This window comes from Aegilops tauschii, chromosome 4 (genome assembly GCF_002575655.3).
Source record: "Aegilops tauschii subsp. strangulata cultivar AL8/78 chromosome 4, Aet v6.0, whole genome shotgun sequence".
Taxonomy (NCBI): domain Eukaryota; kingdom Viridiplantae; phylum Streptophyta; class Magnoliopsida; order Poales; family Poaceae; genus Aegilops; species Aegilops tauschii.
This window is the reverse complement of record NC_053038.3, coordinates 266,303,407-266,375,495: the sequence shown is the minus strand read 5'-3', so window position 1 is coordinate 266,375,495 and position 72,089 is coordinate 266,303,407. Positions and strand designations below refer to the sequence as shown.

The 72,089-nt window shown below is 45.6% G+C and overlaps 1 protein-coding gene across 1 annotated transcript; it reads left to right on the top strand.

Annotated features, from left to right (window-relative positions):
• The first annotated feature begins 48,118 nt into the window (after positions 1-48,118).
• Positions 48,119-48,934, top strand: LOC109739542 (uncharacterized). The gene has a single exon (XM_020298625.2). It carries the CDS (start codon positions 48,119-48,121, stop codon positions 48,932-48,934), a length of 816 nt encoding a protein of 271 aa, XP_020154214.1.
• The last annotated feature ends 23,155 nt before the right edge of the window (positions 48,935-72,089 follow it).

Below are 72,089 nucleotides of genomic sequence, written 5' to 3'. Positions count from 1 at the left end.
TGCCCCAACATGCATTATTATTTATATTTTCTATGTGGGAGTATCCTCAAAATAAAATGTTAGAGTACAATATTTATTGGGCCCCTTTGTAATTGATGCTAAATTTTGACCAAAGATTTAACTGACAAAATGTTAGTGCATGTTAACAAAATTTATATTGTTTGATTCGTAATTTTTTATGACATAGTTTTCAATTACGGAATTTTTTGTGACATGCATGAACATTTGGTTAGTTAAATTTATAGTCAAAATTTGGCAAGGTGCATTAAATCAACACATGCAAGTATCAAAAGGAGAGTCACGGCATGCATGCATGCATGCATTGTAATTAATGCATTGGTAAACGCAAATTATTAAAATATATCGAGTGAAGTGCTTTGATGTGTCGTGTCAACTCATACAAGACCGAGAAGTTTGATTACTACAATGCCCTCTCGCCTTAACCGCACCTGCCTTTAGTTGCATGACAGGTGGGCCACCCACTTGTTGGGCCAACCTGTCATACACGCAAAGGCAGGAGCAGTAAGTCAATGAAGCTGCGTCCCTCCCTCGCCCATGAGCGTGGTGGCTAGCAGGACAAGGAGAAGCTTTCGTTTGCTACACGCTCTCCCTCCCACGGGCAGTGGACATGCAACAGTTCAATCGGTGTCAGATGGCCAGAAGCATACTGTAGTACTCCAACACTTCAGTAGTACTCCATCATTGTTTGACTTCCCGAAGAGGCAAAGAGCCAAGCATTGCGTGTACCATGCCTGTAAGCTTAAAATCGTTGGGGTCGGCTCCATGATTTTTTTATTAAAATAATCTTCTCGCCCTACCTATCATTCTGGTGATTGTAGTTTGCACGCTCATCTGGTCAAGGCAAGAATATATATTTTAATTTGTAGTGGGGTAAATGTTAGAGGTTGCAGCAAATATAGAGTATACAACAAGCTATCGCTCCCGCACGTGATGGACGGACATGCAGCAGTGGATTCGATACTGTAGAAGTAGTAGTAACATCATTGTTCGTTTTCTCGAAGAGGCGACGATCCAAGCGCAACCCGAACATGGCAGTTGCGAACACTCGCCACAGTGTGTTTGGTTACATTCTCATCTCAGCATAGTTGTTCCCTCTTCGTACATGCTCATCCCAGCACCCCTCTTCATGCATGCTCTTCTCATGCATGCTCCTAGTGTATTTGTGTTAAGCTAGTGTGGACTCATGCACCCTTCATACACCCTACCAAACATCAAAGCATCAAAGCATATCACAAAGCATCTGGGCCCACGTGCCATCCACCAAATCACAGCGAGGTGCTATAGTCGAGACTCACCGGTCACCCCGGTGTGGCCGTCATGACCCATCATATCACAAAACCCACACCTTTACCAGCAGTGGTAAAGTGGCCTCGAAGTGGCCTCGATGTTGGACTGGATGAAGCAACCATCATTTCACTAGAATGCTCGTTGAAGCCCTTTCTCCCCTTTCTTGAAGAAAACCTCACTCTAGGCTACTCACTTTTGCCATTTTTCTTCTGTACCGATGAAGGAAAGGTGGGCGAATCAGTGGTGCTACTATATTTTCATTCCAAGAATCTTCTTTTTGCGAAGCACCTACCGATTCTCACAGCCTATTCTTTTCCGTTTTCACTGCAATTGTGGTTTCCTTTCGATTGCTTTTTGTTTGTCAGTTCATTGATGGATCCTAGAGCACTAGTCAAAGAGTTGCCAGCGGACAACCCACTGGACACAGCGCTCTCCAGGAAGCGAGCACCGACCAACGAGTTGACCATGTTGGCGGGCCAACCCATGTAGACGAAGAACTCCAAGAAACAAGCACTGGTCAAAGAGTTGACGACGTTGGCGGACAAACTCCTCAAAGAAAGTTGGAAGAACAGTAAGGGCCCCACTGTGCCTACCCCAGAAACTCTAATGGCCACCTATGCGAGGCTCAAGGCCGAGTTTTAGGAGATAGTCGTCATTGAGAAGCAGTATTCCCCTAGCAAGGTGATGGCCAACATCGAGGACGAGGAGATGGCCCCCGGAGGGATGGGATATTTCACAACGAGAGAGAAAGATATTTCACAACGAGAGTGATAGCTAGAGAGACATACGATGGAACGCAAGATATCTCTATGGAGAGAGAATGGTGGAGAGATATGAGACCCTGGGAGATAGAGTTTATGTTTGTGTGTGAGAAAGAGATATTTAAGAGGAAGAGTCGTAGCTGCTCATATCTAAGGAGCGAAAGACATCTCTGTGTGAGAGGGGGTGTGCGAGTGGCACACAGGGGAATAGTAGAGAGAAATGAGATCCCGGGAGACGAAGTTTGTGTTTGTGTGAGAGAAGGAGATTTCACATGGAGAATCATAGTTAGAGACACATAGCAGGGAGCGAGATATACTTAGAGAGAGATAGAGTGATGAAGGTCGAGGGAGAGAGTACCGTCAGTGTGTTGCGAAGATAAAAGATCATTGTTGACATACATGTAGCACGAGAGATACCTGAGAGACGATGAACACGTATAGGTCTAGAGAGATACTCCTATATAAGCATGAGTGATAGCTATATGAGACGAATATCTGGATTAAAGGGGATTCAAATATTTAAACTGGAGTTCACGACATCGATAATATCATAACGCAAATTGGTGTATGAAACATGCATATTCATTTGAACTTGGGGACACGTGTAATGTTATATAGTTTATCAATATTAGTGATCCATAGATTCTTTAATTAGAGACAATGCATGATTTATATGCAATTAATGTCTAAACGGGTTTACACTATATGTTACGTGTGTGAAACACATTATACATGTTTGAGAAGTAAAAAAACCGCATGAAACACACATTAATTGGAGACAGTTAGCGAGGAATCCATACATTGGATTTCAACATAAAGTGGTTTCAAATATTTGGAGATTAAAATTAAGATGGATACAGCCTTATGAATCTGAGATCATGCCATTTGTAAACCATATTTATGTATAAAGGGTGTTGTGCTATTGAAAGTATATATAAAAATGATGTATATAGAATTTTATTCCAATCGCAAATGGATCCTGCCCGAACAAAAATAGAATACAAACTGGATTCGAATTGAGTTGGCACGGTAAACGTGCACTCTTGCTCTGCAAAAATTTGAACGAAGCAGGGAAAGTCACAGTAACCGCCCGAAACCAAAATCTACGAGATGGAAATTACTGCCTATCCCTGACACTCAAAGCCTACCAGCTGGATTTCAATAGGTTTCGATAGGGGTAGGTTTGTAATTTCACTCAAACCTGACATAACCGCCTCTCACCCGGATTCATACACGGTGGGCGCCAAAACACAGTGTCTCCTCGGCCAAAATCAACTCCCTCCCTGATTCATACACGGTGGGCGCCAAAAACAAACTCTCGTCGGCAAATATTCGGTGTATGCGAGATTACCGTCCTATCCCCAACCGACTAATATGGCTATGATGTAGGAAATTTTAACGTGGGCTAAGTTTGTAAATTTCCTTGCATTTGAGACAAGCGCGCCCTGAAGACATGGTTCCCCTTCCTCCCTCCCTCCAATTCCCCATTCGTACTCCGTGGGCGCAATTCGTACATTTTATGAACTAAAATCGTAGAATCGTATAACATAATCGCAATTCTAACAACCTTGATCTCAACACTATACTCGCAATGCTTATGGTTTTCCCCTTTTATATTCCACACTAGTTAAATGACAGTAGACTAAATTACAAAATTGGGTCATTCGATTTTTGAGAGCTCGCCGGAGTTCACCGGTGCGAAGGAAGGGGCTCGGGTGGGGACGATGGTTGTGGGGGGCGGTGGTGGGGCCTCGCCGAACGAAGAAAACTCGACGCGGGTGGTGGCGGGGTGGGGGTGGTGGAGGAACACAGGCGGTGGGGGCCGGTGGTTCGGCCGGCGGTCCGTGTAGTGTTCTGTATGGGAAGAATCAGAGACGAGGAGGAAGAAGGGTTAGGAGACGTAGGATCTTCATCCAACCGCCTAAAATGGTCGACTGGCCCAAATGACAAAAGTCACGCGACTTGCATGCAGACATGCAGAATATGCTTCCTCTTCTGTTCTTTAACATGTTCCTCTTCTGTTCTTCTTTAGTAAGCACAGTATGTTCCTTGTCAGGAAGGGGAGCAGCGACATCTGCAGTCGACACCTCTATTTGGCCGGTTCTGCTAAATGATTTCGCACTTCAAGTTGTTCTGCCATAATACCCCGGAAATGGTGGGAGCCGCATGGTCTTTGATAGACTAAACTAATAGTAACAGCTATGCGCCTTCAAATGAATAGAGCTGGCCTGTAGGTGATCGATAGGCTGCATATTAGTAGAGGCAAAACCCTACGTTTTCCAGCCAGTTCCGCTTTCTGGATTTATTTATGGTGGTTATGGTGTACCCCTATTATCTACGCTACGATCTGCCTACTGGCTCTGCGCTCTCGTTATCATGGGTTGGCAATAAACTTTCTATACAGTATATTATGAACCTATCGTCTGCCAACTACCCTTACATCTGGGGCCCCCAACAGGGAGCTTATTTTGTTGTGTAGTTGTGCCAGATTATATTAATCTACTCACCATATTACAGCACACATGGGCTCTCTCATCAGAATCCAGTGATAGCACACAAGGGTTTACAGAGAGCCTCTATTATATTACAATATCCTATGCATTACAAAGATAATCTCACTAATATTTGTGTTTTCATGCTTTACAGATATTGTACGTAATCACAATGAATATAAGAATGTGCACATCAGAAGAATATTGCGGAACAGTTCAATGGGTAACAAACTTGGCATCAAGGGATTGAGGTCCATTGTGGATGCAATGAAACCCACATGCTCCCGACCTATAGATTCGTATTCAGAATATGATCCTAATGACTATTCTGAGCTCAAGGAGTCAAAGGCAGATGGCCTATCCTGTTCACCCAATAAGGTGCCTGTTCTAATTTGGCAAGGTTTTATTGGTTGCACATATCTTGCATAAGGTGTCTTGCATTTCTTTTGCTTCGTTGCACCTCCATCTGCTTAGTTTACCCATGATATATGTGAAGATGCCATGCCCATCCATTATCAACACCTATTCCATTTGTCGTCATACCATGTTTTTCCATTCAAATGGTGTTCTTGTGTTTCAGACATCCAAAAGGAACATGGTGATTGAAGAACCTGAAGGAGTACAAGCAAAGTCCTTCAAAAAGGTCGTGGTACCGGAGAAATCACATAGCACCCGACGTATATTGGTGATCGAACCAGCGCCGCAAAACCTAGGATATCGCAACTATGCTGGTCGCTGCTTTGCTCTTGTGAGTACCTATTGTCCTATCGATGTCCTTACATTCATACCTGGTGGATTATGTGACATCATTGTGCATTATAGCTTGCTTATCCACTGTTCGCTCCAAATTATCAGATCTATATTAATGCTTAAATTAATGTAGAATAAACTCAATGCCTATGAAGAAATTTAGTTCTGCATTGTTCTTGTAAGTATCTGTTGTCCTTCATCACTGTACTTCTATTTGTCAGCTAGTTCTTGATGTACACTTTGCAGCTTATTTTCCCTTGTCCTCCATTTTTCTACACATTAGATCTACATTTACTCTTGCCAAAATATTGAATAAAACCAATGTTACTGAAGAAGTTTAGCTCCGCATTGCTCTTGTCAGTGCCTTCAGCCTATATGTTGTATTTACATTTGTACTCTGCATCTTAAGTTAAATAATCGCCATTTGTTACTATATTTTCACATCTATATTTATTGTTAACAAAATGTAGAATAAAGGCAATACTCTTGATGAAGAGTGTGCGGTAAACTTGAATTGCCCCCCCCCCCCCATCAATATGGACAAGGCCTTTATAGAGCCTGTCTTCACTACTAATGTAATTTTGTCCTCCTCGAGCCTTAAAACTTTGTTGTTTATATTTGGATAGCTATGAGTAAAAATGTTGTTTATTTTTGTCATCTGCATCAAATTGCTTGTTCAAAGTTTATAAAGTAGAAGTACATAAACATAAGTTTGTCCTTCTCAATTTCAGTCTTTAGTTGTACAATCTAGTTCCTTATTCATACCATGTAAATTAAACTAAACATAGCAAGTTATCTTATTTAGCACTATGTGTATGCTTGTGTCCTTGATCTGTAATCCAGTGGTGTGGTGAGACTACCAACAACAGCACAATGTCATATCCTGCTATGTCTCAACTATGAACAATGCCATATTATATTAATGTTATTTAAATCGTGTCTTTATTTACCAATCTGAAATGGTATAAATTGACAGTGCACTCACCATTCATGCTTATATATTGTTTAGAACTACATCTATGCTTGTATTCTTGATTTGTAATCCAGTGGTCTGGTGAAGCTGGCCGCTCCTGCATGATGCCATTTCCTGCCGTCTTAACTATGAACAATGCCTATTATGTTAATGCTATTTAAAACCGTGTCTCTTTATTTCTGACAAAGAAATGAATTGACAGCGCTGATTCTTATACGTGCAAAACCTGTTATCTACCTACTTGTTTCTCTTTCAGGTTGACAAAACTGCTGCTAGGAAGAACTGCCACAATGATAGTGAGACGAACCCATTGTTTGTCCCTCTAAAACATATTCCATAGGAGAAGGCAACACATATTGAGGGTAGGGATACAACCACGAAGTCATATCTTGATGTAGTGTCAAACTTACTCAGTGACACAAGCTCGATGAAGTCGCCGCCTGAATCTGTTCGACTTCTTCAGTCTGAAATTCATGCAGAAATACATGCTTCCGCTCAAATACGACTGGAACTCCAATCTCTATGCAAGATTAACCGTAAGTACATGATGTTTCTTGATGCTATGCAGCTTAAGTTGGTGGATATGAGCGCCAAAGAAGCGCAGTCTCGTTAGGTTGCTAAGCTGCTTGCGCTGCAGCTCCTGGGCCGGGCTAACCTTCCTTGAACTGTGTTGAAGTGCCGTCGATTCTGTCTATTATTTTGTCCGCCTGTTAACTTCCACTCGTGGCGACCTGCCCAGTTTATGTAATCTGCTGTCTGGTTGCCCTTTATTATCACTTGCGCCGAACTTTGATGCCGAGGGGATGTAATATGCTGTAATTTCTTTGTTGTATAGTCTAGGTTCATTCTTGGTCGGTATGCTGTAATTTAGGCTGGAAGGTTTAGTGGATCTCAGTGTTTTCGGTCTTCAGGCTAGCCCGTTACTCATATGGGCCAAAACCTGGGCCTATAATCATCTTGGGCCATTAGAAGGACTAAACCTATAGTTGTTTCCAGCCTTTAACAGGCCGAGTAAAGTTCTGTCCAGCTGGGCCAGAGAATACCATGGGCTTTTAACAGGCTAAAACCTAGATTGGGCTAGCGTTGAGGCGAAAAAATCACGGGCCAGTACAGGCTGAAATTGCCTAAGGCCCATGTTTGGCCCAAATAGGACGAGCAGTTAACAGGCCAAAATATATCTCGGGCCTGTTTGGCCCAATAAAATTATGGGCTTTAAGCAGGCCAGTATCTCCGCGGGCCATAGGCCTAAAAGTGTCATGGGCCATTATCAGATGGGCTATAAGCAGGCTGGATTCAACGCGGGCTGTAATTGGGCCCAAGTGTTACACAGGCCATTAACAGGCCGATAGGCCAGTTGGGCTAAAATTTATCCATGAAGAGTACAGGCCATTAAGAGGCCTAAAGTTACTTCGGACAAGAAATAGCCCTGTTTCTGCATGGGCCGTTAAATGGCCTAAAGTTAAACCGGGCCGACAACGTCCCAGATGCACCACGGGCCGCTAACAGGCCGAAACTTTTATCGGGCCAAACTGGAAAACGGGCATTTGGCAGGCTGAAATACAAACATGTCTTAGTATGGGCCCAAAAGAACAGTGGCCTTTTAACGGGCCTGATCCGATATGGGCCGTAATTTGGCCCAAAACACGGCAGGCTGTGAACGGGCCTGATCTGGTATGGGCCTCAATTTGACCCAAAACATGGTAGGCTGTTAACGGGCCATCCCACTAGTGTCTGAAAAAACATGGTGGGCCTTTAGCTGGGCCGGTCTTTTCACCGGAATGGGCCTCTGTTGGGCCGTGCCACATGTCGCCGTATCAAAGGCGCCTCATGTCCAATGAGTGGATGACATCTGTCCGAACGTTGAGCCAACACGTGTTTCCTCCGGCCAATGAGAATTTTACACGTGGAAATCCCCATTGGTCCGGGCTGGTAACGGGTTATCGGATCCAAAACCGGACCCGATAGCTCAACGGCGACCCGTTACGGCCGATGCCACGTGCCGGTCACCCTTGACGAAAGCACTTCTATGACGCGCGATTTATCGTCATGGAAGTGGACACTTCCGTGATGATAATTTTTGTAATGTCATGGAACACTTCTACGACATCACAGGTTTGACTATCTTGATTCTGTCATAAAATCGTCATGGATGTACATGCATGACTGAAAACGTGACCTACTGTGAGAAACACGTATCATCACGGAAGTGTCTTTTTTTGTAGTGTTGCCAGATTGCTGTTATGTTTGCATTGTTTGCATATGTTTGCTTGCTTAATGATTCTATTTGAGGATAGGAGTGTTAAATATGCAGAGGCATTTAGTATGCAATGTTGAATAATATTTTTTTTATATTTGCTACAGTAGAGAATGATATGGTTTTAGCATTGGTTTAAACTAACTTATCTCATGAGTTCTTGTTGTGTTTTGTGTGGATGAAGTTTTTGATATTTAGGGAAACCGTGATATAAAAGGAATTAAGGAGAACAAAAGCTCAAGCTTGGGGATGCACAACGCATCCCAAGATAATATTTCAAGAAGTTTCAAGCATCTAAGCTTGGGGATGCCCCGGCAGGCATCCCACCTTTTTTTCATCAACAATTATCGGTTAGTATTGGTTGAGCCTAAGTTTTTGCTTCTTCACATGAGCTGTGCTATTCTTGGAATGTCATTTTGTTTTGTTTTTCTTGGTTTTTTAATAAAATACTTAGATATGAAAGTTTTAAAATAAGAGAGAGTCCTGAAATAGCTACCCATTTACTTAACTACTCGTTTGACTTCACTTATATCTTTTTGGAGTAGCTTGTCATTTACTCTTGTGCTTCACTTATATCCTATGAGTAAATTGTTGAGTGAATTGAATATCATGAAGTTGAAATTATATGTTCATATCATGCCTAGTGGTAGCTTCACATTGGGTTTAGAAAGTGAAATCTTTTGAGGCTTGACAATCACAATGTTGGTCATACAAGCAATTCATGAATGATTAGTAGAAGGAAGAGAACTTTCACATGCAAATACACTATCTTGGAAATCTTTGTGATTGTGAGACCCCATCAAAATTTTATATGCCAAAATTGCTGACGTTGGACAAGGAAGGCAATGTAATGATTTATGTTTGTTCATATTCACAAAGAAGTTATATTGTCATAGATCCTTCAACATGTGGTGCTTGCCCCCCATCTTTGCTAGCCAAAAATTCCGCACCAAGTAGAGATACTACTTGTGCGTCCAAAAACCCTTGAACCCAAATCTTATTTTCAAGAGTCCACCATGCCTACCTAAGGATTGAGAAATATCCTTCAAGTAAGTTGTCATCGGTGCAATAAGGCAATAAAAATTGCTTCTAAAAGTGTTAGATCATTTAGTGTAAGAGAAAATTGAGCATTGTACAAACTTGTGATGGCAAATTATAAAAGCAACAGACTACATAATAAAGGTTCCTATCATAAGGGGCAATATAACATGACGTTCTTTTGCACTAAGGGGTTGAGCATACAAACAAAAAGCGCATGGCAACCTCTGCTTCCCTCTGCGAAGGGCCTACCTTTTAATTTTATGTATTTACTTTCATGCAAGAGTCAAAGTTTTTCTCTCTATTCCTTTTTATTTTTCTCTTTTGGCAACCATCATGTGGTGAGGAAAGATCTAGGCACATATATCCAGTTGGATGTGGGTAGTATGAGTTATTATTGTTGACATCACCTTTGAGATGAATACGTTGGGAGGCAAATTATGAGCCCGTATCTTTCTATGTGTCCGGTTGAAATGTTTTGCTCATGTGTATGCGGTGAGTGTTAGCAATCATGGAATACTATATGATGGTTGATTATGTGGAGCTCTTACTTAGAATCTGGTGAATAAGTTGAATTACAATTGTTTGGTGACTAAGAATATAGGTTGTTGAGTTTTAAGAGAATTCAGTGTTTGAACCTTAACATGTGAATTGATTGCTACACTACTAGGAAAAGGCCTGCTAGTGGCACACCTGTTTTGGCTACTAATGGCGCACTACAGGTGCACCACTAGCATCACGCCATTAGAATTTTTTACTAATGGCGCACCAGGGAGTGCGCCATTAGTATATCCCACGGTGCGCCATTACTATCTGACTTAGTAATGGCGCACCACATAGAAGTGCGCCATTACTAATAATATTTTTTTAAATTCATTTTTTTTAAATTTCACAATTTGTTTTTCGTTTTTTTCTTAATCTCGGGTCACTATGGCTTAATCCCAGTGTTTGAACCTTAACATGTGAATTGATTGCTACACTACTAGGAAAAGGCCTGCTACTGGCGCACCTGTTTGTGAATTGATTGCTACACTACAGGTGCGCCACTAGCATCATGCCATTAGAATTTGTTACTAATGGCGCACCACAGGTGGTATACTAATGGCGCACCAGGGAGTGCGCCATTAGTATATCCCACGGTGCGCCATTACTATCTGACTTAGTAATGGCGCACCACATAGAAGTGCGCCATTACTAACATTTTTTTTCAAATTTTTTCCAATTTTTTTTCGTTTTTTCTTAATCTCGGGTCACTATGGCTTAATCTCAAGCCAATATGCTTAATCTCAAGTCAAATCGCACTCCGTGGTCAAACTTCCCAAAAGGTCACCCATCCTCACACTACTCCAGCCCGAGCACGCTTAACTTCGCAGTTCTATCCAACCCCAGCACCAGCTCACTTCACAGGGACTTGTTGATATATCTATCATATCAATCCTATTAAACCTTGTTGATGTCTAGGACTTTGTTCATGTTCATGAGTGTGATGAAATTTTGAAAAAAAATTCAAACTTCCCGGACATATTACGTATCATATTTTGAAAAAAAATTCCAAAACTGGCGCACCTAGCAAATGGTGCGCCACTAGTAAGTTTCAATTTTTTTCATTCCCCCCCTCTAGATCATAAAAGCCCCGTATCTTTCGTTCTGTTAGGTTTTTGGGGATTTTGAAGATGTTGAACAAGGTTCACCCGGTTCAAATCGTATGTAACTTTTCGAGTAGATGATTTTTCATATAAAAAACTTTTTAATACGAGTTCGTATGCAAAAGTTATGCCCATTTTACAAATTCCAGAGAGATTTTGCAAATAAAGTCGAAATTCATATTTGTAAATTTTCCCAACAACTAGACCACATATCACATGGGAAACTTATTTTATTTTAATTTTTTGACATTTCCATCATTTTCTTTTATTTTTTCTAAAACTGAAAAGGCGGTCCACAGGGGGGGGTGCATTCGGTGGAATTTTTGGGCAAAGTTATTAATGGCGCACCGTGGGTGTGGTGCGCCATTACTAGTTAAACTAATAATGGCGCACCACACCCACGGTGCGCCATTACTAACTTTGAAAAAAATTTGTTAGTAGTGGCGCACCGAGGGTGTGGTGCGCCATTACTAGTTAAAACTAGTAATGGCGCATTGTCCCCTCGATGCGCCATTACTAGTTTTGAAAAAAAATAAAAAAAATTGTTAGTAGTGGCGCACCGAGGGTGTGGTGCGCCATTACTAGTTAAACTAGTAATGGCGCACTATCCCCTGGTGCGCCATTACTAGTTTTGAAAAAAAAATAAAAAAATTTGTTAGTAGTGGCGCACCGTGGATGTGGTGCGCCATTAGTATTTGGACACTAATGGCGTACCAACACATGGTGCGCCATTAGTATATAGTAGTGGTGCACCACATGTGTGGTGCGCCATTTGTGTCCATATTATCTATAGCCCTTTTCCTAGTACTGCTACTTTGTCATGATGAGTTTTATGAGAAAGAATTTTTGTTATGATGCTAGGAAAAGTGATTAAAATTATCATTGATCAAACTTATGCACTTTGCTAGCATTCACACTTCATATTTTTCTTATCATTTACCTATTCGAGGACGAGTAGGAATTAAGCTTGGGGATGCTGATACGTGAAGTATTCATGCTGTTATATTATCATTCTTGGATGTTTTACAATCATTTTATAGCAACTTAATATCATTTTTTGGGACTAACCTATTGACCCAGTTCCCAGTGCCACTTGCTGTCTTTTGCTTGTTTTTTACATCGCATAAATCAATATCAAATGGAGTCCAATCACCGCGAAACTTTTTGTGGATTTTTTATGGACCAGAAGACATCCAGTGGGCCAGAGAAACACCTGGGGGTGCCCTGAGGGGGGCACAACCCATCAGGGCGCGCCTGGGGGCCCAGGTGCGCCCAGGTGGGTTGTGCCCACATTGGTGGCCTCCTGCACCCCCTCTTCGCCCTATAAATTCCCAAATATTCCAAAAACCCTCGGGGTAACAATAGATCAGAAGTTCCGCTGCCGCAAGGCTCTATATCCACGAGAAACCAATCTAGACTGTGTGGAAAGCCAAACCGGATTAGAAGACCCACCTTTGGTGGCGATTGATAAGTTCACGAAGTGGGTGGAGGCAGAGCCAGTCAGTAAGTGTGATGCGGCCACGGCGATTCAATTAATCAAGAAGGTGATTTTCCGGTTTGGCTTTCCACACAGCATTATAACATATAATGGTACCAATCTGTCAAAAGGTGCCATGAAGGAGTTTTGTCAACGTGAGCACATCCGGCTTGACGTATCATCAGTAGCTCAGCCCATTCCAATGGTTAAGCGGAGAGGGCCAATCAAGAGATCTTGAGAGGCTTCAAACCCCGGCTTATGGTTCCTTTGCAACGGACACCGGGTTGTTGGGTAGAGGAGTTACCTTCTGTGTTATGGAGCATCAATACCACACCCAACAGATCAACGGGTTACACGCCTTTTTTCATGGTTTATGGAGCGGAGGCGGTTCTCCCTAGTGACATCCGTCATGACACCTCGTGTAGCGGCGTATGTTGAAGCTGACAATGAGAAGGCACGACACGAAGCACTTGACCTGTTAGATGAGGAAAGAGACATTGTAGCAGCCCGTTCGGCGATTTATCAGCAAGATCTGCGGCGTTATCACAGCCGCCGGGTTAGAACCAGAACTTTTCAAGAATGCGATCTGGTGCTCATCCAGGATCAGACGGATATGCACAAGTTATCCCCACCTTGGGAAGGACCTTTTGTGGTCAGCAAGAATCTGCACAATGGGTCATACTACCTTATAGTTGTTCGAGAGCGCAAAGACTCACGTAAATCGGAGGAGGAGACCCACCGACCGTGGAATATTGCTCATCTTCGGCCTTACTATACTTGAGCCACAGGCTCTGCTCATGTACATAGTTATGACAATGTATATTTTATGATTAATATAATAAACCGGAGCCTCAGCTAAAGCGGGGTATCTGTTGTTTTCTTATATCATGTGTGGTTACATGGGGGCTTCTGTACATAAAGTGGCGTCCGGTTTACCCCTTGATTCAGCTTATCAAAGCTTTATATAAAAATCACTTGGGGGCTTGGTTGCATTTGAACCATAGCTACACCTCTTGATCGGCACAATGCCACAAGACCACTTGGGGGCTTGGTCGTATCCGAACCATAGTCACACCTCTTGAATGGCTCAAAGCCAAATTACTCCGGGGCCAAAGAGAGTGTTGCAAAACAACAACTCAAACATAGGCACCCACTGAGCACAGCTCAAAATGTTACGTGGGGATTCTTTGCTGTCGCAATGAACAAAGAATCTACACTTGTAATAGGCTATCAAGCCACGGCTTGGAAGCCTGGTGTATACACCTAAAACCCCGGGTTAGCCTGTCTTCTTAAGTAGGTCACTCCACCCAGGTAAACCTGGTATGACCCGTCGAACTTTGACAAGTTACTCTGATAAGACCCTGAACTTGTCAAGTTAAAACGATGATTGGTTAAGGATTGAGGACCATCTTAAAAGGCTTTGTGAAATGGTTTAACTCAGTGGCCTGGCAGCCCATGAAAAGCCTCGAATTTGGGGCCTGGCAGCCCGTGAAAAGCCTCGACTACAAGTTTTCATTGCTTTTTGCCAAGTTTTTCTCTCTTTTGATAATACTTATGATGTTTTCCGATAAACCGGTGTCCATCAACCGGCTAAACTGTCAACTACAAGTTGTCAGTACGTAATCACTTATAACCCGGAGTTTCTTAACCCGGTCTGGTTTCGACTCTAAGTCGCCAGCATTGAATAAACTAGTTTTATCATAAACCGGCACAGTATGAAAGGAGTTATCATTACTCAAGATTGGGGTTATCACCCTCACTACCAACGTTGGTCAGCCAACGTTGTGATTCAAGGTCACATGTATCAATTATTTTCATATTTGATTATCTTTTTACAGCCTTGGTTATAAACCCTGGCTATATATCTGGGCATCATGACCCGTTCGGTGGTAAACCGCCAGGACACTATCCTTTTTGTGTGCAGGAATAGATCGCTACGGATTATGAACATAATATGTCTTAAGCATGCCGGATTAACAAGTGTCAGGCACAGATAAATATGCACGAAGGCATAACAGACCAAGTGTTTTAACTAGCCTATTACAAGGCGTTTCAGTGCCCAAAAGGATAATTGTTTCTCCATAAGCATTGCAGCACGTGGAAGACTAAACCGGCCTCCGGATCATGATTCGTTTCCAGCTTGACCTGACGGCTGCGGATCATCTTGCATCGGTTCATCCTCTTCGTCTCTACCCAGCGGCTGGAAGTCAATAGTTGTCTAGTCGATCCCAGTTAGGGCTTGGAACACAACTTCGTCGCTTATAAGGGTGGACGGTTCAATGTCAGGGGCATAAGTGTGCTTACGAATTGGCGGGATGAGATTTTGAACTTCAGGAGTTGGTGCGGCCACCCGTTTGTTGTTAACGTCATAACTTCCCTGATAATGTGAAAGATCAGCTTCTTCAGCTAATTGGCAAGCCAGCGGACGTACTTCCCGGTTTATGGCTCGGAGGTCCTCATTGCAAAATTCTGATCCGTCTTCCTTCAAGCTCGGATAGCCTTTGCTGACATCTTCCGGATCAAGATCGGGCACCCATGCTTTTGCCCGGGTTAGCGCGGTCAGAGCACCAGCTCTTGCAGCAGATCTCTTTAACTCTTCCACCCGGGCAGGCAACATTGACAGCCTTTCTAAGGTCTCCTTGATTAAAGTTGGGGGCGGTTTGTTGTGAGAAGCGGTGCAGATAATCCGTTGCGCACTAGTATATAACTGCTCTATAAGATTATAGGCAGCCTTCAGCTTCTTCTGTACATCAGAGCCCAGGTGGCTAATGCGAGTTCCTGTATCGTTCCAAACAACAGTAAATCGGCAATGAATGAGATGATATGATGAGGATTTCAAGATAGGAGGCTTACCGAACACAGCATCAGTCATAGCATGTACTTGCCACTTTACACCAGTCAGCTCGTCTACCACCGGTTTAAGAGCTGCTTCTGCGTCCTCGATTCTTTTCTGCAAAACGGATTTTTCTGTGTTCCAATCCGCCCGCTCCTTGTTGAAACTCTCCTTTAGCTTTTCCATAGCAGCTAAAGCGCTGGCCAGCTCATCCTTTGCCTTGGAAGTTTTGGCTTGCTGGGACTTGATATTTGCTTAAAATACTCTTGGCACTTGGCGGCTAATGTATGTTTGCTTAAAATACTGACATGGAAATTCTTTTTTTTATGTCCCGGTTCATCTTTATAAAGTTAAACCGGCCCTTGGGGGCTACACCAGTGAAAAGATACAGTATTGCAAATATAAAGTTATTGCTAAGTCCCGGTTTGGATTAATATCATAAACCGTCACTTGGGGGCTACTGGACTGGATATTTGGAATTTAAAGGAGAAATAGTTGTGTGGTTACCTCATATCGCTCCTTCATCAGATTTACTAAACCGACTTCATAGTCGCGGTTAGTATACAGACGGTTCAAGAATCAAGAGTGAATGTCTTGGGCGTTGAGTTGGGCGTAGCTGGACAAATCAGTGTTCCATTTACCCTTGCCCATAGCAGAAAGTTCATCCTTGGCGCTATGCTTGGATAAAGCGACCAGGTTGCTAGGAGCAGTGTGGCTGACGCCAATAATCATAATGTCGTCTTCTTTATCATCAGCGGCCTTCACTTGAGTGGACGGCTTATCAGCAGCCTTAGCCGGACTGGCCGCTTTATCATCTGTGTGAGTCGGACTAGTCGGTTTGTCTGTATGACCTGTGGTGTCAACTTCCACTCGTTCAACAACGAAGTCATAATCTTGTTGCGGCGGACCATCAAGCAGAAATTTAGCATTGGTTTGTACTGGGTCTGGGGTTTTCTTCGGTTCAACAACCACATTTCGTCAGCCGGTTTGTTTAACCGAGCCTTCTTGATGGGTCTTGGCTTGGCACTGAAGAACAAATATGAAAGTCAATAAATTGTGTAAAGCATAAAAACATTGAAAGTTTAAAGGTATGACTCACCCAGGAAATGTATTGAGTGTTGGAAGCTGTGTGGCTGTTGACTCGCCAGAGGATGAGTGAGGTGTTCCCTGATAATTTGAATCAGACGGATTAAGAGGCTGCCGAACACAACCCGCCTTGGGGCAATAAGTATCAAGAGTATAAGAGACCTCTGATCGGCGTTTCCGAACCGGAGTGTTCGGTAAACCGGCGGAGGTAACTACCTAGCCGTTGTGCCGGGTTGTGCGGCGAGCTTCATGTTGCTGCGTCTTCAAAAGAAAGTTTGGGTCCAAGTGAGCAAGGGGGTGAGAACATTTTACTTTACGGTTTGCTCGACAGATTTTTGGTTTTGGCAGCGGACCTGAATCGGAGGAAAGAATAATTACCTCCACGTCATCAGCTTGATTGCCTTCAGCGTCATCCTGATAATAGTCATTGTCAATGAGGTGTATGAAAAATGAACCATGAGAGTCAAGTTCTACCTCTAAGTCCGGATTAGCCTCATCGGCGTCTGCATTTGGCTCGGAAGACGCAGTGGTCCTTTTCTTGGCAGGTTTTTTAACAACCTTGGTCTTCGGGCGAAGTGGCTTTGCCGGTTTATCTTGTGGTTTTTTCTTCCAGAACGGATCATCGCCCTGACAAAGATGGACAAGATTTTCAGAGAATATTTGAAAGAAGTAAGTTAAAACGAAAAAAAGTTATGTGACCCTTACCTTTGGAGGTTTGTTGGAAACACAGAAATGACTTAATCCGGTCTGGCTACAGACAGCCTCCGGTTTATTCATCATCTTCTTCACAGCCTCAGTAACTTCAGCATCGGTAAGCTGGATATCAATGTGTCGTTGAGGGTCCTTCAAACTCCCAGTATATTCACACATTAAATCGGGGCGTCGGCTTAAGGGCAATATGCTCCAAGTTATCCAACAGCGAGCAAAATCAACACCTGTTAAACCGTTCGCCATAAAAGCTCTAAGCTTTGATAGTTGTGGAGCATAAGTGGCCCTTTCCTTTGTAGTCAACCTCTGAGGAAAGGGATGTGTATTGCTAAGACGGTGAGGGCGGTAACTCGGCAAAGGATTTTATTCAATTGCAGATGTATCTTTGCAGTAAAACCAAGTCTGGTTCCACTCCTTGGGTTAACTGTGAAGCTTGGCGTGAGGGAAGCTGACTTCCTTCCTTTTCTGAACCGCCATTCCGCCGAGCTCAGTATTGGGTCCGCCTGTGAACTCTGTGTGATGGTTTAAGTGGAAGAAGTCCCTGAACAACTCAACTGTGGGATCCTCTTGAAGATAAGCCTCACAAAAGACTTGGAAATGGCAGATGTTGCACACAGAGTTTGGACCGATGTCCTGGGGGTGAGGCTGAAAACTGGCAAGCACATCTTGGAAGAATTTTGAACCGGGAGGGCTAAAACCTCGACCCTGATGGTCAACGAAAACAACAACTTCTCCGTCCTTGGGTTCAGGAGGATTTTTTGGACCGGGGGCCCTCCAGTGGATGACATCTTTCTTAGCTACAGCGCTAGTTGCGATACATCTGTTTAATTGATCTTCAGTGACCCGGGAAGGAGCCCAATTGCACTCATAGACTTGTTTGGCCATTTCAATGGAACGCTGAAACATGATTATTGCCGGTTTAAGGTTTATATTGAACAAGTATAAAGCGATGCAAGAGCAGAAGAAGACAGAAATATGTACACATTGTTAAACCGAAATCAGTCATGGGAGATGTGCAGAGGTAAAAGCGGTTTGGCAGTTCAACAGGGGACTAATGGTACCTACCGGATCATTACTATTTCTATAATGATTAAACCGTCTACACTGATATAGAAGATACAGATCTGAGATGCATAAGTGAAGGAAAAACAAGTTTCACAGCAAGGCTTGATAATTTCAGATCTGCAGTGTGACAGAAAATTAGAAAGTATTCAGACCTAATTTCAAGTGCTTGAACAGTTCAGCAAGTTCAGGTGAGTTTTATATAAAGGAGAAGATCCAATAAGAAAAAAAAGAGATTATGGCTACGGCCGCGCAAGAAGCATCAGATCCAAGCTAGTCGTTTGTGCTAATAAGCAGAACAGGGAAGAACGGCGTCGGAGCTTCAGTAAACTCTGATGAACACTGAACCCTAATGGTGGATCTAGAGTGAGGAGAAGAAGAACTTACTGATGTTGAGGAAGCAGCGGAGGATCGCCGCGTTTCTCTGGTGCGGTCAGGTTGATGCAGCGGCCGTTGTTGAGGCAGATGCGAAGATCGATGGCGGCGGCAAAGCTCGAAGGTTGGTCGGCACAAGGAAGAAGACGATGCGAAGAGGCACGGGGGGGAGTGAAAAGGACCCCTCGTCCTTATTTATAAGGTGAATGGATAAGTGGCAGGCGCGAGAATCGAGGAGCCCGAAAAATGGGATATGTGACAGCTCTGTTGCCTCGATTGTCAGAGGCACATTAATGAAGGTGGGTTATATGCAGTTTTTAATAACAGATGATGTCATGGCGATTTATCATGGTCCTGGAAAGTGACGTCACGCAGTTTACAAGACTATGCGAAGGAGCTGAAGAAGAAATTTTCTCAAGTATTGGAGATTGACATGAACCAGTTCAAATCAACCTGGGGCCTAATGTTGGGGGATATTACTACTGGGCGTAAACCGGCCAGGAGAGGCCGGATTATCCCCATAATGAATTATTATACTTGAAGCCCATGAAGACGAAGATGATGGCGCTTTAAGTAAGCCCAGGGCCCAAAGGCGGATTAAGACCTGTAGTGATAAACCGACATTGATATGTAAACTTGTATTATAAGATAGAAAGAGCAGAGACTGAGCCGGACACGTTTATGAGCCGGCCTTGGGATCCTGTAAATCGACGGGCGTCAACCCATGTATATAAGGGGACGACCCGGCGGCGGTTTGAGGAGAACAGACAACAACTCGAGACCCTGGCAAAGCGTATTCGCTCCCTGGTCATCGAAACCTAGTAATCCCACAACAACTTGATCATAGGCTTTTACCTTCACCGCAAGGGGCCGAACCAGTATAAACTCTCTGTGTCCCTTGTCCGCTTTAACCCCTTTAAGCTAACCCGTCACGATGGCTCCACGACTAAGTCCTTTCTCTAGGACATCTGCCGTGACAAAACCACGACATAGACCCCATTCTGGCACTCCGTCAGAGGGGGGAATCATCACCGGTGGCCATCTTCATCATCCCGGCGGCCACCACGATGAGGAGGGAGTAGTCCACCCTCGGGGCTGAGGGTTTGTACCAGTAGCTATGTGTTTAATCTCCCTCTCTCTCGAGTTCTTGAGATGTCATGATCTTGATGTATCGCGGGCTTTGTTAATATAGTTGGATCATGTGATGAATTGAGTTTTCCCGTTGAGATTTCATTTTGTCGGATTGAATACTTTTATGGATTTGAGAACACTTTATGTACGTCTTGCTATGAATACCCGTGGTGACAATGGGGTATCGTATTGATTCCCTTGATATATGTTTTGGCACTCAACTCGCGGATTACTGAGGTGACACTAGGGTAATCTATCCATAGGGGTTGATGCACGTTCTTGCCTTTGTTTCTCCGGTAGAAATCTTGGGGCACTCTTTGAGGTTCTTCGTGTTGGATTGAGTATTATGAATCTGAAATTATTTGGTGTTATTTTAGTACGAACTCTTGGATAGATCGATCGGAAAGAATAGCATCGAGGTGGTTTCGTACCCTACAAACAATTTCTTCTTATGTTCACCACTAGATAGGAATGTTGGAGTGATTCTTCATCGCACTTTGAGGGATGCTTATATGATCCAATTATATTAGCATTGTTGAGAGGTTGCACTAGTGAAAGTACGAACCCTAGGCTTCATTTTCAAGCATTGCAATACCTTTTTTGCTCCGTTTTATCAATTGCTACCTTGCTGTTTTTTGCTCCTATTACAAAACTCAATATCTACAATCATTACTACGCTTTTATCACCATCTCTTTGCTGAACTAGTGCACCTATACAAATTAGCATCATATTTGGTGTGTTGGGGACAAGAGACTTTTTATTATTTGGTTGCAGGGATGTTTGAGAGAGACTATCTTCATCATACGCCTCCCATGGATTGATAAACCTTAGGTCATCCACTTGAGAGAGAATTGCTACTATCCTAAAAAACTCTACGCTTGGAGGCCCTAAAGTTGCGTAGTAGACATCCGTTTGTCCAGCCTCCACAAAATTTGTGGAACTCGACTCTCCCTCTGCCTTTATCTTCTTTGAAACCATGTTATCCACCTTTGAGTCCTCAGACCCCTCAGTTTCATTGTTTCATTTTCTGTCCAAGGTCTGTTAATCAACAAGCATCAACAAATTATTTGTAATGCCCACGATGCGGCTATATCTCTCACGTGTCGAGGCACGACTTAGAGGCATAACCGCATAGTGGTTTTGTCGCAAGAAGGGTCATCTTCACACAATCCCATGTAATGAACAAGAATGGGATAAAGAGTTGGCTTACAATCGCCACTTCACACAATACATAAATATCATTCATACATCATCCAAAATACGATCATATAGACCGACTACGGTAAAAATCCAGATGAAAATAAGACAACCCCAAATGCTAGATCCCCGATCGTCCCAACTGGGCTCCACTACTAATCATCAGGAAAAGACACATAGTAACGACCACGTTCCTCGTCGAACTCCCACTTGAGATCGACGCCATCATCTGCACTGGCATCGTCGGCACCTGCAACTGTTTTGGTAGAATCTGTGAGTCACGGGGACTCAGCAATCTCACACCCGCGAGATCAAGACTATTTAAGCTTAAAGGACAAGGAGGTGCAAGAGGTGGAGCTGCAGCGGCAAAACATATATGGTGGCTAACTTGCGCAAATGAGAGCGAGAAGAGAAGCAATGGAACGGACGTCATCTAGCAATGACCAAGAAGTGATCCTGAACACCTACTTACGTCATACATAACACAAACCGTGTTCACCTCCCGGACTCCGCCGAGAAGAGACCATCACGGCTACACACGCAGTTGATGTATTTTAATTGGGTCAAGTGACAAGTTATCTACAACCGGACATTAACAAATTCCCATCTGCCTCATAACCGCGGGCACGACTTTCGAAAGATAATACCCTGCAGGGGTGTCCCAACTTAGCCCATCATAAGCTCTCACGGTCAACGAAGGATAAACCTTCTCCCGGAAAGACCCGATCAGTCTCGGAATCCCGGTTTACAAGACATCTCGACAATGGTAAAACAAGACCAGCAAAGCCGCCCGAATGTGCCGACAAATCCCGATAGGAGCTGCAAATATCTCATTCTCAGGGCACACCGGATAAGTCAAGCTACGAGTAAAACCAGACCTCGAGTTTCCCCGAGGTGGCCCCGCAGGCTGCTCGGTTCAGACCAACACTCGAAGGAGCACTGACCCGGGGGGGTTAAAATAAGATGACCCTCGGGCTCGCGAAAACCCGGGGGAAAAAAGGCTTAGGCGGCAAATAGTAAAACCAAAGTTGGGCCTTGCTGGAGGAGTTTTATTCAAGGCGAACTGTCAAGGGGGTCCCATAAATCACCCGACCGTGTAAGGAACGCAAACTCAAGGAACAATATCCCGGTATAACAGTAACTAGGGCGGCAAGAGTGGAACAAAACACCTGGCATAAGGCCGAGCCTTCCACCCTTTACCAAATATATATAGATGCATTAATTAAATAAGAGATATTGTGATATCCCAACATATCCATGTTCCGACAGGGAACAAACTTCAACTTCACCTGCAACTAGCAATGCTATAAGAAGGGCTGAGCAAAAGCGGTAACATAGCCAAACAACGGTTTGCTAGGAAAGGATGGTTAGGGCTCACATGGCGAAAATGGGAGACATGATATAGCAAGTGATAGGTAGCAGAGCATGGCAATAGAGCGAACAACTAACATAGCAAAGATAGAAGTGATTTCGAGGGGTGGTCATCTTGCCTGCAAGGTTCTCAGAGTTGTCGAAAGCTTGATCCTCGTAAGCGTACTCGACAGGTTCCGCGTTCACGAACTCGTCTCCCGGCTCTACCCAAGACAAGAACACAAACAAACGGAACCACAATCAACAATGAGAAATGCGCAAGCAACATGATGCAAAACATATATGATATGCAAGATATGATATGCGATGCATATGCGTGCTCCGGAAGGAAAATGATGAACATGGCAGTAACTTGGAAAACCAAGCATGCCACTGGAAAGATGAGATGATTTCGGTCGAAATCGATATAAAGATCACCGGAATCGGATGCACGGTTTGCAAATGGCAAACAAAACAAGAATGACACGAATCTGCGATAAACAGCAAGATAGCACTTAAAATGCAACACATAACAATGCTACAGCACCCCAACATAGCAACAAAGCACATGGCAGTAATCTACAGGAGATGCTTGACAAAAGATGAACACTGAGCTACGGCTAGTTCACAACATATCAAGATCAAACAAGCATGGCAAAAGTGCAAAAGATTACAGGTTCACAGACTTAGTGAAACACTGGACATGGCAGTAAACAGCATCAGGTAGCAATGTTCAGAGCACGAAATCAACATGCTACAGGAACTTAACATAGCAAACCAAGGCATGGTAGTGTTCTACTAAATGCACATGACAAAAGTCCCTTACTGACTGTCGTGGAATTGTCACGGCAGATGTCCTTAGCGTGAGGACTTAGTCGTGAGGCCAGCGCATTTATGTAGTAGCTTGAGAGGGGTTGATTGGGATGAGAGACGCAGGGCGGATCAACGCACAAGACAAGGGTTTAGACAGCTTCGGGCCCCGGGAAACATCATCCGGTAACAACCCTACGTGCTGTTTGAGGCTGGGTCTCATTATGATCACGGGAGAGTCGCCGGTCCGGCTCTCGGTGTTTAGCCCTAGAGATTATTTCCTGTTGCCTGTCCCTCTTTGGGGAGCCCTGCCCCTCCTTATATAAGTTAGAGGGGCGGGTTACATGTGGAATCCTAGTAGGACTAGGACTAGTCTATCTTCTCTTACAAGTTGATTACAAGTCCGGGTCTTGCTTCCTCGTAAAGGAAATATTTGTCATCCCTTTCCTCTTAATCCGGCCCATCATAACGTGAGCCGGCCTTCTGGGCCTTGGGCCTTGTTGTCCATCTGACCCGCCCGCCGGGTTACTAATGAGTCGCCAAGATCGGGCAGGTTATCTATGAATCGCCAACCTCCGGGCGGGTCACCAGTGAGTCGCCAATTCCGGCCGGGTCATACCGCGGGGTATATCCCCGACATTAGCCCCCAGTTTAATTTGGATTTATCCATGTTAAACTGATCCTGTAAAATAAACACAAGAACAAACTTGATAGGTTGTGCCCCGGGTTAAATTTTTGTAAGCCGGCACCTGATCATCTTTAAATCTTTGTCATTTCCTTCTTGATACATGCCCATGAACTTATAGCAAATCTCCTTTAGTAGATATGTTCAAACTTTGTGAATGCAAAAAATCCAGATACTTCTTTTGAGAAATCCGGGTCAATAGGCCAGCTTCAGAGTCAATTTGCTGGCATTGGTCTCTTGTAGAGAAATATTGTAAGAAATAATCCACTTGAATCGGCTTCCAAAACATATTGGTCTTGAAATACTCATCTGACTTTCAGCCGGCTTGAAGAAGTAAAACTTGCCGGTTTATCAAATTTGCCGGCTTGTAAATATTGATAGCACCGGGTCATAACTGTTGCCGATGCCGGGTCATAATTATTGGTGACACCGGATCATGATTGTTGCAAACACCGGGTCAATTTGATCCTCCTGACTTGCTCAAAACTGATAATTTGAAGATTTTTCTCCCTTATATCCATATTACCTGTAGCCCCCAAGTCTTGAGCAGAACAAAGTGATGGTTTAAGACTTGCTCCAATAAATGTTGCAACCGTGAAGAAATCCGGTTTATTCATCTCAATCATATAAACTGAATATTCCACACATGTAGCCCCCAAGTGCCGGGTTGTCATGCTTGCAGCAACCTGAGACTTGTAATTGCTTTATGCTTATGAAAACTTCAACCAGTGTAGCCCCCAAGGGCCGGGTCATTATGCAATAATGAGCAGGGACTTTGTAAATATGATCATGTAAACTTAAGCAACAACATGTAGCCCCCAAGGGCCGGCTCAATAAGATATTACTGAGCTGGGACTTTGTATATGATTCATTGATAATACCATCAAATGATGTAATCTCCACCATGGGGCTTGAACCCACGTCCACAAGGTTAAGAGCTTTGTACTCTACCAACTGAATAATGGATCTTTCAATAAGATTAAGTCTTGTGTACCTTGAATTTCCGACAGGAGCAATTGGTAGCCCCCAAGGGCCGGCTCATTTAAAATGTGATGAGTCGGCTCTTCAATAAGTTGAGCAAAAAATGACTTTGCATTAGCCCCCAAGTGTCATGGTGCATGTTGGCAGTGACATGGGACTTGTATATTCGATGTAATCTCGATTTGAACAATGTAGCCCCCAAGTGCCGGGTCGTAAGCCTGCAGCGACTCGGGACTATTTCCTCCATTGTAAAATAAATCATGCCCATTGATAAAAATAATAGTCGTTGCGCTAAAGCGACTTTGAAAACCTCAATCATAACACTGGTTATTGATAATCACAATAGAAATCCAGCCATGTTGGCTATTCAAGATTTGAATAATATAATCCGGTATGAAAACCTCAATCATTCAATATCATCATGAAAATCCAGCCAGTTTTGGCTATTAAAGATTTGAATACCTCATCGATTGACAAGTAAACTCGGAGTTTAAATACCTGGCGGCTCTTGGCCAATGACGACTTAATGCGCCTTCATTGTAAGCCGAAATTTTTGTAACCCAGTGGCCTATAGCCCTTGAGAAAACCAATAATTGATAACCCTTTTGAGACACCAATTTCAGTGATGAGCTTGGACTGAAGCATTTATATAAGTCATAGTTCTGCAAATCCTGCACAGAGTTTAAACAACATATGCCCTGGCGACTTAACGTCAAGAGCCAGGGCGGGTAACCACCCAAATGTAGTCTTACCCTGCACACAAGTAGATCACAAGAACCCTTGGCGGTTTGCCGCAGGGCGGGTTATAATACCTCACATATAACCACTGTGATATTGAATTTGTACTGACGGTTTACATGACCTGTGCAGTAAGGGTGATAACCCTATCTTTAGAAGCCAATGCTTCCACATAGATGATGATTGTCATAAGCTGGCGACTTATCATTGAAGATCAAGCCGGGTTAAATAACAACCACTCATATACACTTTAGATATGAAAAAGAGCTTCAAATAAAATCCAAAAATTGTTTGCAAAAAGAGACTTCCAAAATTTTGAGGCTTCTGATTCGAATACGATCAGAAAACCGTCCCAAAGGGGTTAAGCTAAGATTCGAATACGATCATATAGCCTCCAGTGGCTTTGGCGTTGCCGATCAAGAGGGTACCGACAACTATGTTCTCTTTGGTTCGAATACGACCTATGTTTGAACAGGAAGCCCCCAAATGACCTTGAGAGTTGTTTAACGACGCTGATTCGAATACGATCCACGTCGGTTCCCAAAGGGGGTTGAGCTATGATTCAAATATGATCAAGAAACTCCCCAGTGAGCTCGGCAGTGTGCCGATCAAAAGGGTATTGGCAGCTATGTTCTCTTTGGTTCGAATACGACCTATGTTTGAACAGGAAGCCCCCTAGTGATCATGAGAATATTTAACGACTCTGATTCGAATACGATCAGGGTCACACCAAAAGGGTTAAGCTAAATTCGAATACAATCAGCTCCCAATGGTCATTAAAGCAGGGTACCTATATTTGAGTTGTGCTTTGTAACAGACTCTCTTTGGTCCCTTTAATTTTTCCTGAGAACTCAAACTTTGCGAGAGATAACTTCTTTTTGAACCGGAAAATGTGTAAACCGGATATTAAGAGCTCCAAAGCTTTGTCAGATATAAATTTACCTTGAGCCGGATGTTTGAACCGGATTTGAGAGCTTCAAAACTTTGCGGTAGAGAGATATCTCTTGAACCGGATTTTAAACCAGAATCTTTATTTTGAACCGGCAATTTTCTGATGGCCTTTAAATTTTCATCAATATGGTAGTAGCCTCTGGAACCGGGTTATTATTCCCTCCAACGACCCGGAGTTCTTGAATGCATTGAAACCGACCATTGATGCCGAGTCATATCATTGTAGCCCCCGAGTCTCAAGACGACTCGAGGAGTTGGCTTTGAGATTCTCCATATTGACCACAGCATAAGGGGTATATCATTGGTGTTGACAGCGCGATGTGAATCCACAGAAGGTTGAGGTGACTGCGGCGGGTTATAAATGATCCCGTATGAGCCGTGTCAGCAACTCGGCCAATGGTTCCTTCCAACTGGCTGTTTGAAGTTAACCAAACCATAGTGGTGGCGACTTGTGCACCTACCCATTGAGCCATCCAGTGCAGACGGCGGCTGATAAGACATAATAACTTGCCTCCAATTTGTTTGGAAGAAAACCGGGCTACCCAAGCAGTGACTTGCTCATACTCAATAAACAGCTCATGCAGACAGGTGCGGCCCGGTGTGTTGATGTAGACCAGGCCGCGAGAGACGGACGGTAAAGACGACCGCAACATCTGAGGCGACACAGACAGATGAACTGGCCGTGCTGTTGTAAGCCGGCGCGGATGGGCAAGTTGTCCTCCTTGTTGTAAGCCGGCGTGGTCGCGAGAGACGGCCACGACGTTGTAAGCTGGTGCGGGAGTCCGTTGAGTAACGACGACCACCTGTGCCAAAAGATGTTGGCGTGCCTCCATCTCCGCGGTATACTATCACTTTTTTTCGTAAATAATTGCCCTGCATACACAATATTGCAGACCAAGGCAAAGATAAACTTGTTCTTTGACAAAAACAACATGTGCTAATAAAACAAACTTGGATGAATATCACCTGATTTGTTTGGACGACGGATGATCCGTTTATCGCGATAGAGGTGGGTCAGCAGACCAGCGACTCAATATAGTTCCGGCGGCTCAGGCAGACCGGCGACTTAATACAACCCCGGCGGCTCAAAACGGCAAGGGCGGCTCAACGCGGCTCCGGTGGGTTGATGTAGATTAAGCTGCACGGGTGGCGACTTTGCACACACCTGTTCCATCAGTAAGCGGGTGCAGACATCGGAGGCGAGTCAGGCGGCGGCGGCTTAGGGCCGGCACAGCAGACGGCGGCTCATGGCGGGTCACGGCGACGGCGGCTGACGGGATGGCGGAAGCGGCTCTAAGCGCGGACGACGGAGATAGCGGATGCCGACCACGGCCGCGGTGGCAGCTCGCGGGTTAAGACCGGCGCGGACGGAGGTGACCCGGCCGGGACGGCTCAGCGTAGCCACGGAGGAGGCGGCTTGTAACATAGGCAAGGCTGGTTGACCGAGGCGGAGGCAGCGACATCACGACGGGCAGCTCGTAGAGGAGCAACGGGCCAGGCGGCGAGTCGCGGTCAATGCGCGGCCGCGGCGACCCGGCAAAGCGAGGCAGAACCAGCTTGAGGCACGGCTGTTGTCCCACATCGTTGGCTCGGAGGCGACGCCGGCGAAGGGAGGCTTTTGCCGCAGAGGCCGGCTTGACCAGGCGGGACCTGGCGGCAGGGGCGGAGGCGCTCGGTCGGCACTGCAATGTGGGAGCAGCAAGAACGGCAGTTTGGCAACGGTCGACGAGTTGGACGCGCGAACCGGCGACGCTGGAACCGCAGCAGGTCAACGAGGCGGGTTGCAGGAGGAGCCCGAGCCCGTTGGCCATTTGTGTCCGGGTCATCATGTCAGCAATATTTCCACTTTAACCACGTATACTTGTGAAACTAGGAGTACTAGTCCATGGCCATGACTTGTCCGACCTCAGAACGTAGCCTTGTTGATTTTCTGACATATGAGCAACGACCACAGCGAAATTTTTGTAGATCTTGAAGGATATACGCGGACGGCCGTGCATCAATTTTGGCTAGACTTTATTGTCAACTGATCTGCTCACGCGTGTCAGGACCCGCAACCATCGGAGGTTTAATCACACGCGATCTGACAGCGGCTTGTAAAGCAACTGAAGAATAATCATAGTTTGCCAAGGTCGATTGAATTTAATTTGCAAACACTGCATTTCGTCTGTATGCTGCAATTTCTTTTTCTTGCTCTTGACTGATGAATCTTGGAGTTGACATAGCTCCTTCTGACCGGCTCTCCTTCACGCGAAACAATCACGCCAAGAACACCTAACACAGTCTTCAAGTTGATGGTTGAACTAGCTTGAGCTGTATGGAGACGAGTCATCCCTTGAATCATATTCGGATGGAAAGTCATGCGATCGAGTAAAAACAGCGAGGCGCTCGGCCACAAGACGGCGGAAGGCCATGGCGGAGGGAAAAAAGGCCTAACGGCTCGATAGTGAGGCCGCGGCTGACCGCAGAGGTAGCTTGTAGGTGAGGCCATGGCGGCTCGACGGCGGATCACGTGCGGCTTGGCGAGTCTGATGTGGGCCCGCACTGGGGTGGCGCAGGAGGCCAGGCCGTGGAGACGGCGGCTCAACGCCGGTCAACTTGCGAGCGAGGCCAGAGCCATCGGGGCGGAGGTGACCGAGTTGTGGTCGTCCCCGTTTCTGGGTCGTGACCCAATCCGCTTCTGGGTCAACTCTATTTTTTTTCACAGATCGCTTGATGATGGCTTGATGGTAAACAGTAGCAGCGGCAGAAACTTGTAATGTCACGGGAGCAGTAGCTGTTCCAGTTCATTGAAAATCAGATGGCTTCCTTGGGACTTAGAAGCCGTCGACAAGGTAACCCGGCGGATCTGACCGTAATCTGGAATGATTTGTACGTATACGTGCAGCAAATCAAATCCTTGTCAACCTCGGACTTGGCGCATAAGTGGTTTCGGCGGATCGCCTCATCCTGCTTGGTGGCACAGACGACGGAATCCTAACATCTTGATTTCAAACCTTCGTGCTGTAAACTCCAAAAGTTAAACTTGATTCTGACCATCAAACCATATTTTCTTCATCTGACCAGTCGCGAGCTTTCTCGAGTGGAAAGAGATCCCTTCAAGAACATAACCACCGTGCGCATGCCCGACGGTGGGCGCCAACTGTCGTGGAATTGTCACGGCAGATGTCCTTAGCGTGAGGACTTAGTCGTGAGGCCAGCACATTTATGTAGTAGCTTGAGAGGGGTTGATTGGGATGAGAGACGCAGGGCGGATCAACGCACAAGACAAGGGTTTAGACAGCTTCGGGCCCCGGGAAACATCATCCGGTAACAACCCTACGTGCTGTTTGAGGCTGGGTCTCATTATGATCACGGGAGAGTCGCCGGTCCGGCTCTCGGTGTTTAGCCCTAGAGATTATTTCATGTTGCCTGTCCCTCTTTGGGGAGCCCTGCCCCTCCTTATATAAGTTAGAGGGGCGCGTTACATGTGGAATCCTAGTAGGACTAGGACTAGTCTATCTTCTCTTACAAGTTGATTACAAGTCCGGGTCTTGCTTCCTCGTAAAGGAAATATTTGTCATCCCTTTCCTCTTAATCCGGCCCATCATAACGTGAGCCGGCCTTCTGGGCTTTGGGCCTTGTTGTCCATCTGACCCGCCCGCCGGGTTACTAATGAGTCGCCAAGATCGGGCAGGTTATCTATGAATCGCCAACCTCCGGGCGGGTCACCAGTGAGTCACCAATTCCGGCCGGGTCATACCGCGGGGTATATCCCTGACACTGACCATAAGCCAAAAAGGACCATAAGATATGATGGCAAGCATGTAAACATAGCAAGTTTCGTTAACAGGTTTCAGACTTAGAAGAAAAACAGAGCATGGCAGAAATATTAATATGTAGGCCTCTTTGTGAGCTTGATGCACTCGCTACAGAGCAATGCATGACAAAACAAGCATACCTACAGCAAGATGGCATGTTTATGAAGCTATCCATGGCAAGAATAATTACATAGCATGTATGGATCAACTACAATAAGCTTGACAAAAATGCATATCATGTTAATAAGCTGCCAGAAATATTTTATAGCAAAAGTAGAGCAAGATTGAGTCATGCTATGGTTCTCTAAAATTGCAAACAATTGCAGGAATGGATCAACTACAACTATAGCTACAAAACATCCTTACTGAACATCTCCAAAATATGCATGGATCTCTCTGTAGCATCAAGTTTACATGGCAACAAAATTACAGCAGACAAGGACTTAAGAGAAATCACGAAGTCCCTGAAATCAGAAATATTACGGGGCCTACTTTGCATGCTTGTGCTAGTCACCACAGAGATCACAAAAATACATGGACTACACCACTGGAAAGACGGCATGGCATTCTACAAAATACATGTAGAGCTCATGCTCAAAAGATGCACAGATTAAATGATACAAAAATAACAAATCTCCAAGTTCTGATAAGAACCAGAGATTAACAGCAATAGCCCTCTTCCCACGAAGATTTGGGCATCAAGATGACCTCTAATGAACATGGTGCAATTGAACAAAATGAAAAGCATCACGATTCGAACAATTTGACATATTACACGTGCGAATCGGAGCTACATGCACAGAGTTATCGCATCGGGAACAGAGCAAGATGCTGATGAAATTAAGAACTTAGAAGAAAAACGGGATCTCGGGGGAAAAAGTCAACGGGCCTCACCACAGAGAGATCGATCCAGATCCCGATCAGGGCTGGGTCGCCGGCGGGAGGAAGAGGCGCCGGAGGGCGACGGCGAGGCAGGGGCCGGCGGGGCCTGGCCGGAGGAGGGCGCCGGAGGGAGGCGCCGCCGGAGGTGGGGGTCGCCGGCGGGGGCGGCGAGCGCCGGCGGAGGCGCGGCGGCGGGGGCCGGTGGCGGCGGACGGGGCGGCTGCGGCGGCGCGGGCCCGAGGCGGCGAACGGGGCGCGGGGAGGCGGCGCAGTGGAGGGGGCCGGGGACGGGCCTGCGGGCCGGTGGCAGCGGGAGGACCCAGCGGCGACACGTGGCAGCGGCGGGGCGGCTGGACGTGTCCGGCTCCGCCCGGACGTGTCCGGCAGCGGAGTGGGACGAGGGCTAGGGTTAGACTGCGATTGTATTTCGGGATGCCCACATATTTATAGGTAGAGGGAGCTAGGAGACTCCAAATGAGGTGCGGTTTTCGCCCACACGATCGTGATCGAACGACCTTGAGCATGGAAGAGAGTTTGGTGGGTTTTGGGCTGGTTTTAGAGGGGGTTTTTGCTGGATACTCAAATGGACTTTGCGGATGCCCGGTTAACCGTTGGAGTACCAAACGACCTTCGAATGGAACGAAACTTGACCGGTAGTCTCCGGGTGGTATAAGAAGACCACTTGACAAGCCTCGGTCCATTCCGAGAAAGTTTGACACACGCACACGAAAGAAAACAAGAGGGGTGCATCGGAGGAGATAGGAGCGCCGGATTGCAAAACGGACAACGGGGAAAATGCTCGGACGCATGAGACGAACACGTATGCAAATGCAATGCACATGATGACATGATAAGAAAATGCATGACATGACAAAGTGCAAAACGAAAGACAAAACCCGACAACGGAGGGAAAAACATATCACATAGCCGGAAATGGCAAGAGTCGGAGTTACAAATATGGCAAGTTACATGCGGGGTGTTACAACACTCCACCACTACGAGAGGATCTCGTCCCGAGATCTAGGACTGAAAGAACTCCGGATATTCGGAACGGAGATGGTCCTCGCGTTCCCAGGTGGCTTCCCGGTCGGAATGGTGCGACCACTTCACTTTCAGGAATTTGATAGACTTGTTGCGAGTCTTGCACTCAGTTTCTTCAAGAATAGCAACAGGGTGCTCATGATAAGACAAATCTTCTTGGAGGTCAATCTCTTCAAAGTCGATAGTGCGCTCAGGCGTCTTGAAGCACTGGCGGAGCTGTGACACGTGGAACACATCGTGCACGTTCGCGAAGTTGGAAGGAAGCTCAAGTTGATAGGCGATGTCGCCTCTTTTGCCAATGATCTTGAAAGGACCCACGTATCTAGGGGCAAGCTTCCCTTTGATACCGAAGCGATCAGTGCCTTTCATTAGAGAGACGCGGAGGTAGACATGGTCTCCGATCTCGAAAGCCAAATCACGATGCTTACTATCATAGTAGCTCTTCTGACGCGATTGCGCGGCTTTGAGATTATCATGGATGACTTTACACATTTCTTCAGCTTCAGTGATTAAGTCATTGCCAAGAAGTTGGCGTTCACCAGTCTCTGACCAATTGAGAGGAGTACGGCACTTTCTGCCATAGAGAATCTCGAATGGGGCCTTGCCCGAACTCGCTTGGAAGCTGTTGTTGTAGGAGAATTCAGCATAAGGAAGACAATCTTCCCATTTCATGCCAAAGGAAATGACACAAGCCCTGAGCATATCTTCAAGAATTTGATTGACTCGCTCGACTTGGCCACTAGTTTGAGGGTGGAAAGCTGTGCTGAAGCGAATATTTGTGCCCATGGCCTTCCGGAAGGAGTCCCAGAACTTAGAGGTGAAGATGCTTCCACGATCAGAAGAAATCAATTGTGGAATGCCGTGCAAAGAGACAATTCTGGAGGTGTAGAGCTCTGCCAGCTGAGCTGCTGTGATGGATTCTTTGATTGGAAGGAAATGAGCCACTTTAGAGAGCTTGTCAATGACAACAAAGATAGCATCATTTCCGCGCTTGGACTTTGGAAATCCAGTCACGAAGTCCATTTCGATATGATCAAACTTCCATTCTGGGATAGCAAGAGGTTGGAGGAGACCAACTGGTCGTTGATGTTCTGCTTTCACTCTTCGGCAGACATCACATTCATTCACGAATTGAGCAATTTCTCGCTTCATTCGAGTCCACCAATACGACTGCTTGAGGTCATGATACAACTTCGTACTTCCAGGATGAATGGAAAGGAGAGAATTGTGCGCCTCGTTCATTATGACTTTCCTTAGATCACCTTTCGGAACCACAGTCCGGTCCTCGCAGAACAAAGTGTCTCTGTCATCAATGCGATAGCACTTGTATTTGGAAAGACCCTTGTCGATACCATGTTTCACCTACTTCACCATGGCATCAAGGAGTTGTGCCTCACAAATTTGATCTTCCAAAGTAGGAGATACTATGAGGTTGGCAAGAAAGCCTTGAGGAACAACTTGGAGATTCAGCTTGCGGAAAGCTTCACAAAGATCCGGTTGGAAAGGCTTGAGAATTAAGCTGTTGCAATAAGATTTCCTGCTTAAAGCATCTGCAATGACATTTGCCTTGCCTGGAGTATATTCGATACTCGGATTGTACTCTTGAATCATTTCGACCCATCGAGTCTGCCTGAGGTTGAGGTTGGGTTGAGTGAAGATATACTTGAGACTCTTGTGATCGGTGAAAATGTCCACTTGTCTTCCCAACAAGAGATGTCTCCACGTAATCAATGCATGGACAACTGCCGCCAACTCAAGATCGTGAGTGGGGTAGTTCTTCTCGTTGGGCTTCAACTGCCGAGAGGTATAGGCCACAAATTTCTTCTCTTGCATTAACACAGCACCGAGACCTTGGAGAGAAGCATCACAGAAAACTTCATACGGCTTGGATTCATCATGAGGAGTCAAGACAGGAGCTGTGACTAGTTTCTCTTTGAGAGTGTTGAAAGCAACGTCACACTCAGGAGACCAGACATATTTCACATGCTTCTGTAGGAGGTTGGAAAGAGGTTTTGCAATCTTGGAATAATTCTCAACGAATCTTCGGCAATAGCTTGCAAGACCCTGAAAACTGCGGAGCTGCTTGACGTTTTGAGGAGGTTCCCAATCCAGAACTGCGGACACCTTCTCGGGGTTAACAGCGATGCCCTTGGCAGAGATGATGTGACCAAGGAAAAGAACTTCATCGAGCCAAAACTCACATTTAGAGAACTTCGCATAGAATTGATACTCTCTGAGCTTGTCGAGCACCAATCGCAAATGTTTGGCATGATCCTGCTTATTCTTGGAGAAGACCAAGATATCATCGAGATACACCAGAACGAATTCATTGGTATAGGGGTTGAAGATGAAATTCATCATCCGAGAGAACACCGGAGGAGCATTGACAAGGCCGAAAGACACGACAGTATATTCATAAGAACCGAAGCTTGTTCTGAATGCTGTCTTGGGAATATCTTCTTCACGAATGCGAATCTGATGATAACCCATACGAAGGTCAAGCTTCGAGAATACTTTAGCCCTTTTGAGTTGCTCAAATAGCTCATTGATGTTGGGAAGTGGATACTTGTTCTTGATTGTCTTCTTGTTCAATGGACGGTAGTCGACACAAAGTCGGTCCGTGCCATCCTTCTTCTTGACAAAAAGAACACCACAACCCCATGGAGAAGAACTCGGTCTGATCAAACCCAGACGTTCTTGTTCATCGAGCTGCTTATTCAATTCCTTCAGCTCGTTAGGTCCAAGCTTGTATGGACGCTTGCAAACGGGTTCAGTGCCAGGCTCTAGTTCGATAACGAACTCAACTGGCCGATGAGGAGGCATACCCGGAAGCTCTTCTGGAAAGACATCTTGGTACTCGCAAACGACTGGAATTTGAGAGATGGCATCCAATTCGCCCTTCTCATTGAGAGAGAAAAACCGAATGGTTTCATCACGAGCGGCAAAAATAATCACATCCTCAGACGAGTGTGTCAATTGAATTTCCTTGGCAGCACAATCAAGTTGAGCTTTGTGCTTAGAAAGCTAGTCCATCCCGAGAATAAGATCAATATCCGAGTCACCAAGAACAATTGGAGAAGACTGAAATTTATAGTCGCCCATCTTGATGGTAACATTCGGAACCATGGAACTTGCATTCATGAATTTACCCGGAGAGACAACTGATAACGGTCTAGGCAAATCTTGATAAACCAACTCATGCTTAAAAGCAAATGGTCTTGAAATGAAAGAAAGAGATGCACCAGTATCAAAAAGAACTTTTGCAGGAATATCGTTAACAGGAAGATTACCCATTATCACATCAGTAGATTCCTCCGCTTGAGCTGCATTCATCATGTTCACCTTAGCAGACTTTGGATTATGCTTGACCACTGCATTGCTGGAAGATCTGACAGGAGGAGGAGGAGGAAGACGCCTCTGGTTGAAGCACTTGTTAGCATAGTGACCTTTCTGCTAACATTTGTTGCAAGTCACCTCTGAGAGTGGACGGTGATAAGGAGCATTGGACTTTGGAGCTTGATTCTGAGACTTGTTCTGATAGCCAGAGTTGGAAGAGTTTGAAGAACCATGGCCACCTTTGTTCTTCTGCTGGTAAGGCTGACGAAACGGAGGAGGAGGAGGCAACCAAAACTCCTGTTGCTTAGCTGTCACAAGTGAGGAAGAAGAAGACTGAACTGCGTCCCTGACTCTCTTCTTAGAAGCCTCACACTTGAGCTGGGCAGCCTCTTGCTTCAGTGCCATATTGTAGAATTGATCAAAGTGAGTAGGCTCAACAAGAACGAGAGCTAACTGCAGATCCTCTTTAAGGCCACCTCTGAAGTGATAGATCATGCCCTTTTCATCAGGAACGTCTTGTTTAGCGAAGCGAGCAAGTTTCTGAAACTGAATGTTGTATTGATACACAGACATGTTTCCTTGCTTGAGATTGCGGAACTCCTCACGCTTGCTCTCGACAACACTTTGTGGAATGTGGTGCGCTTTGAAGTCCCGACAGAAGTCAGTCCAAGTGATCACACGACCTCCTCTGGAATCTTTGTATTGTTGAAACCAATCAGCAGCTTGGTCCTTGAGCTAGAAAGAAGCGAACTTGACATAGTCCTCAGGCCTGACATTGCTACATTCAAAATGCTTGTTGATGTCCACGAGCCAATCATCGGCATCCGTGGCCTCGGCACAGTAGCTGAAAGACTTGGGCTGATTTGCGAGAAACTGGTTGAGAGTGGCAAAGTGGAACTGATTGTTGCCTTGACCTTGATTGCCTTGATTGCCTTGCCCTTGAGTACGTTCTTGCAAGAGTTGCAGAATCATCTGAGCATTGGCGTTGGTGGCTGCCATGATTGCTTGCCATGCCTCCGGAGGTGGAGGTGGTGTTGGAGGGTTCGCTTGACTCCCTTCATCGCGATCCGGATTCTGACGCGTTGGCGGAGCCATCCTGAAGAGGGTGACATCCGTTAGCATCTTGGTAGACAAATAGATAAGTAGAATCAACGGATAGAAATTGCAACATATAGTCTTCACAATAAACATTCGAACGAAGATGAACGAATGAATTCCGTAGTAAATCATCACACTACCATAAGTTGAGAAGCCACTTGAAAAAGATATGGAATGATCATAAGAATTCGAAGAAACTCGAATACCACAATACAAAATAAAATAAAGTATTGGCTTGCAGAATAAGCCGGAACAAACATATGATAGATATTTCGTCCGAAGTTTTCATGGTGGGGCTCACACGGGCTCAATCGTACAACACCATCATGTACAAGGCTGTGCACATGACATACGAAGCGTCCCCGAGTCGGCAAAGCCATGGACTCTTTAAGACACAACGAGACCACTGTAAAATCAACCGTATACAGGCGGACCACTAGACGTCGAACCCCAATCTCATATCATGCGTCTGTCGGAACGATATCCTAAGGCTACTTGAATTCCCACTTATAAACTCCCGAAACTTTCTGGTTATGCAATCTGGTGTAGGGGATACAGGGGACACAAAATATATCACCCAAACTAGCAATCCCTAGATCCAGCTGTATCCATCCGTCAACACATAACCAGGAAACCTTCGGAAATCATTTACCTCAACCTTCGAAAAACATCCGTTATACAAGTTATGGCAATACTCCCGAACTCCCGCCCCAGTACTGGGTGGCGTCGAGGTGATCTCACCAACAACTGCATAAAAGAGATTTCGATGTTGGCGAAACTCAGGTATTCCAGAACTGCAACGATAAAATTGTGACGACAACACCTCGGAGCTCAACTCCCCGGGACACTGCCACAACCCCTAAATGACAGGAGGCACCAAGAACAATGTTCTCGTCACAAATTTTTTTTAGTGAAATCTGAGGAGAGAATAGTCAAAACTTCTACGTCAGGAGACCTCACCAGAGCGACGAAGGGACTGAGGAGTAAAAAGAATCCTACTATCCGATATATATAATCCTAAGACTCAAAACATTTTGTTCTAGACTCAACAACGCCAGCGATTCGATCAAGCAGGGGGCTCCTAAGTCGAGGATGGCTCTGATACCAACTTGTAACGCCCACGATGCGGCTATATCTCCCACGTGTCGAGGCACGACTTAGAGGCATAACCGCATAGTGGTTTTGTCGCAAGAAGGGTCATCTTCACACAATCCCATGTAATGAACAAGAATGGGATAAAGAGTTGGCTTACAATCGCCACTTCACACAATACATAAATATCATTCATACATCATCCAAAATACAATCATATAGACCGACTACGGTAAAAATCCAGGTGAAAATAAGACAACCCCAAATGCTAGATCCCCGATCGTCCCAACTGGGCTCCACTACTGATCATCAGGAAAAGACACATAGTAACGACCACGTTCCTCGTCGAACTCCCACTTGAGATCGACGCCATCATCTGCACTGGCATCGTCGGCACCTGCAACTATTTTGGTAGAATCTGTGAGTCACGGGGACTCAGCAATCTCACACCCGCGAGATCAAGACTATTTAAGCTTAAAGGACAAGGAGGTGCAAGAGGTGGAGCTGCAGCGGCAAAACATATATGGTGGCTAACTTGCGCAAATGAGAGCGAGAAGAGAAGCAATGGAACGGACGTCATCTAGCAATGACCAAGAAGTGATCCTGAACACCTACTTACGTCATACATAACACAGACCGTGTTCACTCCCGGACTCCGCCGAGAAGAGACCATCACGGCTACACACGCAGTTGATGTATTTTAATTGGGTCAAGTGACAAGTTATCTACAACTGAACATTAACAAATTCCCATCTGCCTCATAACCGCGGGCACGGCTTTCGAAAGATAATACCCTGCAGGGGTGTCCCAACTTAGCCCATCATAAGCTCTCACGGTCAACGAAGGATAAACCTTCTCCCGGAAAGACCCGATCAGTCTCGGAATCCCGGTTTACAAGACATCTCGACAATGGTAAAACAAGACCAGCAAAGCCGCCCGAATGTGCCGACAAATCCCGATAGGAGCTGCACATATCTCGTTCTCAGGGCACACCGGATAAGTCAAGCTACTAGTAAAACCAGACCTCGAGTTTCCCCGAGGTGGCCCCGCAGGCTGCTCGGTTCGGACCAACACTCGAAGGAGCACTGACCCGGGGGGGTTAAAATAAGATGACCCTCGGGCTCGCGGAAACCCTGGGGAAAAAAGGCTTAGGCGGCAAATGGTAAAACCAAAGTTGGGCCTTGCTGGAGGATTTTTATTCAAGGCGAACTGTCAAGGGGGTCCCATAAATCACCCGACCGTGTAAGGAACGCAAACTCAAGGAACAAAATCCCGGTATAACAGTAACTAGGGCGGCAAGAGTGGAACAAAACACCTGGCATAAGGCCGAGCCTTCCACCCTTTACCAAATATATATAGATGCATTAATTAAATAAGAGATATTGTGATATCCCAACATATCCATGTTCCGACAGGGAACAAACTTCAACTTCACCTGCAACTAGCAACGCTATAAGAAGGGCTGAGCAAAAGCGGTAACATAGCCAAACAACGGTTTGCTAGGAAAGGATGGTTAGGGCTGACATGGCTAAAATGGGAGACATGATATAGCAAGTGATAGGTAGCGGAGCATGGCAATAGAGCGAACAACTAACATAGCAAAGATAGAAGTGATTTCGAGGGGTGGTCATCTTGCCTGCAAGGTTCTCAGAGTTGTCGAAAGCTTGATCCTCGTAAGCGTACTCGACAGGTTCCTCGTTCACGAACTCGTCTCCCGGCTCTACCCAAGAGAAGAACACAAACAAACGGAACCACAATCAACAACGAGAAATGCGCAAGCAACATGATGCAAAACATATATGATATGCAAGATATGATATGTGATGCATATGCGTGCTCCGGAAGGAAAATGATGAACATGGCAGTAACTTGGCAAACCAAGCATTCCACTGGAAAATTGAGATGATTTCGGTCGAAATCGATATAAAGATCACCGGAATCGGATGCACGGTTTGCAAATGGCAAGCAAAACAAGAATGACACGAATCTGCGATAAACAACAAGATAGCACTTAAAATGCAAAAAGTAACAATGCTACAGCACCCCAACATAGCAACAAAGCACATGGCAGTAATCTACAGGAGATGCTTGACAAAAGATGAACACTGAGCTACTTCTAGTTCACAACATATCAAGCTCAAACAAGCATGGCAAAAGTGCAAAAGATTACAGGTTCACAGACTGAAAAACGGGACATGGCAGAAATCAGCATCAGGTAGCAATGTTCAGAGCACGAAATCAACATGCTACTGGAACTTAACATAGCAACACAAGGCATGGTAGTGTTCTACTAAATACACATGACAAAAATCCCTTACTGACCATAAGCCAAAAAGGACCAGAAGATATGGTGGCAAGCATGTAAACATAGCAAGTTTCGTTATCAGGTTTCAGACTTAGCAGAAAACAGAGCATGGCAGAAATAATAATATGTAGGCCTCTTTGTGAGCTTGATGCACTCACTACAGAGCAATGCACTACAAACCAAGTATACCTACAGAGAGATGGCATGTTTATGAAGGTATACATGGCAAGAACAAATGCATAGCATGTATGGATCAACTACAATAAGCTTGGGAAAAATGCATATCATGTTAAGAATCTGCCAGAAATATTTTATAGCAAAAGTAGAGCAAGATTAGGTCATGCTGTGGCACTCTATAATTGCAAACAATTGCAGGAATGGATCAACTACAACTATAGCTACAAAACATCCTTACTGAACATCTCCAAAATATGCATGGATCTCTCTGTAGCATCAAGTTTACATGGCAACAAAATTGCAGCAGACAAGGACTTTGAAATCACTGTCCCTGAAATCGGAAATATTACGGGGCCTAATTTGCATGCTTGTGCTAGTCACCACAGAGATCACAAAAATACATGGACTATGCCACTGGAAAGATGGCATGGCATACAATAAAACACATGTAGAGCTCATGCTCATAAGATGCACAGAATAAATGATACAAAAATGACAAATCTCCAAGTTCTGAGAAGAACCAGAGAATAACAGCAACTAGCCCTCTTCCAACGAAGATTTAGGCATCAAGATGACCTCTAATGAACATGTAGGCCTCTTTCTGAGCTTGATGCACTCGCTACAGAGCAATGCATGACAAAATAAGGATACCTACAGCAAGATGGCATGTTTATGAAGCTATCCATGGCAAGAATAATTACATAGCATGTATGGATCAACTACAATAAGCTTGACAAAAATGCATATCATGTTAATAATCTGCCAGAAATATTTTATAGTAAAAGTAGAGCAAGATTGAGTCATGCTATGGTTCTCTAACATTGCAAACAATTGTAGGAATGGATCAATTACAACTATAGCTACAAAACATCCTTACTGAATATCTCCAAAATATGCATGGATCTCTCTGTAGCATCAAGTTTACATGGCAACAAAATTACAGCAGACAAGGACTTAGAGAAATCACCAAGTCCCTGAAATCAGAAATATTACGGGGCCTACTTTGCATGCTTGTGCTAGTCACCACAGAGATCACAAAAATACATGCACTACACCACTGAAAAGACGGCATGGCATTCTACAAAATACATGTAGAGCTCATGCTCAAAAGATGCACAGATTAAATGATACAAAAATAACAAATCTCCAAGTTCTGATAAGAACCGGAGACTAACAGCAACTAGCCCTCTTCCAACGAAGATTTCGGCATCAAGATGACCTCTAATGAAGATGGCGCAATTGAACAAAATGAAGATCATCACGCGGCGAACAATTTGACATATTACACGCGTAAATCGGAGCTACATGCACAGAGTTATCGCATCGGGAACAGAGCAAGATGCTGATGAAATTAAGGACTCGGAAGAAAAAACGGGATCTCGGGGAAGAAGTCAACGGGCCTCACCATAGAGAGATCGATCCAGATCCCGATCAGGGCTGGGTCGCCGGCGGGAGGAAGAGGCGCCGGAGGGCGACTGCGAGGCAGGGGCCGGCGGGGCCTGGCCGGAGGAGGGCGCCGGAGGGAGGCGGCGCCGGCGGGGGCGGCGAGCGCCGGCGGAGGCGCGGCGGCGGGGGCCGGCGGGGAGGCCGCGGCGGCGCGGGCCCGAGGCGGCGGACGGGGCGCAGGGAGGCGGCGCGGTGGAGCGGGCCGAGGGGGCCGGGGACGGGCCTGCGGGCCGGCGGCGGCGGGAGGACCCGGCGGCGACACGTGGCGGCGGCGGGGCGGTTGGACGTGTCCGGCTCCGCCCGGACGTGTCCGGGGCGGAGTGGGACGAGGGCTAGGGTTAGACTGCGGTTGTATTTCGGGATGCCCACATATTTATAGGTAGAGGGAGCTAGGAGACTCCAAATGAGGTGCGGTTTTCGCCCACACGATCGTGATCGAACGACCTAGAGCATGGAAGAGAGTTTGGTGGGTTTTGGGCTGGTTTTAGAGGGGGTTTTTGCTGGATACTCAAATGGACTTTGCGGATGCCCGGTTAACCGTTGGAGTACCAAACGACCTCCGAATGGAACGAAACTTGACCGGTAGTCTCCGGGTGGTATAAGAAGACCACTTGACAAGTCTCGGTCCATTCTGAGAAATTTTGACACATGCACACGAAAGAAAACAAGAGGGGTGCACCGGAGGAGATAGGAGCGCCGGATTGCAAAACGGACAACGGGGAAAATGCTCGGATGCATGAGACGAACACGTATGCAAATGCAATGCACATGATGACATGATAAGAAAATGCATGACATGACAAAATGCAAAACGAAAGACAAAACCCGACAACGGAGGGAAAAATATATCACATAGCCGAAAATGGCAAGAGTTGGAGTTACAAATATGGCAAGTTACATGCGGGGTGTTACATTATTTCCCCTACCATTTCCATTAGCTCGATCACCTCCAATGTTCACCCTACAGTCAACAACATTCCTACCATGACCAAGACACCTCTGGAAAGGGATGTCATGACCTGCTGAACCACCACCCCTGGCATTGAACTAGTACATCATAGCTCTAACCCTACTAGTACCCATTTTTCTGGAGATGTTACTTCCTCTCCCTTCTCAACTCCCTCTTCCTACCATTTTTCATAATATTTGCTGGCCCTAGTTGGACCTCCATAGCTCCTTTGCGGTATACTCCCACAATTCCTCTTTTTGGTTGACATCCTCAGCTTCTCACCATAGAGAAGTCGGCCTTGAGCATCTCTAACCACCGGCGTTGGACAATAAAACTATGCATGGCCTAGTATATCGCAGGAGAAACAAAAATATGGCAAGGACTCATATTGAATGCCATAGAATTCATCCTCCTTGGTTCTTGCCGATCTCAAGCACACCAATGTCATCAGTGGTTCCTTAACATCGATCCGGACCCTAGCTCTCAGCGCTTATCCAACTGCAAAGTCATTGGCATCCACATCTACATCGATGACTTTCCCCAACACCTTTGCAATCGGAGATTGAACGACAAGTTTGTCACTCACACCCAGTTCTGTAGCATCTCGAGTTTTAGGTCCGACGGGCACAACTGAATATAAAAAATCTCAAGCGCCACCGCTTGTTTTCCTACCATCCATGGACCTCCCTCAAAAATCATGTATCCATCCCTCTTTCCCTCCAATTTTGCCACAAAAATATTTTCACCCACGGAGCTAAATGGGTGACTCCTTTGATTGCCCCATGTTGGACGAAGAGCATCTACAATTGTGTCAACATGACGTGTCCTCCTATGCAGAACTTTCCCTACCACATCCCATATTGGATCACCTGGTGCCCCCTCCGGATCATCCACAATCAACTTTGCACTTTTTCTCTTTGTCAGGTTCATCCTTTCCATCATCTTCTCGACGCCTTCCATCTCTTTACCCATCGTAAACGATGTTACCATTGCCACGGATCACTCCTGTCAAAGCCCTAAAAACCTACCCTTGTTGTGTGCACTAAGGGTGGGAAAGGTCGCCATGACCCCCCTTAATCACCCCAAGTGCAACAACGAGTCAAGGATGAGGCCAAGGGTTGAGGCATCGAGGATCTTGGCCAAGAACTCTTAGATCGCGCCCTGTAGATGGAGATAATAGAAGTAAGTGGGTCAATCAAGTATCCAAATTCTAAAGAAAAATCATTATTGACGGTCCAAGACCATAGATATTGATAGATCGAACTTCCATTCTCCCATGCGCTGCCTCTCTTTCACTCGAAACATAGAAAAACTGTTCAGGGATTAATTGTGGTTTTTAAACATATGTATTGTTAATCCTCAAAGTCGATGATCTTGCTTTTTTGTGCGGCTCGCAATTCAAGGTATTCCATCCTAAAATTTTATACACACACATTACATCCTTGTATACATGTGTATTTTTTATGAATTTTTTGAAACTGGATAGTTTGAATTTTAATTTTTTTAAAAATTAAGGCCTCCATGGAGCTCGGTCTCCAAAATGCTCTACTCCTAATCAAGTTGTAAAGTAAAATCCAGGCTTATTGCACCACTATTGGCAATCATTAGGTAACATTACGTTTTGTAGTCCTTTTCGCCAGTGAGGATAAGAAATAAGATTTTTTTTCATAACTATCATGTTTATTATAACTAATTCGGAAACTATAGCACCCAATGCAAAAAAAGCAAAACTATGACCCCGTCGGCCTCGTGTGGGCCGAAGAGGGTGTTTTCGGTCGGCGGTTGGCCGAAAAGGACTCTTCGGTCACGCATTGGCCGAAGAGATCCTTAGCTGGCCGAAAAGGCCCTTTTGGTCAGCGGTAGGCCGAAAAGTACTCTTTGATAGGCAGTAGGCCGAAAAGTCCGAGAGCTCCTAGTCGGCGCCTTAAGCGCCGGCTAGGAGATCCGGCGCCCACTCGCCCTGCTAGGTGGGCCGGCCCACTAAAGATGTTGACCCGCACACTCGCGGGGAAAAATCCCCAGAAAAAATGGCTGTTACAGGATTCGAACTCAGGACGTTCATTCCACGACCCTGCTCCCTAACCACTGCACCTACAGGCTATCTGTGATTTCGGACGGCCTGAAACACCTAATAACACCATCGCACCGTATTTGTTTCACATAACCACTGATATTTTTGCAAAATAAATCGTGATAACAAAACATTTATGGATTTCGAAAACATTCATCATTTTTGAAGAAATGTTGACGAACTTGAAAAAAGTTCCGATTTTCAAAAAGTGTTCATCAAATTTGCAAAAAAGTTCATAGTTTTTTTAAATGATCGAATTTGGAAAAGTTCATCAATTTCGAAAAGTTTCATCGAAATTAAAAAAAAGTTCATGGATTTAGAAAGCAATCTACAAAATTGATAAAGTTCCTCAAATTGAAAAAAAGTTCATCATCAATTTTAAAAAAAGTTCATTGAATTTTAAAAAAAGTTCATCGAATATGAAAATTTTAATTAATTTGAAAAAAGTTCACTGAATTCGAAAAAAGTTCATTGAATTTAAAAAAATCACCGAATTCAAAACAAAGTTCGCCGAATTCAAAAACGTTCAGGAAATTTTCGTCGAATTCAAAAACAGTTTAGGAAAAGTTCATCGAATTCAGGAAAAGTTCATCGAATTGTGAAAAAGTTCATCCCGTTCAATAAAAGTTCACCTAATTTGAAGATAGTTCATCGAATTTGAAAAAAAAGTTCATCGAATTTGATAAAAAATTCATCAATTTTAAATAAGAAGGTCACGAATTTGAAAAAGGTTCATGGAGCCTAGGAAAAAGAAAAAGAAAAAGAGGAAAAAGAAAATAGAAAAACAAAAACAGAAAAACACAAACAGAAGAAACAAGGAAAGAACAAAAGACATAAAAATATGAAAGTTAGTAGTCGAGGATGGCGCGGTGGTTACTGCAGCTTGCTATTAAGTAAGAGGTACGCGGTTCGACTCCAAGTACTAGCGTATGTTTTTGCCGTGTGATGAACACAGGGGGAAAATCTAGATGGGCCGGCCCAGCGGAGCAGGGAGGTATGCGCCCATTTGCGGATTGTATTGTATCGAGCGCAGAGGGCGCCGAATAGGATCCAGCGAAAAGTCCCTGATGCCCACCTTTTTGCGTGAACGGGAGGCCGAAGCTGTATGGCTGCGTTCTTCGGCTTATGTTAGGCCGAAATGATTTTTTTTATTTTGACTTATGAATGTTGTGCAACCATTGCCCATCTTAGACACTGAAAAAATATATTTTCACGTAACCCTTTCCCTTAATATTTTCCCGCCAACTCTTTCCCTCCATATGTTCCCGCCACTCGTTTTCCTCCAACCCCTTCCCACCATATGTTCCCGCCAACCCTTTCCCTCCATACCGTAGTCGTTCTTTCCAACCATTTTCTCCTCTCTACCTATAAAACCCCCTTCTCACGGAGGTGGAGAAGCTGTCAAGTTTAGTGTAGTTGAGATGTCTGATTATCCTTTTGATCGTAGTTTTCACCCTGGGATGGGCAAATGTCTTCTTAGGCTAGCCACCGATTTCTGGATGAACAATAGGATAGTTCCATGGGACGAACCCATCGGTAGTGACACCGTACTGAATGAGTTGGCTCACGCATTATGTAGGTCTGGGTGGCCTGAAAGGACCTATGAGGAGGTACGTAAAGAACTTCTTAGGTTGCATGGAAGGTGGAAGAAGGTAGTGCACATGAAGAGTGAGAATTTCATAAGGACTGCAACAGAGCATACATATTTATGGACTGCCGACAGCGAAGACCAAGATGGTATCTTCATGCCGAGCACCAAGGCCAAGAGTACCGCACCATCAAAGGGCAAGAGTACCGCATCGTCGAAGGGCAAGAGTGCTGCATCGACGGAGGGCAAGAGTACCGCATCGTCGAAGGGCAAAAGTGTTGCATCGATGGAGGATGACGATGATGCCTTCGTGTAGTATGTAAGCTGTATTTTTAAGTTTAGCCGCACCGTTTTTCAACTGTACTTGTATCTTAATTATCGGTTACAGTTTCTTTGCAAATGTAACTCGAATAACAATGCGGATTAATAGTAATATGTCCCTCGCATACATAAAACAATATATGTCTCCTGATCAGATTCATAAGTCAAAATAAAAAACCATTTCGGCCCAACATAAGCCGAAGAGCGCAGCCTTGCAACTTCGTCCTCTCGTTCACGCGAAAAGATGGGCCCCATGGACTTTTCGGCCTCCGCCTGATCAAAGAGTACTTTTCGGCCTACTGCTGACCAAAAAGGCCTTTTCGGCCCAGCTACGGATCTCTTCGGCCAATGCGTGACCGAAGAGTCCTTTTCGGCCAATCGCCGACTGAAAACACCCTCTTCGGTCCACACGAGGCCGACGGGGTCACAGTTCTGTTTTTTTTCCTTTGGGTGCTATAGTTTCCGAATTTGCTATAAAAACGTGATAGTTTTAAAAAAAATCAAGAAATAAAACATAATTTTGGTTTAAGATTTCTCATTGTGCATTCGGGGCAGTGAAATCCAGTGTCAGGGTTTCGTATCAATTTAAGAGATCAACGATGACAATTGCAGCTCAAGGGCGATGGTCCTTACTCCTTAGGGGCACATGCACGAAGACATCCGGGCTGTCATTATCAAGATCAGGCCGGCTCTGGTAGGGGGCGACGATTGCAACGTGTCGATGACTCATTCTGGCGAGTGGCGGATCTAGTGGGGCACCCCCGTAAAATTGCAAAATGAATTTTACTATTTACCTTGGACTAAATATCTAACAAGTTAATGTTATTTTAAGACTACTAGGTAAGTGCCGTGCGTTTTCCTCAATTTTTTTTTTGTCGTGCGTTGCAATGATGGCATAAATATTTTAGTAGATTGACCGGTGACTGATTTGACAATTGTATTTCTGATGAGATTTGACAATTTATTTTGTATAGTAGTATGTACTTATCATTCTGTCGTTTAAGCAGCGGGTAAAAGAAGAAACACAGTGTAACACAGCTTAAGAAGTGCAAACTAAGCATTCTAAATTACGCGGACTTGTGTAAAGATTGAGGAAGATAATAATTTAGAAAGTTTTGTACAACCAAATTGTCATTGGCCTCTCACCAACAATGCACGCCTGCATGCATGCATGTAAACAAGGTGGACATGGCTGAACAATCCTGGATGCACGCCATCGTTATGAAGCACCTAACTAATTACAACCATGCACCATGCTGTGTGCATCTCCATCGATCTGGTCACTCCCTACCCGGCCTCGACCCCAACTACTTAATAACCTCTGTAATGCACATTACTGACTTGGCTACACATCTTTATAAGAAGTGGCCGGCATGCACTCCACATAGCAGCCACGACTCAGTAGATGGCGGCATCGGCGGCCCACGTCGCGGCGCTGGCCGCCATACTCCTCTTCATCCCTTCCCTCCTCGCCACTGTCGCCGCGCAGCAGGGCAAGGCCAAGGCCTTCTGCATCAGCCAGTTCGCCATCGCCAGTCAGGCTTGCTCCATCCTGCCGCCCAGCCCCCCGGAGGACGACCATCACCACCACCACGACGACGATGATGATGACGACGACGACGATGACGACGACGACGACGACGACGAGCACCATGGCGGCGACGGTGACCGCCGCCTCCGTGGACGCCATGGCCACGCGGCGGTCATCAACATCTCGTCCCTTGGCCTGATGGCGGCAAACAACGACAGCAGCGAAGTTCACGTTGCAAGAAACGGCACCGGTCACCATGGCGGCAACCACACCCGCCGCGGGCGCGGGCGCGGGCGCGGGCGTCTTCGTGGTACTGGACGCGGCCGGCGTGGGCGTGTGCGCGACGGTGATGAGGACCCGGACCATGACGACGACCACGAGGAGGACCCCGACCATGATGATGACCATGAGGAGGACTCCGACCACGACGACGACCATGACGACGAACATGATGACGATGACGACGACGACGACGACGACCACGAGCACAATGACGACGACCACGAGCACCACCACGACGAGGAGCTTCGGGCGTACCGCGACTGCTGCCGGTGGCTGCAGGAGGTGCAGAAGGACTGTGTGTGCGAGGCGCTCCTGCGGCTGCCGCCGTTCCTCGTGAAACCACAGCACAAGTACGTCGTCCGGGTGGGGCGGACGTGCCGGATCGTCTACCGCTGCGGCGGCGTGTAGCCAACTGGCCGGTTCACACGTTTGGTTAACTGCACTCGTTGTCCCTGCTTCCTCTCTACGATTACGTGCCTGTTTTGCTCTTCAGTCTACGTAGATGGATAATTAGGTAGGCAGCACGTATGGATCGGGTGTAATTTTTCTACCAAGTATTGTCCTCAAAGTTTTTCGATGTGCTTCCATTCGGATAGACTAATTGATAATAATACTACATGTTGTCCTGACAAGGAGTTTACTAGTAGTAAGTCTATATTGTTTTTTTTGAGGGAAGGCCATCATGGCTAGCTTTATTAAAACTTAAATAACGTTTACATCGTCTACGAGCTTACAGTAACTAAAATGAGCTATCATATGAGCCACTTGATTACAAGATCTATAACAATGCTTATAAACGACCTTCCCTATTGAAGTACTAGTGTCCAAACATTCTGCGAATATTGCCGCCGCCGAGTCCCACCATATGGTTTGTCCATCACAATAATTGATTACTTGCAAAGAATCTGATTCAGCTTCTACCCGGTTTCACCCAAAGGAGTTAGCAAAAATCAGCCCGTCTCGCATGGCCAATGCTTCTGTTGTTATTGCATCCACCCCAACAGGTATAAACTTGCATTGGGCTCCCAAGAAATTACCTTTGTCATCACGCAGGATAGCCGCCGTAGCACCTACCCCTTCGTCCGAGTAGTACGCCGCATCAACATTTAACTTAATGAACCGAGGGTCCGGCTTACACCACTTTGCTTCAAGGGAAATTCTCACCAGCGATGTAGCCCTCTGATGGTTGCTTGAGATTGATAACACAGAGAGTGCCACCTCCAAGGGGGAGGAATTGATTCATTGTGCGTCACTTTTCTACGGATCCACCAAAGGTACCAGCCCCCAACGGCTATTACTTGTTTGAAGTTAATTATTGGGTGCATCTCAAGCTGCTGGTCCGGCAATGATAAGATAAATTCCAAGATCGCAAACCCCGATCTATCAACCTGGATCGCTTGGTCGATGATATTTGTGATACCCAGCTTCGTCCCCAAGTGTCATGCATTCGAGCATAAAAACATTAAGTGACGGATATCCTCGGCCCCTTGATGACAGATAGGACAAGCACCATTGGAACCAATGTGCCTGTTAGTAAGTATAGCTCTTAGTGGGATAACTCCTCGCGGTGCTCGCCAACAAAAATCTGTACTTTACGTGGAATCTGAAGTTTCCAGAGAGTATTCCACACTGCCTGAGTGGTAGAGCCACCAGAGTGTCCCATCGTATTTGCATGCGTCCGAAAACTATGCATCGTATTTGTCACAATTGCTTGGTTATGGGATTCCTTTTCCCTTGCTTGATTATGGACTGGATCACTAACTTCTAAATTACAAACTGGATATCATGTTCAACATAAGATCTCATGTTCAAATTTTAGGTGGCTCATCCACTTTTTAATGTGAATTGGTGATAAGAGCAGCCTCATAGTTCAAGACACATCATAATTATTCTGTATGAACTACCCTAAGACTAATCATATGTAAACTTCTAGGGGCTAGCTTTGCTGATGCATATGCCGACATGATAAACAAGATATACATGCATATTTTAATTTTATTTGGAGATAAGATATATATGAGATACTAATTGCTAAGACCAGGAAGCGTGTGATTTTGCTGTACATGTTTAACCAATAGTGTGTAGGTTCTTCTTGATACTGATTCTCATACTTGTAGTGTTGGACCCTTTGCTTAACACGAAACTAGAACATGAAACACGGATTCAGGTTCCATGATGGAGGTATGCAAACATCTACAAACCAATATTGTGCAATATATTATCATTGATGTGTTGGGGATGATGAGACTTTTGTAATCAACAGTTTGTGAGCTAACATCGAAACCTAAGATGTATATCTCACGCTGGACCATTAAAAAATATTAGATTTCCCTACATTACCGTCATCGAATATCAGCACTATTTCAAATTCAGTGGCATTTGATGGTAAGTTCTAACTATTTCCCTTTTAAGTTGGTGTGGATATATACATGTACGTACATGCAGATTAACTATTGGACTGTGCATCAGCATTACCATTTACACATTACAATGTACACTCATACAATCATTTCGTACAGAGATTGGGACAATGGAGTTCTTAAAAAGAAGATTCATCTACAAAGCAGAGATTCATCTTGCTGAGCACTAACCGTTCATTATAGATTGCCGCCGAGATAAGTTGCTCCTATGAAATTGTGTTGGTGCTCTGATTTACTACCGGGCGCCCTTTCTAGATGTAAATTTTATTATTATTTTGGTTGTGTACATGTGTGTTGGGGGGGAGGGGCATGTCTTGATTGATTCACTATTTTTTCTAGCTTTGTTGTTGTATGTCATCAGCTTGGGTTTGTTCAATCAGAGTTTTCACACATTATATGACGTCGTTGGAATTCAGGTTGCCTTCTGTCTTTAACTTTTTCTAAAAATAGCGAGTGAACTTTTATTGAAGTTCAGTCCGCCACATAGAGAGGAACTCATTAGCTCTCCAATGCCACCGAGCACCGAGTTTCACCAAACAAGTGTGTGAACATTTATGAGATTTGTAATTTGAAAACTATATAAAGCCAAAGAACTCTGAACACACCCTTGGAATAAATGTGAAAAGAGAATCTGCGGTCTTACTGGATAAAGTTGAAACATTAGCTAGAATTTGTTGGTTAGATGCTTGTTGCTCCATTTTACTATTAGTTCCTTTCATTGCTTCCATTGGTCCAAGAATCCTTGCTCAGGCTGGCTCTTTCCCCATTCATGTTATCTTAGTCCATGTTTTTTATGCATAATCTTGATAGAAATTTTATTTTCCAGGTCCCTACTGCAAAGATTTACTATGGGGAGGCCATGGGCACTATCTGTTGACCCGGTGACCATGATGCATTTCAAGCCTTAGTTTACTTGCCGAATTTGTGGTCTAATGATTTAGATACAATCTATGTGATGCTATATGTGATTAGCATGGGCTCTATCATGTAAAAGGAGAAAAGTACTCATATAGGTTAAGATAGTTAGAAAAGTAAAAGAGTTAAACGACTAGTGCTAATCCAGACTGCTCTAATGACAATGTTTTCCTACTACAAGCAGTAATGTTTATTTTCTCATATATGAAATATCCTAGATTTAGTTGGTGGTATTCTCCTTGCATAGTGGAGGAAGAAGAACAAATGTTATTTGGTGGTAGAAAAGAGTTGACAGTGCTGCTCGATGTGCACGGGAATTTTAAAAGTATATGTTTCACCACTAAAATATGTATGGACCTCTTGCAATGCATGGAGGACAAATACAATGCCTTGCGGTTTGTGCATCTGAGGAGGCACTTGGAATAGAGAGAAAAAAGTGAAGGGATGTGGTGGCTACAAGAGTGAAGCGAGAAGGTGTCAACATTGTTTGGGCGGGAGTCTTACATTGCATGAGCCTTTGCACTTGTGGTGGTAGAACCAGTGCATGTCTCCTCCCCCTTGATGACAGTGGTGGATCGACACGAACCGGGGGGGGAGGGGGGAGGGGATCAGGACAGACAGAGGGGCGGTTAGTGGGGACTCCTTCTTGGTGAAGGAGAGAGGGCGCCATGACGAAGGTGAGGTGGGAGTCACCCAGTTTGGAAGGAGACGGTTCCAGTGAGAAATTCGTCCTATAACACCATGTCATGGGTTTTTTGTGTTAGACCCGCGTGTTGGGGATAACATGATGGGTAATCCAGAAAACCATATGGTCTGCATTTGGGGGAGCCAAGACTATTCAGACAGTTGAATTTTGGGGTGATTGGATGTTCGGGCGTATGAGGAAGAAATGAACTTCAACTTAGAGACGACCTTTATAATTTTTTATTTATTTATATGCACTGTAGCCTATAGCAATGCACTGGCATCCTACTAGTAGTTTGTTAGTTTTTCACTTCCATGGTTTCCACCCCTCCGAATAATACATGTCCCCTTCCATCGATTGCTCTTCGAACCACGTGATTATCTCCGTTATTTTTTTTCAAACCAAACCCCAGCTCCAAGTTTATGGTGATAGAAATCATGTAGTTGCACGTACATAATCTCAATCACATCATATATCTCCTTACATTTGCCTATGGATTCCGTTCCTATCTCAACCCAATCAAATTTCCCACGTTCAAACACTAGAATAAAGTTGCCCCGTTGCAATACACGTGTATTGGGCTAGTTACATATTAACAGTCCACATCACTCCCTGACGGCCAGCAAGTGTCCATTCAGCTATCCCATCGAGACGATCTTTCCACCAGCAGTTATGTCATTGGAGCGTTCTGGTCAAACGTTCTGTCATTCTACTCTTCCCACAAACCCCACCAGATAGTCATTAAGAGGGAGGAGAAGTGCTTCCTCGGTCAAGAGGTATGTTCAGCAAAGTACTGCTCCAGCATTGCCCCTATTTGAATTTCGTCAGGCATCGTTGCCACAGTTGGTCAATAAAGCTTCAACATCCCCAAAAATGAAGGGCGGAATCATGACTAGAGTGCCATAGGGAGGAACTTGGTGGCTGTCCATCTCTGCTGGGCTAGGTTGTCGGTCATCAGTCATTTTACTCGAATAGCCAATCATATGAAATTGGCATTTAGGTGGGATATGAATACTCTAGATAATAACAACAATAACAAGAAAACCGTTTATTCTCAAACAAACATAGGTGAATCAGAGTTAGAATCCGCAACGTCTTGGAAACAACTCATGGTTCTAACACGTGGATAGATAACTTTCACACTCTTATCAATGGCTAGTTCTTTGGTGGCATTCTAGTCCTTCAGATCTTTGTTTACGGACTCTTATAATGTCAAGCTTGGAATATCCCGAACTTTCTTGACATCATCGTCACAGTTTAATCCATTCGCTATGCATTGGCATTTTTGGAGGCCTGTGATGTATATGCCCAAACCACCTCAAATGAGGTTGGAAAACCTTCTTTTGAATCAGTGCTATCCCAACTCTATCATGTATATCATCATTTCGGACCCGATCCTTTCTTGTGTGGCAACATATTCATATCAACACATGCATCAGCTACACCTAACGGTTGGACATGTACCCTTTCAGTTGGCCAACATTCAACGCCATAGAACATTATAGGTCTAACTGTCGTCATATAGGACCTGCTTTTGACTTTATGGCACTCTCTGTCATAAAGGATGCGCGAATCTTGGCCCCACTTCATCCATCTAATTATTATTTGATGACTCACATCTTCATCGATATGACCATCCTTCCGCGGCACAGGCACGAAATATCCAAACGTGTCCTCCTGTGGTACCACCTACCCATCAAGGCTAGTCTCTTCCACCTCGTGCCTAGTAGTATTGAAATTGCACCTCATGTCCTCAGTTTTAGTTCTAATAAGCCTAAACCTTTTGATTCCAAAGTCTGTGTTCACAACTCTAACTTTCTATTAACCCTCGTTTAACTTTCATCAATTAGCAACAAATCATCCTTAAAGAATACCATGGAATATCTCCTTTTATATCCCTTGAGAACAATGATGTGTAATACACCAGGGGTGGCATCTCCAAAGCGAGGCCCGCAACAAACCTGCCCCGAGACCTAGGAGGCCCAACAAGGAGCTTGGGACATGAAGGAGCTTGAAGGATCAGATAGACATCTAGAGACCATCTCCCACCCATGTCTATGTGATGGCGTCCAGATTGGATCTATCTCCTGTAGAATCCTCTGGGAGCTCACTAACAATGCAACTCTTTGGGAGATTAATAGGACGGGGGCAGGTACACTTGGTCCAACAAGCAGCTTGATCCGGTTTGCTCTGTGCTTGATCGTGTGCTTGTTTTCCCTGAATGGGATTGTCTCTTTCCTCGCTCTTCTCTCGTGGTTGATGCCCATATTGGGAGTGACCATTATCCCCTTCTCCTAGATTCTGGGGATTCTATTGCATGGTTTGAGCATAGATTTCACTTCGACTCTTCTTGGCTGCTCCATGATGGTCTTGCGGAGCTGATCTTGGGTAAAATCTCCCACTTACTCTCTATGGCTCATTGTTCCTTTGGCCCTCTTGATTATTGGCGCTTCTACTCAGAAAAAATAGGAAGTTCCTAAAAGGTTGGGGTGCCAACCTTGCTGTCTAGGCACGCAGGGACAAGGCTGCCCCGTCTTACCAAATTAAGGCCCTTGGCTAATTCGGTGGATGTATAGGCTTCTGTTTGGGCCTAACACTATGCGGTTGAGGTGTCCTTGACGGAGCTTCACAAACAGGCGGAGACTTACTGGCGACAATGTGTCCGTCTCTCTTGGATTCTTAACGGTGACACCACTACTGTGTACCTTTTTGCTATTGCAAACATGAGGCATCGACGTTATTCTATCTTGCGTCTAGTCAATTACAGAGAGGTTATGGCTAACCCGATCATTATTTTGGAGCACATTTGCTCCTTCTTTTCCTCCATCATTACTTAGCAACCACCCTCGGGCCTCTTAATCCCTCCTCATCTCTGGGCTGCTGCCAGCATGGTTTCCCCTAATGAAAATGCTGAGCTTATGGTTCCCTTGTCTATGTCTGAAATAGATGATGTAGTTGCTTCCTCTAAATCTAACTCTACGCCTGGTTCTGGATTTTCCATTCTGTTCTTTAAAATGTTCTGGCCGGTTCTGAAGTTTCTGGTTTAAGCCATTGTCCATGGTTTTTGTCTAGGTTCTGTTGACATCTCCAATCAAAATTATGCTATCATCTCACTGATTCCACTACAAACTTTGCTCTATTTTGTGACGCTTCACTTGTGTCATGTACAAGCCGTTATTACCATGGAAAATACACTGGCGACATTTTCCGATCGCCGCGCCCATCGTCACTGAAGCGCCATCATAGAAAATCAAATTTTGACGGTACCACTTTTTTCGCCATGCAAGTTGGCATATTAGGTGATGGATCAAAAAGTGTCACCAGTGATCGTGTTCGGTGATGCCCCAGAATGTCACCTATGGTGGCCCAATATGTTGCCTAAAATCTTTTTGGCGACCCCCGTCACTTGTGATCAGTCCGGAGGGGTTGACATGTCAAAGATTCAGATAGGTGGGTGCAGCAGTTGCGGAGGTGGCTTCTGTTGGAAATATGCCCTAGAGGCAATAATAAATGGTTATTATTATATTTCTTTGTTCATGGTAATTGTCTATTATTCATGCTATAATTGTATTGTCCGGAAATCGTAATACATGTGTGAATACATAGACCACAACGTGTCCCTAGTAAGCCTCTAGTTGACTAGCTCGTTGATCAACAGATAGTCATGGTTTCCTGACTATGGACATTGGATGTCATTGATAACGGGATCACATCATTAGGAGAATGATGTGATGGACAAGACCCAATCCTAAGCATAGCATAAAAGATCGTGTAGTTTCGTTTGCTAGAGCTTTTCCAATGTCAAGTATCTTTTCCTTAGACCATGAGATCGTGCAACTCCCGGATACCGTAGGAGTGCTTTGGGTGTGCCAAACGTCACAACGTAACTGGGTGACTATAAATGTGCACTACGGGTATCTCCGAAAGTGTCTGTTGGGTTGGCACGGATCGAGACTGGGATTTGTCACTCCGTGTGACGGAGAGGTATCTCTGGGCCCACTCGGCAATGCATCATCATAATGAGCTCAATGTGACTAAGGAGTTAGTCACGGGATCATGCATTGCGGTACGAGTAAAGAGACTTGCCGGTAACGAGATTGAACAAGGTATTGGGATACCGACGATCGAATCTCGGGCAAGTAACATACCGATTGACAAAGGGAATTGCATACGGATTGATTGAATCCTCGACACCGTGGTTCATCCGATGAGATCATCGTGGAACATGTGGGAGCCAACATGGGTATCCAGATCCCGCTGTTGGTTATTGACCCGAGAGGCGTCTCGGTCATGTCTGCATGTCTCCCGAACCCGTAGGGTCTACACACTTAAGGTTCGGTGACACTAGGGTTGTAGAGATATGTGTATGCGGAAACCCAAAAGTTGTTCGGAGTCCCGAATGAGATCCCGGACGTCACGAGAGGTTCCGGAATGGTCCGGAGGTGAAGAATTATATATAGGAAGTCAAGTTTCGGCCACCGGGAAATTTTCGGGGGTTACCGGTATTGTACCGGGACCACCGGAAGGGTCCCGGGGGTCCACCGGGTGGGGCCACCTATCCCGGAGGGCCCCGTGGGCTGAAAGTGGAAGGGAACCAGCCCTTAGTGGGCTGGGGCGCCCCCCTTGGGCCTTCCCCCATGCGCCTAGGGTTGGGAACCCTAGGGGGGGAGCTTTCCCCTTGCCTTCGGGGGCAAAGCACCCCTTCCCCCCTTTGGCCGCCGCCCCCCCCTTGGAGATCCCATCTCCCTAGGCCGGCGCCCCCCCAGGGGGCCTATATAAAGGGGGGGGGGGGGAGGGAGGGCAGCAACATACAGCCTTGGGCGCCTCCCTCCTCCCCTGCAACACCTCTCTCTCTCTCTCGCAGAAGCTTGGCAAAGCCCTGCCGAGACCCGCTACATCCACCACCACGCCGTCGTGCTGCTGGATCTCCATCAACCTCTCCTTCCCCCTTGCTGGATCAAGAAGGAGGAGACGTCGCTGCACCGTACGTGTGTTGAACGCGGAGGTGCCGTCCGTTCGGCACTCGGTCATCAGTGATTTGGATCACGGCGAGTACGACTCCGTCATCCACGTTCATTGGAACGCTTCCGCTCGCGATCTACAAGGGTATGTAGATGCACTCCTTTCCCCTCGTTGCTAGTAGACTCCATAGATGCATCTTGGTGAGCATAGAAAAATTTTAAATTATGCTACGATTCCCAACAGTGGTATCAGAGCCAGGCCTATGCGTAGTTACTATGTACGAGTAGAACACAAAGCAGTTGTGGGCGTTGAGTTTGCCAATTCTTCTTGCCGCTACTAGTCGTTTCTTGTTTCGGTGGCATTGTAGGATGAAGCGGCCCGGACCGACCTTACACGTACGCTTACGTGAGACAGGTTCCACCGACTGACATGCACTAGTTGCATATGGTGGCTAGCGGGTGTCTGTCTCTCCTACTTTAGTCGGAACGGATTCGATGAAAAGGGTCCTTATGAAGGGTAAATAGAAATTGGCAAATCACGTTGTGGTCATACGTAGGTAAGAAAACGTTCTTGCTAGAAACCTACAAACCACGTAAAACCTTGCAACAACAATTAGAGGACGTCTAACTTTTTTTTGCAGCAAGTGCTATGTGATGTGATATGGCCAGAAGATGTGATGAATGATATATGTGATGTATGAGATTGATCATATTCTTGTAATAGGAATCACGACTTGCATGTCGATGAGTATGACAACCGGCAGGAGCCATAGGAGTTGTCTTTATTATTTTGCATGACCCGCGTGTCATTGAATAACGCCATGTAAATTACTTTACTTTGTTGCTAAACTCGTTAGCCATAGAAGTAGAAGTAATCGTTGGCGTGACGACTTCATGAAGACACAATGATGGAGATCATGGTGTCATGCCGGTGACGAAGATGATCATGGTGCCCCGAAGATGGAGATCAAAGGAGCATAATGATATTGGCCATATCATGTCACTATTTGATTGCATGTGATGTTTATCATGTTTTGCATCTTATTTGCTTAGAACGACGGTAGTAAGTAAGATGATCCCTTATAATAATTTCAAGAAAGTGTTCACCCTAACTGTGCACCGTTGCGAAGGTTCGTTGTTTCGAAGCACCACGTGATGATCGGGTGTGATAGATTCTAACGTTCGAATACAACGGGTGTTGACGAGCCTAGCATGTACAGACATGGCCTCGGAACACACGCAATACACTTAGGTTGATTTGACGAGCCTAGCATGTACAGACATGGCCTCGGAACACGGAGGACCGAAAGGTCAAGCATGAGTCGTATAGAAGATACGATCAACATGGAGATGTTCACCGATCTTGACTAGTCCGTCTCACGTGATGATCGGACACGACCTAGTTAAACTCGGATCATGTTTCACTTAGATGACGAGAGGGATATCTATCTGAGTGGGAGTTCATTAAATAATTTGATTAGATGAACTTAATTATCATGAACTTAGTCTAAAATCTTTACACTATGTCTTGTAAATCTAATGGCCAACGTTGTCCTCAATTTCAACGCGTTCCTAGAGAAAACCAAGCTGAAAGATGATGGCAGCAACTATACGGACTGGGTCCGGAACCTGAGGATCATCCTCATAGTAGCCAAGAAAGATTATGTCTTAGAAGCACCGCTAGGTGAAGCACCAATCCCAAAGAACCAAGACGTTATGAACGCTTGGCAATCACGTGCTGATGATTACTCCCTCGTTCAGTGCGGCATGCTTTACAGCTTAGAACCGGGTCTCCAAAAGCGTTTCGAGAAACATGGAGCATACGAGATGTTCAAGGAGCTGAAACTGGTTTTTCAAGCTCATGCCCGGGTCGAGAGATATGATGTCTCCGACAAGTTCTTCAGCTGTAAAATGGAGGAGAACAGTTCTGTTAGTGAGCACATACTCAGAATGTCTGGGTTGCATAACCGCTTGTCTCAGCTGGGAGTCAATCTCCCGGATGACGCGGTCATTAATAGAATCCTCCAGTCGCTTCCACCAAGCTACAAGAGCTTTGTGATGAACTTCAATATGCAGGGGATGGAAAAGACCATTCCTGAGGTATATTCAATGCTGAAATCAGCTGAGGTAGAGATCAGAAAAGAACATCAAGTGTTGATGGTGAATAAAACCACTAAGTTCAAGAAGGGCAAGGGTAAGAAGAACTTCAAGAAGGACGGCAAGGGAGTTGCCGCGCCCGGTAAACCAGTTACCGGGAAGAAGTCAAAGAATGGACCCAAGCCCGAGACTGAGTGCTTTTATTGCAAGGGAAGTGGTCACTGGAAGCGGAACTGCCCCAAATACTTAGCGGACAAGAAGAAGGCCGGCAACACCAAAGGTATATGTGATATACATGTAATTGATGTGTACCTTACCAGTACTCGTAGTAGCTCCTGGGTATTTGATACCGGTGCGGTTGCTCATATTTGTAACTCAAAACAGGAACTACGGAATAAACGGAGACAGGCGAAGGACGAGGTGACGATGCGCGTCCGGAATGGTTCCAAGGTCGATGTGATCGCCGTCGGCACGCTACCTCTGCATCTACCCACGGGATTAGTTTTAAACCTCAATAATTGTTATTTAGTGCCAGCTTTGAGCATGAACATTGTATCTGGATCTCGTTTAATTCGAGATGGCTACTCATTTAAATCCGAGAATAATGGTTGTTCTGTTTATTTGACAGATATGTTTTATGGTCATGCCCCGCTGGTCAATGGTTTATTTTTGATGAATCTCGAACGTGATGTTACACATATTCATAGTGTGAATACCAAAAGATGTAAAGTTGATAACGATAGTCCCACATACTTGTGGCACTACCGCCTTGGTCACATTGGTGTCAAGCACCTGAAGAAGCTCCATGCAGATGGACTTTTGGAGTCTCTTGATTACGAATCATCTGACACGTGCGAACCATGCCTCATGGGTAAGATGACCAAGACTCCGTTCTCCGGAACAATGGAGCGAGCAACCAACTTATTGGAAATCATACATACCGATGTGTGCGGTCCAATGAGTGTTGAGGCTCGCGGAGGATATCGTTATGTTCTCACTCTCACTGATGATTTAAGTAGATATGGGTATGTCTACCTAATGAAACACAAGTCTGAAACCTTTGAAAAGTTCAAGGAATTTCAGAGTGAAGTCGAGAATCAACGTGACAGGAAAATAAAATTCTTACGATCAGATCGTGGTGGAGAATATTTAAGTCACGAATTTGGTACACACTTAAGGAAATGTGGAATAGTTTCACAACTCACGCCGCCTGGAACACCTCAGAGAAACGGTGTGTCCGAACGTCGTAATCGCACTCTATTGGATATGGTGCGATCTATGATGTCTCTTACTGATTTACCGCTCTCATTTTGGGGCTATGCTTTAGAGACTGCCGCATTCACTTTAAATAGGGCTCCGTCGAAATCCGTTGAGACGACACCGTATGAATTATGGTTTGGGAAGAAACCTAAGCTGTCGTTTCTAAAAGTTTGGGGGTGCGATGCTTATGTCAAGAAACTTCAACCTGAAAAGCTCGAACCCAAATCGGAAAAATGCGTCTTCATAGGATACCCTAAGGAAACTATTGGGTATACCTTCTACCTCAGATCCGAAGGCAAGATCTTCGTTGCCAAGAACGGGTCCTTTCTAGAGAAGGAGTTTCTCTCGAAAGAATTGAGTGGGAGGAAAGTGGAACTTGATGAGGTGATAGTCACCCCTTCCGAACCGGAAAGTAGCGCAGCGCAGGAAAATGTTCCTGTGGTGCCTACACCGACTGGGGAGGAAGTTAATGATGATGATCATGAAGCTTCGAATCAAGTTACTGAACTTCGTAGGTCCACAAGGACACGGTCCGCACCAGAGTGGTATGGCAACCCTGTCCTGGAAATCATGTTGTTAGACAACGGTGAACCTTCGAATTATGAAGAAGCGATGGCGGGCCCGGATTCCGACAAATGGCTAGAAGCCATGAAATCCGAGATAGGATCCATGTATGAAAACAAAGTATGGACTTTGACTGACTTGCCCGATGATCGGCGAGCCATAGAAAACAAATGGATCTTTAAGAAGAAGACGGACGCAGATGGTAATGTGACCATCTACAAAGCTCGACTTGTCGCTAAGGGTTATCGACAAGTTCAAGGGGTTGACTACGATGAGACTTTCTCACCCGTAGCGAAGCAGAAGTCCGTCCGAATCATGTTAGCAATTGTCGCATACTATGATTATGAGATATGGCAGATGGACGTCAAAACTACATTCCTTAATGGCTTCCTTAAGGAAGAGTTGTATATGATGCAGCCGGAAGGTTTTGTCGATCCTAAGAATGCTAACAAAGTATGCAAGCTCCAGCGCTCAATCTATGGGCTGGTGCAAGCATCTCTGAGTTGGAACATTCGCTTTGATGGGATGATCAAAGCGTTTGGGTTTACACAGACTTATGGAGAAGCCTGTGTTTACAAGAAAGTGAGTGGGAGCTCTGTAGCATTTCTCATATTATATGTAGATGACATACTGTTGATGGGAAATGATATAGAATTCTTGGAGAGTATAAAGGCCTATTTGAATAAGTGTTTTTCAATGAAGGACCTTGGAGAAGCTGCTTATATATTAGGCATCAAGATCTATAGAGATAGATCAAGACGCCTCATTGGTCTTTCACAGAGTACATACCTTGACAAGATATTGAAGAAGTTCAGTATGGATCAGTCCAAGAAGGGGTTCTTGCCTGTATTGCAAGGTGTGCAATTGAGCAAGGCTCAATGCCCGACCACGGCAGAAGATATAGAAAAGATGAGTGTCATCCCCTATGCCTCAGCCATAGGGTCTATTATGTATGCCATGCTGTGTACCAGACCTGATGTAAACCTTGCCGTAAGTTTGGTAGGAAGGTACCAAAGTAATCCCAGCATGGAACACTGGACAGCGGTCAAGAATATCCTGAAGTACCTGAAGAGGACTAAGGATATGTTTCTCGTTTATGGAGGTGACGAAGAGCTCGTCGTAAAGGGTTACGTCGACGCTAGCTTCGACACAGATCTGGATGACTCAAAGTCACAAACCGGATACGTGTATATTTTGAATGGAGGAGCAGTAAGCTGGTGCAGTTGCAAGCAAAGCGTCGTGGCGGGATCTACATGTGAAGCGGAGTACATGGCAGCCTCGGAGGCAGCACAGGAAGCAGTCTGGATGAAGGAGTTCATTACCGACCTAGGGGTGATTCCCAATGCGTCGGGCCCGATGACTCTCTTCTGTGACAACACTTGAGCTATTGCCCTTGCGAAGGAGCCCAGGTTTCACAGGAAGACCAGGCATATCAAGCGTCGCTTCAACTCCATTCGTGAAAGTGTTCAAAATGGAGACATAGATATTTGTAAAGTACATACGGACCTGAATGTAGCAGATCCGTTGACTAAACCTCTCCCTAGGGCAAAACATGATCAACACCAGGACGCAATGGGTGTTCGATTCATCACAATGTAACTAGATTATTGACTCTAGTGCAAGTGGGAGACTGTTGGAAATATGCCCTAGAGGCAATAATAAATGGTTATTATTATATTTCTTTGTTCATGGTAATTGTCTATTATTCATGCTATAATTGTATTGTCCGGAAATCGTAATACATGTGTGAATACATAGACCACAACGTGTCCCTAGTAAGCCTCTAGTTGACTAGCTCGTTGATCAACAGATAGTCATGGTTTCCTGACTATGGACATTGGATGTCATTGATAACGGGATCACATCATTAGGAGAATGATGTGATGGACAAGACCCAATCCTAAGCATAGCATAAAAGATCGTGTAGTTTCGTTTGCTAGAGCTTTTCCAATGTCAAGTATCTTTTCCTTAGACCATGAGATCGTGCAACTCCCGGATACCGTAGGAGTGCTTTGGGTGTGCCAAACGTCACAACGTAACTGGGTGACTATAAATGTGCACTACGGGTATCTCCGAAAGTGTCTGTTGGGTTGGCACGGATCGAGACTGGGATTTGTCACTCCGTGTGACGGAGAGGTATCTCTGGGCCCACTCGGCAATGCATCATCATAATGAGCTCAATGTGACTAAGGAGTTAGTCACGGGATCATGCATTGCGGTACGAGTAAAGAGACTTGCCGGTAACGAGATTGAACAAGGTATTGGGATACCGACGATCGAATCTCGGGCAAGTAACATACCGATTGACAAAGGGAATTGCATACGGATTGATTGAATCCTCGACACCGTGGTTCATCCGATGAGATCATCGTGGAACATGTGGGAGCCAACATGGGTATCCAGATCCCGCTGTTGGTTATTGACCCGAGAGGCGTCTCGGTCATGTCTGCATGTCTCCCGAACCCGTAGGGTCTACACACTTAAGGTTCGGTGACACTAGGGTTGTAGAGATATGTGTATGCGGAAACCCAAAAGTTGTTCGGAGTCCCGAATGAGATCCCGGACGTCACGAGAGGTTCCGGAATGGTCCGGAGGTGAAGAATTATATATAGGAAGTCAAGTTTCGGCCACCGGGAAATTTTCGGGGGTTACCGGTATTGTACCGGGACCACCGGAAGGGTCCCGGGGGTCCACCGGGTGGGGCCACCTATCCCGGAGGGCCCCGTGGGCTGAAAGTGGAAGGGAACCAGCCCTTAGTGGGCTGGGGCGCCCCCCTTGGGCCTTCCCCCATGCGCCTAGGGTTGGGAACCCTAGGGGGGGAGCTTTCCCCTTGCCTTCGGGGGCAAAGCACCCCTTCCCCCCTTTGGCCGCCGCCCCCCCCCCCCTTGGAAATCCCATCTCCCTAGGCCGGCGCCCCCCCAGGGGGCCTATATAAAGGGGGGGGGGAGGGAGGGCAGCAACATACAGCCTTGGGCGCCTCCCTCCTCCCCTGCAACACCTCTCTCTCTCTCTCGCAGAAGCTTGGCAAAGCCCTGCCGAGACCCGCTACATCCACCACCACGCCGTCGTGCTGCTGGATCTCCATCAACCTCTCCTTCCCCCTTGCTGGATCAAGAAGGAGGAGATGTCGCTGCACCGTACGTGTGTTGAACGCGGAGGTGCCGTCCGTTCGGCACTCGGTCATCAGTGATTTGGATCACGGCGAGTACGACTCCGTCATCCACGTTCATTGGAACGCTTCCGCTCGCGATCTACAAGGGTATGTAGATGCACTCCTTTCCCCTCGTTGCTAGTAGACTCCATAGATGCATCTTGGTGAGCGTAGAAATTTTTTAAATTATGCTACGATTCCCAACAGCTTCTTCCATGTGGGTCCGGCGTGGGTTTTATCGCCAACGGTCCCGTCAGTAATAAATTAGCATGAGTTTTGACTGGTCAACGTTGCTGACATATGGGCCCATAAGATGCTGACGTGGTTGCTTACATGTGGGACCAGACATTGTTTTTTCATTGATGATGTGTCATTAGACCAGTCAACGGTTCTGACATGTGGGCCATTGTTGTGCTGAGGTGGATGCTGGTGGGCCGATCCATACATGGGTGATGTGGTTTCATACATGTGGGACTATACACCGGTGATGGTGTCCATAACCACCACAGTTTGTACGCGTGGTCAATTTGTTTTATATTGCAAAAATTGGCGGGCATATTTGAAAATTTTGATATGAATTTGTGCAGAATTTGAATTTCAATGCAAATTGAGATGTCACTGCTTTTATTAAAGCACAAACTTGACAATTGTCAAACAGACTCTCTCAGACATTACAATAACCAGCATCATAAAATTCTGCAGTATACTATTAGACTCATGACTAAGTATCACGGCATCCTGACACCGCAACCCTGATGATCTACCTAACCAGGGCATCAAGTTGATCAAGGCTCTTTTAGATAGACATAGTTTTCTCTTCGTTCATATTCTTGATGACTGCAAGTTTTTCCTGCTACTCTAGGAGGCCACTGTTAATAGATGAATACAGTTGTATTGGTCAAACACCCCTAATTTAAGGTCCTTAGTGTCATCATGTTGCTCTAGCAGGGCATTCTTGACATTTTCAAGTACTTTTTGTTCCTCCAGAATGGTATTGTTGATAGATTCAAGTTGACGATGTGCATCTGGTAGGAGACCCTTCACAACTTTTCGTTCTTATTGGTGCTTTTCTAGGGCCTTCTTGACAGCTTGAAGTTCTAGCTGCTGCCACGCCAGGGCCTTCTTCATAGCATCTAGTTCATCATGCTAGTTTGTCACACCGTGATTGAGTGCTACTGGTTCTTCCTGCTGCACTGCCAGTGGACTGATGGCTGGTTCTAATTGTTGCTTGGCGGGCAAATGGCCTGCAGTAAGGCCGTCATTTGAGCGTCCTAACTTTCCCTACAGAAAAAATACATGAAGGTTACATCATATGGGAGAATTCCAGAAGCTATAGATGCATCTGCCACAATATACAGTTAGATGGGTGAACAAAGGTCAAAAGCAAGGAAGTCTTTACACAAAAGAGTTGGCATACTCACTAGGTGAACCTGCTTTCTCTTTGATTTGCTTGAGTTGGGTAACACATATGCATTTAGAGACTGTCGATGTACACAAGTAGGGGCTCTCCTTTTTTACCCCTTTACTTGTGCACGGGCAGTCAGAGCCGCGCCCGCTGCCACACTAAGTAGGGCAGAGGAGGAAAGCCAAAGGCACAAGACGGGCAAAGCAACGCCAAGACCAGAGACACAAGAGCGAGAGGGCGAGGTGGACTCCCACGACAAGACCCTTGCCGGGGAGGCCTCCCCAGCCCTGGCAAGAGCCTTGCTGGGGCAGCTTGCCCAACGCCAGCAGAGCGTGCCACCCTTGAGCCCAAGGTTTCCAACACCATCAACCACATTGGAACCGAGGCTCGGGAGGAACCTCCATGGTGGCATGCAGATCTTTGTGAAGATCATAAGCACACAAGATCAGATGAGGACCAGAAGACGACGATCCTTGACAAGATCCTTGCCGAGGAAATCCACGAGACCCACGGCAAGATCTTTTACCAGGGACGACCGCGATGCCTCAGCAAGACCCTTGCCGAGGACACTTGCGGGGCCACAGTCAGACCCACGTCTGCCAAGACTCCACCGCCGTTCCCACACAGCTGCCAGCCCAACCAGTTGGGTAGGCACCTGCGTGGCAACATGCGGCCTCCAGGCCAACTCAGCAAGCACCTGTGTGGTGGCATGCAAATCTTCGTGAAGACCCTACCACCACGCCATCTCAGCAGCCTGCCAGGCCACGTGGCACTTCATGCCTCGTTGTCCTGGACGCGTGTCAGAGCGAGGCGGAGCGGCGACGGACGGGACGGGCCTCGTTGCCATCCCCAATAAAGCAACGGGGCACCTAAGGAGCACATTTAATGCGGCTTGTCCCGTAGTGACAGGGGATAAGCTTGTACACTGTATACCTTTCCACCTCCTGTGTGCTGCTATGGCAACCCCTTTTGTCTATAAAAGGAGGCCCGAGGCGTACTGGAGCAGGATTCGGATCCTTTTGACTACGGACGCACCGTAGCTAGTTCGAGAACTCAAGAACACTCAAATATACACTGAAGCAGGACTAGGGTATTACGCATCCTCGCGGCCCGAACCTGGGTAAATGATACTTGTGCTGACAGCCAGACCCGCTCTTTGCACAACCCCGCACCTGCCAACCGTAGAAGGGATCCCAGTGATTCCATAGGTGTCGCTTCCGCCGACATCTTTGGCGCGCCAGGTAGGGGGAGCGCAGTTGTGAAAATCCGGTCTGGTTGGAGCAGCGGCTTCATCATGGTCGTCACTCCAAGGAAAAAAACGACCAAACGAGCGACATCAACGGTGGATGCAGTGAACGCGCACGCAGCGGCAGAAAAGCTAAGTCATGCAAAACTTTGAGTAATTCCTTTTTATATATAAGGTTATCATCCCCGAAGATCTTGCCATGTGTATGGAAAACCTGCACGCGATGGGGCCTTGCCACTATTTGCGACGCCCTTGCTCTGTTTTGAGTCCGCTCAACAGTTTGAGCGGCTGCTTCAGAAGACTTCCTTATTTTCGTGATCACCGCGTGTTTCTTTCGGCGCTTGCTCTTTTATTTTTGCATTGCATCATGTCATCATGCCATCATGTCATTAATTTTCAAAACTCAACCAAATAAATTGCATGGATCTTCGATCCATTTAAATCGAGGGAATTCACATGGTGATTTCTCTTTATAACATATCCTCCGAATATTTATGGAGCTATTATAAATATTCCATTAGTTTGGAATTAACCGGAACACACTTGCAAAATAATTCCCATGCCTATTTCCACTTCAAGTTTCACCTCCAAGCTTTGCCAACAATTCTTTTCCCTCTTATCGAGGCCCTTCCTAAATGTTCAACATGTTGGACACTTTTGTAATCCTACTCCTTCTTCTCATCTTCTTTTCTATTTCATCTTGCCCTTTCCATCTAAAACATCATCTAGTGCAACACCCCATCACAAGCGTCTTCCTTTCTATTCTCACCCATTTATTGCAAGTGGTATTTTTCTGTCCCAGTGAAATGTTCACTTGCTTTCTGTAAATCTTAAACCATGCCAACTACCTCTTTGTCAAATTTCATCTCTTTTAAAGTTGTTTTGGTTAGGCAAAGAATTTACTCAAGTTTGAATCAAATTCAAACTTGTTTAAATTTTCTGTCTCTAAAAGTTGCCAAACCAATTTTATTAAATCTTGCATGTTCCCAGGAGCATGAGGATATTCTTACATCTTCCAAATTCTTTCCCTAGTTCCCCTTCTTTTCTTTTTCTGAAATCTATTTATTATAAAAAACAGACAGAAGGGAACTACCTTTTTCCTTATCTGGGCGCTGCTCTTGGGCCTTCCCCTCACCTTACAGCCCAGCCGCCAGGCCTCTGGCCACTTCCCTCTCTACTGGGCCGGCCTCTAAGGCCCATCCTTCCTCCCTTAACCCTAGCCCGCACTCCCTGCGCTCCCTTGCCCGATCCACCTCCCTCTCCCCTCGTTCGATCTCTCCCTCCAGCGCCGCCAGAGAGAGACAGAGCGAACAGCAGCGCCTCGCCTCGATCCCCTTGCGCCTCTTCTTCCCTTCCTGCCTCGTCCTCGGCGCCTTGTCCCCAAGCTCGCCGGAGCATCTCCGTTGCCGGACGAAACCCCTGCAGGAGCTCGTCGCCGCTGCCTTCCCCTCGTGCCCGTGCGCCTTCTCCATGAGATCGGAGTCCCTCGTGCCCGGGCGTCTCCGTCGACCCTGCCGTCGGTCGGCGACCTCGTCGTCGGAGCCCCGTGCCAAGACCGCTCCTCGCCATGGCCCTCGCGAGTTTCCTCCCGTGCCGCCTCTCCTCCTGCTTCTCCTCGTCGCCACCAACCCGCCTCGACCTCACCGCGGGCAGCAGCAGTTGCTGCTGTACCCTCGCGCTGCGCCCTCGTCCGCTGCTGCTCTGCTCCACTCCGCCGCCACTGCTCCGTCCAGCAAGCGCGCCTCCGGCTGCCGCAACCTCTGCCTCGTCCCTCCATTCGGCCTCAACCGCCGGAGACACGCTGCCTCCCCTCCACGGCGCCGCGCCCCTGTTCGTGTGTAGCCGTGATGGTCTTTTCTCGGCGGAGTCCGGGAAGTGAACACGGTTTCTGGGTTATGTTTGACGTAAGCAGGTGTTCAGGATCACTTCTTGATCATTGCTAGTTCACGATCGTTCCGTTGCTTCTCTTCTCGCACTCATCTGCGTATGTTAGCCACCATATATGCTTAGCGCTTGCTGCAGCTCCACCTTATTACACCATCCTTTCCTATAAGCTTAAATAGTCTTGATCTCGCGGGTGTGAGATTGCTGAGTCCTCGTGACTCACAGATACTTCCAAAACAGTTGCAGGTGCCGATGATACCAGTGTAGGTGACGCAACCGAGCTCAAGTGGGAGCTCGATGAAGATCTTGTTCGTTGTGTTGTTTCTTTTCATTTGATCAGTAGTGGAGCCCAGTTGGGACGATCAGGGATCTAGCAGTTGGGTTGTCTTCTTTTCTTTTGGTTCCGTAGTCGGACCTATGTGTGTATCTTGAATGATGTATGACTTATTCATGTATTGTGTGAAGTGGCGATTGTAAGCCAACTCTTTATCCCATTCTTGTTCATTACATGGGATTGTGTGAAGATGACCCTTCTTGCGACTAAACCACAATGCGGTTATGCCTCTAAGTCGTGCCTCGACACGTGGGAGATATAGCCGCATCATGGGCGTTACAAGTTGGTAATCAGAGCTATCCCCGACTTAGGAGCCCCCTGCTTGATCGAATCGCTGGCGTTGTTGAGTCTAGAACAAAAATGTTTTGAGTCTTAGGATTATATATATCGGAGAGTAGGATTCTTTTTACTCCTCAGTCCCTTCGTCGCTCTGGTGAGGTCTCCTAACGTAGAAGTTTTGACTTTTCTCTCCTCAAATTTCACTAAAAAAAATTTAGGATCACGCGGGTATCTTGGAATCGTTCCGATGGTTTTGTGACGAGAACATTGTTCTTGGTGCCTCCTGTCATTTAGGGGTTGTGGCAGTGTCCCGGGGAGTTGAGCTCCGAGGTGTTGTCGTCACAATTTTATCGTTGCAGTTCTAGAATACCTGAGTTTCGCCGACTTCGAAATCTCTTTTATGTAGTTGTTGGTGAGATCACCTCGACGCCACCCAGTACTGGGGCAGGAGTTCGGGAGTATTGCCATAACTTGTATAACGGATGTTTTTCGAAGGTTGAGGTAAACGATTTCCGAAGGTTTCTTGGTTATGTGTTGACGGATGGATACAGCTGGATCTAGGGATTGCTAGTTTGGGTGATATATTTTGTGTCCCCTGTATCCCCTACACCTGATTGCATAACCAGAAAGTTTCGGGAGTTTATAAGTGGGAATTCAAGTAGCTCTTAGGATATCTTTCCGAGAGATGCATGATATGAGATTGGGGTTCGACGTCTAGTCGTCCGCCTGTACACGGTTGGTTTTACAGTGGTCTCGTAGTGTCTTAAAGAGTCCTTGGCTATGCCAACTCGGGGACGCTTCGTATGTCATGTGCACTGCCTTGCACATGATGGTGCTGTACGATCGAGCCCGTGTGGGCCCCACCACGAAAACTTCGGACGGAATCTCTATCATATGTTTGTTCCGGCTTATTCCGCAAGCCAAATCCTTTGTTTTGTTTTATTTGTGGTATTCAAGTTGCTTCAATGACAAGTGTTGATTCCATACCTTATTCTAAGTGGTGTTCTCCTATTTCTATGTGGATGATAATCCTTCTTGATTATCGAGATTGTCATGGTAATTTCTTTTTCTACCGGCGTGCTTCTCTTCAAGTGGATCCAATCATTTCAACATTCGCGAGATCAATTCTCAGTTCTTTGCAGCGGTGTTTGCTTCATCCGTCCCAAGTTGCCTTTGTTTTCCCGACCTCCCACCCTTGTTCTTGAAACACTCAGATTTCTTAACCAAGTATCCATTTTATTCACGTGAAGTCCCTTCATTCTTTTCAATCAATATTCTTACCCGGTGGTTCTCATGAAGATGTGCTTCAAGTTTATTATTCTTCATTTTTTTCTTCTCCGGTGAATTCAATTCAAGCTTTCAGTGTTGATCGTATTCTTTTCATTGTTTCAAATGTTTTGTCATGCCGGTGCACCTCTTAATCATCCACTTCTCGTCATTCATTTGTTCTGGAGTGCCAAAGATATCTCAGAAGATTTGTGTCTCCTTTATCAATCTGTTCAAGCTATTTTGAGGTTGTTATCTCGTTCAAGCCATTTAATTCAACCGGTGCAATCTCCTTTTCAACTTATCATTTCAACGGTGTTTCTCTAGAGTGGGCCCTAACCCACAGGTCTTTTCCAGGATCTTACCTGACTCTTCTAATTCTTTCTGGAGTTATTCTCAAATTCTTTTCAAAGTCTAACGTAAGAATGAATTATCATCAGTCATATGTCTTTCTCCAAGATCTTTCAAATTATTTCATCGTTGGTTCATCATTTTTATTATCCATTGTTCCGGAGTGCCTCAATAATTCATGGTGGTGTTTCTCATCGTCATTCTCAACATTTGAAGACTGAAGAAGAATTTCTCTTAAATCTTGGTCCGTTCTCTTGAAGATTCATGGTTCTAACTTGTTGCCATCCTCTCAAATTGTTTCCAATCGCGCAATTCTTTTCATACCCATCCGGAGCATTTCATGAGTCTTTTCAGTTTGATTCTCCGAAGGCCATCATTTCAGAAGATTTCTTCGTTCTAAGTTTTCAGCTTCGTTCTTCAATTATTCTAAATTGATGTCTCTTCGGTCATCTCCATATTATTCCGGTGCATCGTCCAAGTATTCTCTAATCAGCTCGTGATCTCTTCGTTCTTGTGTATCAAATTCCCTTGAGTATTTTCGCGCGTTCTTTAATTCTTACGGTGTTTCGTCCTCTTTTCTTCAATTGTTTTCAATTCTCGCGGTGGTTCGTTCAAGATTTCTCTTCCTTCGTTATCATATCAATTTATTCGTTGTTTCAATCCTACCGGTGGTTCGATGAAGACCTTCCCAAGTTTGCGCTATGTCTATCTTAATCCTTTCTATGGGGATAAGTAGTTTGACAAA

Excerpts from the sequence above, each read along its gene's own strand:
- LOC109739542 (XM_020298625.2), top strand. The coding sequence starts at position 48,119 with ATGGCGGCATCGGCGGCCCACGTCGCGGCGCTGGCCGCCATACTCCTC.